Below are 52,966 nucleotides of genomic sequence, written 5' to 3' on the forward strand. Positions count from 1 at the left end.
ACATTATGGCTGATATATTGCCGGTGTCACCTGTTGAGGGAGCACGTGACATGCTGTGGCAATGTGTCCACGTAATGTGTTGTGGACATTGGGTTCACATGGTGAGTTGTGCAGATGAGTTCATAGGGTGAGTTGTGAAGATCCGTTCAGATGTAAAGATGGGTTGACATGGTGAGTTGTCCAGATGGGTTGACATGGTGAGCTGTGGAGATGGGTTGACATGGTGAGTTGTGGAGATGGGTTCACTCGGTGAGTTGTGGAGATGGGTTCACATGGTGAGTTGTGCAGATAAGTTCATGTAATGTGTTGTGGAGATTGGGTTCATAGGGTGAGTCTTGGAGATAGGTTCATAGGGTGAGTTGTGGAGAGGAGTTCATAGGGTGAGTTGTGAAGATCCGTTCAGATGTAAAGATGGGTTGACATGGTGAGTTGTCTAGATGGGTTGACATGGTGAGTTGTGGAGATGGGTTCACTCGGTGAGTTGTGGAGATGGGTTCACATGGTGAGTTGTGGAGAGGAGTTCATAGGGTGAGTTGTGGAAATGAGTTCACATAGTGAGTTATAGAGATGGGTTCACATAGTGAGTTGTGGAGATGAGTTCACATGGTGAGTTGTGGAGATGGGTTCATAGGGTGAGTTGTGAAGATCCGTTCAGATGTAAAGATGGGTTCACATGGTGAGCTGTGAAGATGGGTTCACATGGTGAGTTGTGGAGATGATTTCACAGGGTGAGTTGTGGAGATGAGCTGACATGGTGAGTTGTGGAGATGAGCTGACATGGTGAGTTGTGGAGATGAGCTGACATGGTGAGTTGTGGAGATGACTTCACATGGTGAGTTGTGGAGATGATTTCACATGGTGAGTTGTGGAGATGATTTCACATGGTGAGTTGTGGAGATGATTTCACATGGTGAGTTGTGGAGATGATTTCACATGGTGAGTTGTGGAGATGAGTTTACATGGTGAGTTGTTGAGATGATTTCACATGGTGAGTTGTGGAGATGAGTTCACATGATGATTTGTGGGTGAGTTGACATAGTGAGTTGTGGAGATGAGCTGACATGGTGAGTTGTGGAGATGAGTTTACATGGTGATGAGCTGACATGGTGAGTTGTGGAGATGACTTCACATGGTGAGTTGTGGAGATGATTTCACATGGTGAGTTGTGGAGATGAGTTCACATGGTGAGTTGTGGAGATGATTTCACATGGTGAGTTGTGGAGATGAGCTGACATGGTGAGTTGTGGAGATGAGCTGACAGGGTGAGTTGTGGAAATGAGTTCACATGGCATATTTCTTCGTCCACTCTCTGACGGTCTGCTCGTATTTCGCACGGTCAGTTTTGTACAGACGGGCAATGTCTGGTTCCAAAGGATCATCCGCATTAATGCCATCCACCAGCAGGCATCTCACACACAGTAAAACTGGAACGAAGAAATATGTATTTATGAAACTCCTGCCAACTCTTGTTACAAAATCTGTGGACTATCCTACCAAACACTTGTGTCAATGTAAATCGCCATACGTTGACATCACGCAGTTATTTCAGGTGTGTTCTATAGTTTACTCGTCTCAAGCCCAGAAAAGAATCATTCCTAGATCATCAACCTTGTCTGCAGAAGATTCTATGTTGTAAAACAGGAAACAGACAGTTTTAATCGTGACAAAAACTGTGGACTGTCCTATCAAACTGGCACCAGATGTTGATATCACGCAGTTATTTCAGTGTGTTTTATAGTTTACTAGTCTCAAGCCAAGGGGAACAACAATCATTTTAACTTGTTTCCAGACGATTCTATATTGTAAGAGAGGAAACCGACAGTTTTAATCGTGGACACGGTCTTGGGTAAGGCGGCGGTATCATTCTCACCTTTGGCTATAGTGAGCGCTGGACACCACTGCTCTCTAAGAACGTGAAGGTTGAGAAAGCCTTTCCTGCTGATGTTTGGGTGATAGACAGGTGTCGTGAACTGCACCTGTGTTAAGACAGATAAACAGCAAACCCTCCTTAATCAGGACCTCGTCAATCGAAACACTCCACTGTCCACACACACATTTTCTGGGTGGGCACTATAAATATATTAGCTCTATACATCAATAGATAAATTGTTCACACAAACATCGATAACAGACTATTGCAAAACGAGACGTTGAATCTTCCGTCACCAAAGCTTAAAAGGGACCTAACCTTTGGCGGTTGAAAGGAGTTTCTTTCGGTAGGGGACTTTCAAGTCGTATCTAACGCGAAGGGGCTAAAAAGGGTATCTTACCTTGGAGGGGTGAAAAAGTATTCTTTCGCTGTGGTAACCCACATTAAGTACTTCTTAAAGGGGACATAAATAGGTTTGTTGTTTTATGGAATTAATAGACACACTTTATCTTTGTTAGTATAAAGGTTTAGTTAAGGGTTTCAAGGGCGCATTTTGTTACGTTGTAAAGGGGGAGGGGTTACATTGGTATCTTACCTGTGGGTTATCAATCAATCAATCAATCAATCTCTATTCCGGTACACAAAAGGCCTCAGGCCTATAGATCACTATATACATTTGCTTTATACACGTTAAAGGAACAATACGCTTTTTAAGTTCAAATGCGTAGAAAATATACATGAACACAGGGGTGGAAATAACCCATTGCCCGACGCCCGAGTCCAGTGGTTTTTTTCTGTCGGGCAAGCAAATTTGTATATCACACTGTACCGGTGTCCAGTTGACTTTCCAATATGAATTATGTTGTTTATTTAAAAAATCAACAAGAAAACGGCCGGTATAGTGGAAAAATTATCAGGGTAAGTGATTTTACATGTGCCACTGTACCGGAGTACACTAGCAATTTTAAAGTTATTTCCACCCCTGGAACAGGTTTTCAATTTCTTTAGTATTTGAACTGTTTAGCAGTAGCGAAAACTTAAGCCTAATTGGATGGACGTAATATCCTTCTCTCATATATTTGCTTCGAAGATTACTGTAGTTATGGCATAGAAGAAGAAAATGATACTCGTCTTCAATTACATTTGAATTACATAATTGACAAGTTCTCTATTCATATTTACATATCTACCTTTCTCAATTAAAAGTTCATGAGATGAACATCGGAATCGTATTAAGCTTACTCTGTAATTTTGTACATTTAAACATGATAGATAGAATTCAGCATGGATATTGTTTTTAAACTTAAGGTAAGTGTCACAATTTCTTGAAATAGATATTTTTTCCTGCCAGTTTTGAAAATACATATCTTTTAGTCTTTGAGTAAATGATTTGATGAATTCCGGATATATTCCAGAAGAAAATAATAATTGTTTTATACCAGTCCCCAAGTTAATGTCCCTTTCTATCATATAAAAGCATCATATTATAACATTTCTTGGGTAAGAGATAGGTTGGCATGTGTTATAACTTTATCCAATACCGAATTACTTTACAATAAGAGTATATGTATAAATGAAACCTGCCACATTCTCCTTAGATCGTGATAGTTGGAGTGTTTTGTTTAACACTCAAAACCCTTTTGCAAACAAACAATGTACCATTTCTAATTTTCCAAGTGTATTTAATCCCCAAATTTCTGCGCCATATAAAAGAAAAGGATATATTTTTACATCAAATATTTTGAAAAACGAATTCATACTGAGATCACCAAGAATATGTATTTGTCTTAGGAATCCTAGAAGTACTTTCTGTGCCTGCACTGCTGCACAGTTAGCATGTTATAACCTGGATAACTGATTAGTGAACTATACACCAAGATGTTTGAAAGAATTTGTAGTTTCAAGTTTACAATCTTTAAAATATCATTTTTCATTTCTTGCTAGTTTTCTACCATTTTTAAATACCACTACTTTGGGGTTACTGTGGATTAAATAGATACACATATACAAGTCATGTATTAATGAGGAGATTTAAATCGGTTTCTCACCTTGGGGGGTTTAAATGGGTATAGCATGGGGAACACCACGTCCAACATGAATATCCCACCTTCATAGGGTGTACCAGCCTGGCAAAGGAAATCAGAGTCAATGTCACTATGCAGCTCGTGGATAGAATGTTTGTCTCAGGAGCAGAATATTGGTGGTTCGATCCCTGGCCGTTTCATGCGTAAACTGACTGACTGACTGAGTTTAATTTTCCGCCGCTTTTAGCAATATTCCAGCAATATCACGGCGGGGGACACCAGAAATGGGCTTCACACATTGTACCCATGTGGGGAATCGAACCTTGGTCTTCGGCGTGACGAGCCAACGCTTTAACCACTAGGCTACCCCACCTGCCGCGTAAAGGTGATTACAGGTGGTGCTTGTTGTTACCCAGCCTTGCGCTCGGCATTAAGGGAATAAAACAAGGACTGGTCGGAGTCAGTATAATCTGTCTGGTTGGTGGTTGATTGGTTGGATTGTTGTTTAACACCGCACTCTGCAATACACCAGATTTATGGTTACAGTCTGTAAATAATCGAATCTGGACCAGACAATCCAGTGATCAACCGCATGAGCTTCAATCTACACAACTGGAGTACGATGACATGTGTCAACCAAGTCAGCGAGCCTGACAACCCGATCCCGTTAGTCGCCTTTTAAGACAAGCTTGGGTTGCTGAAAACCAGTTTTAACCCAGATATTCACAGGTAGTATAATTTGTCTCATGGGATTCAAGTTAAACTGTGGCAAACGTGCACACATTTAGAAACACTCATGTACGTCCGTATATATGACCAATAATTCTGAGCGCCACGTTCAGCCACATAACTCTCAAACGACTGATATAGTTTGTTGGGGCACTTTGAGCACCGAAAAATATATATCTACTGAACAAATCTAACTGAGTGAGTGAGTGAATTTTGATTTTATATTGCATCGGCAATATTGCAGCCATATCTTGTTGAAAACAAGTTGACTAACATAATTTTATGTCTCTTCTAATATAACGTACAGGTTATCAAAATATGAATTATAATTTTTTAAAGACCTGGGGTCTCTTAGGTTACAGTCCAATGACAAATGTGAAGATAAATACTTGGACATTTATACATACCGGACCCTCTATGATCGCGTCCCAGTTAAAAACTGCAACAGATCAATTTCTAAATGGTAACAAAAACAAAACCGTGGATTCTAATAAATGAAACGAAAATATTATAGTTCCAGGGGTTATTTTTGGAAATGTTGTTTGTAATACTCGTCAAAAGAAAGCAAGCACCCACTTTTGATGGTGACTAAAAGGACACAATAGACAAATACGATGATTAAAGCGACGAAGGAAACCACAGTCTTTACTGACCTTTTTTATAGTAGTATTAATCTGTTTTGCGTTTAAAAGTAATTTTAAATCGAGGGTAGTGTAAAACTTGCTGATTTACTTTCCCTTAACGTCGATTATCATCTCTTTTGTTTCAGATATATGTAAAACCAAACACAATTACTGTTACCACAAAGTTAAATTGGTAATTGTTCAATGGAGCCATTTCTAAATCTTTAATAAGAGAGTTCCGTCATCAGCTAACGTGACTGGTAAGCCGTCGTCAGAGGTATGGTTGACCCATTATGGTGTGGATCAAACAAGCAGTAACAGAAGGAGGTATATAGTGTTTCATTTACCTCGAAGAAAAACATGTGGAACTAATGAGAGTAAAAAAACCTTGAAAGCAAATCTGCCATACATCTGTTCACAAAACGTTCTTCAGGAAATAATGAAGTAGCAAATACAGAATTAAATTTCGTTTGTCACCTACCGTTTTCTGCGAAGGGCCCGAAGGATATCCCTTCCATAGGATGTTCCAAACACTGCTGCCATTCCTGAATGTATAGTATAGGTTATAATACATGATTCGATTACATCAACATTGTTATGGTAAGGAAGATATGGTTTCGTCTTGAAAAAGGCGGGCGGGCGTTCCTTAGTCCCCTGACAAAATGTTGACAATACTACTACTAATAATATACTTACTTCAGTACACATCTGCTGTGGTCTATATTTATGTACAATATCCAATAGCTGGTCAATACAGTGAATGAACCTCCGATTTCATAACACAAAACCACAAGCTGACAATGCGGAAGTGAATATGATCGTTCCCTGCTTCGATGAATTAGAGATCAAGAAATTGGCCTAGATAATTTAAAAGTAATCATAATATCGACATTAGGTAACAGTGTTACCATCGTGGATACTTGTACCTTGTATATTCGCCTCAAAGCCATGGTTCCCAGGTGGAATTGTGAAATCAGCTTAGATTCGTCATGGTCTAATTTTGTGTCGCGGAATGTTTACCAAGTTACCTCCCCTACATTACAGCGCATGAACGGAGATGTGTGAAGCGTACGTAACCTATAGTTCACTTGATGCTTGCAAATAGTTTTCTGATGCTGTTTGACGACAAATGCATAAACACAAAGCGTCAGGGTTGCATATTTTTTTTCTCAGACAGGTTAAGAGTGAACAACCGTACAGGAAGTGCAGTGCATTTCTAGTGTATTCAGTATAAATATTATACATTAGTATATATAATATTATTCCCTGTTCCAATCTCTATAGACTGCCCATGGCCGTCATTTTAGAAAACGGGTTTTCAGTGAATACTGCAAATTATTCAGCGCCGTTCACAGATGAACACAGAGCGTGTCCTTCCCAGCTGAATACACTGGAGTTGGAACTGTCAATTAAGTGAGCAGATGTTCCTAACACTATCAATATAGGGGCTCGAAACTGTCGGGTTTAGGAAGAACATATATATATATGAGGTTTTGGAACATACAGTTGATCTCATGGAACATGCTAATTTTGAAAGTGAACGTGTCATTTATGTAATATAATATGATGAATAACACATGGTGATCGTGTTTCCCCTGATTTGAGATCAATTGTGAGTGGGTGGCTTTATTAGTTGTATAACAATATAAAATCCGTGGTTAATATTATGAGCACATGCGTGAATATATCCACTTTTTTCACTGCACCAGGTTCACAAGCATACAATCTTCTGTTCAAGGAAATCGGAAGGCTAATGTCGACCAAGTGATTGTACTCACACCAAGGAATTTCTGTACACCAAATGCTACTGGTCGCAATTTTATACTTTGTATAAGATACCTTTAAATTATCGTTATCTTGATATTACAAAGTACATAGAACACAAATTATGTTGCATGAATTCAAACTGTTCATAGAGATAGTCCATCCACTGTAAGCTATTCAAATGACACAAATCTGCGTCAGGTTACATAACGCCAGCCATGTTTTCCTACTCAATATTTATCTGTCGATCGTTTATCTTTCCAGATATATTTCAGTTTAATATCCGTTTTATTACGTACTAATAGCTATAAGAGCTGATAAGCATAGCCACAAGTTTCAAAACCACATATCTTACTAATCCGTAATATTCTTATCTATTTCATAAATTATTATACATCGAAGGAACATATCCTAACTCGCCTAGAAGTTTCAGGATCCATCGATAGCTACATATATTATATTAATAGTAGAGTGCCGATAACATGAAGTTTATGCGACATGCAGTTTTCACTCAATAAACCTTACAAAAGTATCATAAATATAATAGTCCTTATGAATATTTATGAAGGAAAATGAATTGCAGGGTTCGGAATAATGAGATTGTGATTCATTTCAGGGGCGGATACAGCTTTTTTGAGAAAGGGGGGGTGCACACTATTGAGAAAAGGGAGGGTGCACACTTCATTTTCACCAGAGTTTCAATGGTCATTTAATAAACTTTCAGGACAAGGGGGTGGGGGGTGCGCACCCCTGCACCCCCACCCCCCTCTGGATCTGCCTATGCATTTGTCACAGAAATACAATCCCATCATTCCAAACTCCAAATTCTCATTTTATTTTTGTTACTATCAAAGGTAACTCCTTTTACTAAAATCAAGTTATAAATACTGACAAAATTGGTTTATGGGAAGCAAATGGAGAAAATGTCACATCTTTAGACAGCCAAACTATATACTAATGCAGTTGAAACTGAATGTGTGGAACCAACAAACAACACAGAGATGGGATGTAATTATTAATTGTATTGTATCGTACGTTTACAAGTTAACACAAATCACTACCAAGGTATCACGGAGGCAGTATAAAATAGAGCAATAAATACTTGTGGATTCCTAAGTTGAAATCGAACGTTAACCGTGAATAAATCCCTAAAATATCTCGGTGTGAAACAGACAAACAACAAAGAGACGGTATGTAATTTAACAATTGTATTCAACAATTGACTAAGTTTAAAGGTAATGCAAATCACTGTAAAGGTATCACAGAGGTAGCATGAAATAGAGAAATAAATACAATGATGGAAATATTCATCTCACGGCAACAATGATCAACGTTCCTAAACAGGCTAGGTATTCAGGGTGATAATGTTCGCCACACAACCGCTGGTGTTGTAACTTGAAATGGAATGTGAGATGAGATGCAAGAGTTAACTCCCCTTATACACCAAAGAAAAAGACTTCAAAAGATTCTAAAACTCCCTGAGTCAAAATATAGTGAAAAAGATCAAAGGGTTGTAATACTATAGTCCGTTTGGCTCAAAAGCGGACCGATGAATTGCAATCTAACTCGAAAACTAATAACCATATAATACTCAATGAAACACTGATCATAACGAAAACGTCAGACCTACTCTGTGAGGTTTTTGCAGAATTTATGTCCTAAATTAAAAAAGTTGTTTAACAAACTATCATTAAAATATTGACACAGTTCACTATTTGTTACGAGGGAGGAGTGCAGGGAAAGGGACAGCTAGGTGTTAAAGAAGCACGTGCACAGGTGCCGACAAAGTTATTGATTCATTAACCTGTGCTGTGCCGTCTCCATGCTTTCTCGCCAACCTGGCTGTCCCTTTCTCTGCACTCATGGATATTGGGTTCAATAGTGACTTGTGAAGATAAGTTCACATGGTGAGTTGTGATGATGAGTTCCTGTAATCTGTTCTGGAAATGAATTCACATGGTGAGTTGTGATGATGAATTCCTGTAATGTGTTGTGGAGATGAATTAACATGGTGAGTTGTGATGATGAATTCCTGTAATGTGTTGTGGAGATGAATTCACATGGTGAGTTGTGATGATGAATTCCTGTAATGTGTTGTGGAGATGAATTCACATGGTGAGTTGTGATGATGAATTCCTGTAATGTGTTGTGGAGATGAATTCACATGGTGAGTTGTGATGATGAGTTCCTGTAATGTGTTGTGGAGATGAATTCACATGGTGAGTTGTGATGATGAATTCCTGTAATGTGTTGTGGAGATGAAATCACATGGTGAGTTGTGATGATGAATTCCTGTAATGTGTTGTGGAGATGAATTCACATGGTGAGTTGTGATGATGAATTCCTGTAATGTGCTGCGGAGATGAATTCACATGGTGAGTTGTGATGATGAATTCCTGTAATGTGTTGTGGAGATGAATTCACATGGTGAGTTGTGATGATGAATTCCTGTAATGTGTTGTGGAGATGAATTCACATGGTGAGTTGTGATGATGAATTCCTGTAATGTGTTGTGGAGATAATCTGTTGTGGAATGTACATGGTGAGTTGTGATGATGAATTCCTGTAATGTGTTGTGGAGATGAATTACATGGTGAGTTGTGATGACATGGTGAGTTGTGTGATGATGAATTCCTGTAATGTGTTGTGGAGATGAATTCACATGGTGAGTTGTGATGATGAATTCCTGTAATGTGTTGTGGAGATGAATTCACATGTTGAGTTGTGATGATGAGTTCCTGTAATGTATTGTGGAGATGAATTCACATGGTGAGTTGTGATGATGAATTCCTGTAATGTGTTGTGGAGATGAATTCACATGGTGAGTTGTGATGATGAATTCCTGTAATGTGTTATTGAGATGAATTCACATGGTGAGTTGTGATGATGAGTTCCTGTAATGTGTAATTGAGATGAATTCACATGGTGAGTTGTGATGATGAATTCCTGTAATGTGTTGTCGAGATGAATTCACATGGTGAGTTGTGATGATGAGTTCCTGTAATGTGCTGCGGAGATGGGTTCAAAGGATGAATTCTGGAGATGGGTTGACATGGTGAGTTTTGGAGATGAATTCACATGGTGAGTTGTGGAGGTTTACACGATGCGTTCGGTGAGGTGATCACATCTTCTGCTGTTACAATGAGTTCACATAGTGAGTTGTGGAGATGAGTTCACATGGTGAGTTGTTGAGATGATTTCACATGGTGAGTTGTGAAGATGAGTTCACATAGTGAGTTGTGGAGATGACTTCATATAGTGAGTTGTGGAGATGAGCTGACATGGGGAGTTGTGGAGATGAGTTCACAGGGTGAGTTGTTGAGATGAATTCACATGGTGAGTTGTGGAGATGAGTTCACATGGTGAGTTGAGGAGATGATTTCACATGGTGAGTTGTGAAGATGAGTTCACATAGTGAGTAGTGGAGATGACTTCACATGGTGAGTTGTGGAGATGAGCTGACATGGTGAGTTGTGGAGATGAGTTCACAGGGTGAGTTGTTGAGATGAGTTGACATGGTGAGTTGTGGAGCTGAGCTCACATGGCATATTTCTTCGTCCACTCTCTGACGGTCTGCTCGTATTTCGCCCGGTCAGTTTTGTACAGGCAGGCAATGTCTGGTTCCAAAGGATCATCCGCATTAATGTCATCCACCAACAAGCATCTCACACACAGTAAAACTGGAACGAAGAAATATGTATTTATGAAACCCCCGCCAACTCCTGTTACAAAAACTGTGGACTATCCTACCAAAGTTTTGTTTCAATGTAAATCGCACCAGACGTTGACATCACGCAGTTATTTCAGTGTTTCTTTTGTACTTTACCAATCTGAAGCCACGGGAAACAACAATCATTTATAGATCATTTCGACTTGTCTCCCGAAGATTAAATGTTGTAAGACAGGGAACCAAAGTTTTAATCGTGACCACTGTCTCGGGTAAGACGGCGGTATCATTCGCACCTTTGGGTAGAGTGAGCCCCGCGTACCAACTATCTTTCAGAATGTCCAAGTTCAGCAAGCCTTTCTTGCTGATGTTTGGGTGATAGACAGGTGTCTTGAACTTCACCTGTGTCAAGACAGATAAACAGCATGGGTACAACAAGGACTGGTCGGCTCGGAGTCAGTATAATGTGTCTGAGTGGGGTATTCATGCTGCACTGCGGCATGGTATCTCAGTGGGCTAGCACTATAAAACCAGCTTCAGTCTGGGCTAGTACAAGCAGCCACACATACACATACACACGCATGCACGTCGTCACATGAGCGAAATATTCTCAAGCACGACGTTAAACCCAATTTCACCTCACCTCTCACACACACACACACACACACACACACACGTTTCTGGGGTGGGCACCATAAGTATAACAGCTGTTTGCACCAATAGAAAACTTGTTCACATGAACGTCGATAAAAGACTATTGAATATGTGACGTTGAATCTTCCGAAGCTTAAAATGGAGTGAAAAACTATTCTTTCGGTAAAGAAACCCACGTGTAAGTGGTTCTTAGAGGGGACTTAGATAGGTTCGTTGCTTTATGGAATTAAAAGGCATACCTTATCTAAGTGGGTATAAAGGTTTAGCTAAGGGTTTCAACTGAGTATTTTCTTACGCTGGAAACGGGTGGGGGTTACATTAGTATCCTACCTGTGGTTTACCTTCGGATTTATATCGGTTTCTCACCTTGGGGGGTCTAACTGGGTATTCCATGGGGAACACCACGTCCAAAATAAAAGTCCCACCTTCATAGGGTGTACCAACCTGGCAAAGGAAATCAGAGTCAATGTCACTATGCAGCTCGTGCTGAACCCTCATAAGCACTCTAGGGGGGTAAAGGTCTTTAACCTTTAGCCTCCTGAATTAATTAATTTTGGGATGTCATTATTCTGCTGTCCTGTCAAATGGGTTCGACAGTAGAATCGAGAGGATTAAACCTCTTGTCTAGAGTGAGTGAGTGAGGTGAGCTTTACGCAGCTATTAGCAAATTGAATATTTGAGCATTATAACGGCGGGGGACACCAATGGGCTTCACCCATTGTACCTACTAGGCTATCCCACCACTCCGCTTGTTGAGAACAATGGGTAACGCGATATTGACTGATAGTTTATTATATCCAAATGTGTACAGACCACGTATATCGTTTTTAGGTGGATAGGTGAGGTGAGGTGACATTGGGTTTAACGTCGTGCTGGAGAATATTTCGCTCATATGACGACGTCCATTTCGCGTGTGTATGTGTATGTGCGGCTGCTTGTACTAGCCCATACTGAAGCTGGTTTTATAGTGCTAGCCCACTGAGATACCATGCCGCAATGAAGCATGAATACCCCACTCAGACACATTATACTGACTCCGAGCCGACCAGTCCTTGTTGTACCCATTAATGCCGAGCGCCAGGCAGGGACCAACAAGTACCATAGTTTAACGTCTTTTTGGTATGACGCGGTAGGTGGATAGAATGCTTGCCCTGAGAGCAGAATATTGGTGGTTTGATTGGTGATTAAATATGGTGCTTGTTGTTACCCTGCCTTGGAGTCGGCATTGAGGGGATAAAACAAGGACTGGTCAGAGTCAGTATAATCTGTCTGGTTGATTGGTTGGATTGGTGTTTAACACCGCACTCTGCAACATACCAGCTATATGGCGGTGGTCTGTAAATAATCGAGTCTGAACTAGACAATCGAGTGATCAACAGCATAACCATCAATCTACACAATTGGGAATCTACACAAATGTCTCAACCAAGGCTTCGAGCCTGACAACCCGATCCCGTTAGTTGACTTTTACAAGGCAAGCATGTATTCTTGAATATCAATTCAAACCCGGATATTCACGGGTAGTATAATTTGTCTGATGGAATTCAATTTAAACTGTGGCAAACGTGCACACATTTACATACACTCATGTACGTCCGTATATAAGAACAATACTTCTAAGCGCCACGTTCAGCCACATAACACTCAAACCACTGCCAGTGTTTGTTGGCGCACTTTGAGCACCGAAAAATTAATATTTACTGAACAAATCTAACTGAGTGAGTGAGTGAATTATAATTTTAGATTGCATCGCCAATATTACTGCAATATATTTTTGAGAACAAGTTGACCATAATTTAATGTCTATACAAAGAAAGTAGAACAGTATGTTCAGTATCACAGTTTAGGTGTAAAAACCAAAACCAAGAACAAATCTCATAAATACTTTACAGTTCTTATATAACTTAGAGGTAATCAAAATGTGAATTATGATTTGTTTTAAAGACCTGGGGTCTCTTATGTTAGCTTCCACAGACAAATGTGAAGATAAATACATGTACTTGGATATTTATACATACCGGACCCTCTATGATCGCGTCCCAGTAAAAAACTGCAACAGATCAATTTCTAAATGGTAACAAAAACAAAACCCTTGATTCTAATAAATAAAATGAAAATATATTGTTCCCGTATTTTGTTGGAAGTGTTTATAGTACTCGTCAAAAGAAAGCACGCACCCACTTTTGATGATGACTAAAAATGACACAGTCGACAAATACGATGATTAAAGCGACGAAGGAAACCACAGTCTTTACTGGCCTTTCTTACAGCCACAGACCCAGGGAACCAGGCTGGTCATACAACCGTTTATAAAATGTGCTTCAGTAAATAATGCAATATTAAAGAAATAAAAATACTTTTGTCACCTACAGTCGTCTAGGGGGGGGGGGGGTCCGTAGGATATCCCTTCCATAGGATCTTCCACAAAGTGCTGCCATTCCTGTATGTATAGAACAGGATAATACAGGATTCGATTACATCAACAATAGTGTCGATGGATGACAAACGGTAATAATAATAATAATAACAATATTACAGTACTTATTTCAGTACATATTTGCTGTGGTCTATATTTATCTACAATACCCATTAGCTGCTCTATACAGTGAATAAACCTCCGATTTCATAACACAAAACCACAAGCTTACAATGCGGAAGTGAATATGATCGTTCCCTGCTTCGATGAAATAGCGATCAAGAAAATTGCCTAGATAGTTTAAAAGCAATCATAATATCGACATTAGGTAACAGTGCTACCCTCGTGGATATGTGTACCCTGTATATTCGCCTTATTGCCATGGTTCCCAGGTGGAATTGTGGAATCAGCTCAGATTCGTCATGGTCTAAGTTTGTGCTACGGAATGTTTACCAAGTTACCTCCCCTACATCGCAGCGCATGAAAGGAGATGTGTGAAGCGTACGTAACCTATAGTTCACCTGACCATGCGCCTGACGTTTGCAAATAGTTTTCTGATGCATTTTAACAACAAATGCATAAACACAAAGCGTCAGGGTTACATAATCTTTTTCTCAGACAGGTTAAGAGTGAACAACCGTACAGGTTCCAGTGCAGTGCATTTCCACCGTATTCAGTATAAATATTACACATTAGTATATATAATATTATTCCCTGTTCCAATCACTATTGACTGTCCATTGCCGCAATTTTAGAAAACGGGTTTCAGTGAATATTGCAATTTATTCAGCGCCGCCCACAGATGAACACAGAGCCTGTCCTTCCCAGCTGAATACACTGGAGTTGAGTACTGCCCCATATATGAGCAGATGCTCCCAACACTAACAACCCGGATGTAGGGGCTCGAAACTGTCGGGTTTAGAATGAATATACTGAGGTGTTAGAAGTACATGTATGTTATATAAAGTTGATCCCATTAAACATGCCAATTTTGAAAGTGAACGCGTCATTTATGTAACATAATATGATGAATATGACATGCAATTATAAGCCATATCCTGGGACCTGAACATGTCTTACTGAACAGTGACGTGTCCCTTGACGGGGGTTGAAGTCCTGTAAAATTATTGACCCTTTAAGAGGGTATGTAAGCCCACTTCAATCACAGAATATTCTTATTTCCCATCGTTTTTTATCGTAGAATATTTGTAGTTTTTAGATAAATGGCTAACATTACTTACAATCGCTAGCAGCTTGATGGGATGGTGTAAATTCAGCTAGGGTCCATCTAGGAAGCAAATGTACTGTATGTCGCCATAGTCCCTACTATGGTGATCTACCTTCAGTTGTTGGCGATTTAATGCCCGTGTTTTATATTGTATTGTCTTCTTTAATAAAAATGTTTTAGTTTTACATGCTAGTTTTATATTCATATATGTGATACTGTAGTATGTATACTGTCCTTCATTGACAGGTTTATATACTTTACCTATAATTATTATAAATATATAACTTGATATAGTCACGATATGGTTGAAATACTGCCGATGTGACTTAACATTTTAACTCACTCACTCACTCACAGAACAAACGGAAATGATGATCGAGTTACCTCTGTGACTGGATATCTCTGTTCAAGGAAATCGGAAGGCTGGTGACGACCAAGCGATTGACTTGGTTCAAAGGTATTCACAAGGAATGTACACCACATGCTGCTGATCCCAATCTCGAGGAAACACATACTTGGTATACATTATCGCTTTCGTGATATTACAAAGTACATAGAACACAAATTATGTTGTGCGCGAATTGAAGTTGTTCACAGAGAAAGTCCATGCACGGAAAGGTAGTTTTATCTTCTTCTGAAGAGATTATAGCCGTAATATACTTAGTTTCATAAATTATTATACATATCCTTACTCGACTAGGTGTTTTCCAGATCCATTGGTAGATACATTATTATGTTAATAGCAGATTGCCGATAACTTGTATTTGATGCTTTCACTCAATAAACCCTACAAACGTATCATAAATATAATAGTCCTTATGAATGTTCGTGAAGAAAATGAATTTCAGGGTTCGGAATAATAAGATTGTGATTCATTTGTCACAGAAAACGCAAAAAAGTTCTAAAAGTTCTCATATGTTTTAACTATCGAAGGTAGCTCCTTTTATCAAAGTCAAGTTATACATGCTGACACAGCAAATGGGAAGCAAATGCAGAAAATCTAACAGCTAGCCAAACTAGATACTAATGTAACGTGTTGATTCTCACGTTGAAACTGAATGTGTAAATCAACAAACAACACAGAGATGTAATTATTAATTGTATTGTACTGTAAACTTACAAATTAACACAAATCACTACAGAGGTATCACAGAGGCAGTATAAAATAGAGCAATAAATACAATTATGGAAATATTCACCTCACTGTAGCAATGGTCACGTTTCCAAAATAGGCTAGGTATTCAGGTTAATAATGATCGCCACACAACTGCTTTTGTTATTGTAACTTGAGATGGAATGTGATATGAGACGCAAGAGTTAACTCTCCTCTTACACCCAAGAAAAAGAAAAAGAATATTTGACAGCTCTCTGGGTCACAATGTACTGACAAAGATCGTAAGTGTAATAAATAAATGTACATCAAGATTTATCATTAAACACGTCACAATTTAATTCTAGAAACTCAAAAGTCCAGAAACTCCCCGCACTGTGGCCAGTTTCTGACATTGTTTTCAGGTTTTGGAGGTTGTATATGAATAAAAGTATATTTGTATCTATCATCACACAAAATTAAAATCCTTTGACTTAATTCAACCAATTTAGAGCGTCATTAAATAATCTCGCCAATGGGAAACAAAATTGTTTCATGAGCGAGAATCATTACTTTTGCTCAAAATACATGTTCTTTTAATGTTTTGGAGGTTGTAAATGAATGAAAGTATGTTTATATATATCATCACACAAAATTAGAATTATTTTGATTTAATTCGACTAATTAAGATCGTTCTTAAAAAGAATGTTGACTTTTGTTTAAAATACATGTTTTGTCATGTTTTGGAGGTTGTAAATGAATGAAAGTATGTTCATATGTATCTTGACACAAAATTAAAATCATTTTGATTTAATTCGGTTAAGTTAGAGCGTAGAGTAAAAGACTCAGAAATAAATGTCAGTCCACAATGAGCGTAACAGTTTGACCCACTGGTGAGCTGAACTTCATTTCCAAATCCACATATCAATGTCTGTAACTATTCTTGACAAAAACAATTTCTTCATTTTATGAAAACACAATGCGAATTTCTTCATTTTATCCTTCTTATCAAAAAGTTCATTGAAAAAAATGAAAACAAATCACTGTATATGTAACCGATTTGAGTGTGAGTGAGTGAGGTAACATTTATCGTGGCATCGGTAATATACAACCATTATCTTGACGAGAATCAATTTAACATTGATAAGAAATATATGTATATTATAAAACCTGTCGTCAAGGGACAGTAAAACAACTGGAGTATCACAGTCACATTTAAAACGAACATTTAATGTTAAAATAATAGCATTATTCGAACGATACACAAATCCTTTAAAACAACTGCAGCCTGAGGGATGGGTGAATCCTGCATGGGTACGAGGCAGGTAGGAGGGGCAAGTAAATCCACATTGCTCATGGAATGGTGGCCTGACTTGGTTTGTTAAAACTGACATATCGCTGATATATTGCCAGTGTGACCTGTTGAAGGTGCACATGACATGCTGTGGCAATGAGTTCACATAATGTTGTGGACATTGGATTCATGTGGTGAGTTCTGAAAATAAGTTCACATGGTGAGTTGTGATGAGTTCCTGTAATGTGTTGAGATCACAAGGTGAGTTCTGGAGAAAGGTTCACATGGTTCGTTATGATTATGAGTTCATGTAATGTGTTGTGGAGATTCACAGGGTGAGTTGTGAAAATTGGTTCAAATGGTGAGTTGTGGAGATGAGTTCACATGGTGAGTTATGGAGGTAACTTTACATGGTGAGTTGTGGAGATGACTTCACATGGTGAGTTGTGGAGATGAGTTCACATGGTGAGTTGTGGAGATGAGCTGACATGGTGAGTGGAGATGTGCACATAAGTTGAGCACATGGTGAGTTGTGGAGATGAGTTCATGTAATGTGTTGTGGAGATGAGTTCACATGTTGAGTTATTGAAATGGGTTCACATAATGCGTTGTGGCGATGAGATCACATCTTCTGCTGTGACAATTAGTTCAGCGTGGTGAGTTGTGGAGATGAGTTCACATGGTGAGTTGTGGAGATGACTTCACATGGTGAGTTGTGGAGATGAGTTGACATGGTGAGTTGTGGAGATGAGTTGACATGGTGAGTTGTGGAGATGAGTTCACATGGTGAGTTGTGGAGATGAGTTGACATGGTGAGTTGTGGAGATGAGTTGACATGGTGAGTTGTGGAGATGAGCTGACATGGTGAGTTGTGGAGATGAGCTGACATGGTGAGTTGTGGAGATGAGTTGACATGGTGAGTTGTGGAGATGAGCTGACATGGTGAGTTATGGAGATGAGCTGACATGGTGAGTTGTGGAGATGAGTTCTGACATGGTGAGTTGTTGAGATGAGTTCACATGGTGAGTTGTGGAGATGAGTTCACATGGTGAGTTGTGGAGATGAGTTCACATGGTGAGTTGTGGAGATGAGTTCACATGGTGAGTTGTGGAGATGAGCTGACATGGTGAGTTGTGGAGATGACTTCACATGGCATATTTCTTCGTCCACTCTCTGACGGTCTGCTCATATTTCGCCCGGTCAGTTTTGTACAGACGGGCAATGTCTGGTTCCAAGGGATCATCTGGATTAATGTCATCCACCAGCAAGCATCTCACATACAGTAAAACTGGAACGAAGAAATATATATTTATGAAACTCCTGCCAACTCCTGTTACAAAAACTGTGGACTATCCTACCAAACTTTTGTTACAATGTAAATCACACCAGACGTTGACATCACGCAGTTATTTCAGGTGTGTTCTATAGTTCACTAGTCTCAAGGCAAGGGAAACAAAAATCATGCCTAGATCATTTCAATTTGTTTCCTAAAGACTTTGTGTTGTAAGACAGAAACTAACAAATCGTGGACACTGTCTCTGATAAGATGGTGGTATCATTCGCACCTTTGGCTACAGTGATTGGTGAGCTCCACTGATCTCTGAGAACGTCCAGCTTGAACACGCCTTTCCTGCTGATGTTTGGGTGATAGACACGTGTCTTGAACTGCACCTGTGTCAAGACAGCACAGGCAGATACAGAGCAAACCCTCCTTAATCAGGACCTCGTCAATCGAGATGCTCAACTATATCTACACATGCACTAGTTTCTGGGGTCGGCACTATTAATATATTAGCTGTCCACTACAATAGATAAATTGGTCACACAAAAATCGATGATAGACTATTGAAGAACGGGACGTTGATTAAAAGGGATCTAACAGGCGGTTGAAAGGAGTTTCTTTTGGTACGGAACGTCAATCTGACGCGAAGAGGCTGAAAGAGCCATCTTGCCTTATAGGGCAACATTATTCTTTCGGTAAGGTAACCCACATTCAGAGGTCCTTCAAGGGGACTTCAAGAGGTTCTCTCGTGAGTTATATAGAGACAGGTATGTTACCTTCGGAGATTTAAATCGGTTTCTCACCTTGGGGGGTGCAAATGGGTATTCCACGGGGATCACCACGTCCAACATAAAAGACCCACCTTCATAGGGTGTACCAGCCTGACAAAGGAAATCAGAGTCAATGTCACTATGCTATCAGTCAATGGTTTGTATGCTCCAGATGTAGCAGGAATATTGATGACTGCGGTGCAAAACAACATGCATGTCACTACGTCCTCAGTCTATCCTTAACGACGATAAGAAATCAATGTCACATCAGAACCCTCATAAGCACCAGGGGATAAAGGTCTTTAAACCGCTTGTCTAGAGTGAGTGAGTGAGGTGAGCTTTACGCCTTCAGCAATATTCCAGCAATATCACTGCGGGGGCAACCAGAAATGGGCTTCACACATTGTACCCATGTGGGGAATCGATAGAATGACTGTCTTGAGCGAAGAATATTGGTGGTTTGATCCCCAGCCTTTTCATGCATTAAAGTGGTTAACGATGATGTTTGCTGTTACTGTGCCTTGCGCTCAGAAGATAAAACAAGGACTGGTCGGAGTCAGTATAATCTGTATGGTTGGTTGGTTGGTTGGATTGGTGAACTCTGCAATAGTCCAGCGTTATGGCGGTGGTCTTTTAATAATCGAGTCTGAACCAGACAATCCAGTGATCAACAGCATAACCATCAATCTACACAACTGGGATACGATGACATGTGCCAACCAAGTCGGCGAGCCTGACAACCCGATCCCGTTAGTTGACTTTTACGACAAGGCAAGCATGTGTTGCTGAAGATCAATTCTAACCCGGATATTCACGGGTAGTATAATCTGTATGATGGGATTCAACACTCATGTACGTCCTTATATAAGAACAATACTTCTAAGCGCCACGTTTGACCCGTGAAGGTCCGGGTTAAAATGAAACTTCAGTAACCCTTGCTTGTCGTAAGAGGCGACTAACGGGATCGGGTGGTCAGGCTCGCTGGCTTGGTTGACACATGCCATCGGTTTCCACTTGCGCAGATTGATGCTCATGCTGTTGATCACTGGATTGTCTGGTCCAGACTCGATTATTTACAGACCGCCGCCATATAGCTGGAATATTGCTGAGTGCGGCGTAAAACTAAACTCACTCACTCACTTTAAGCGCCACGTTCAACCACATAATCCTCAAACCACTGCCAGTGTTTGTTATCGCACTTTGAGCACCGAAAAACCTATATTTACTGAACAAATCTAACTGAGTGAGTGAGTGAATTATAATTTTACATTGCATCGCCAATATTGCAGCCATATCGCGATGAGAACTAGTTGACTAATACCATTAAATGTCTGTCTACAAAGGATAGTAAAACAGTATGTTCAGTATCACAGGGGGCGGTGGGGCAGCCCAGTGGTTAAAGCGTTCGCTCGTCACGCCGAAGACCCGGGTTCGAGTCCCCACATGGGTACAATGTGTGAAGCCCATTTCTGGTGTCCCCCGCCGTAATATTGCTGGAATATTGCTAAAAGCGGCGTAAAACTGAACTCACTCACTCAGTATCACAGTTACGATGAAAAACAAACCAAGAACAAATCTAAATAATACTTTACAGTTCTTATATAACTTAGAGGTCATCAAAATGTGAATTATTATTTGTTTTAAAGACCTGGGGTCTCTTAGGTTACAGTCCACTGAGAAATGTGAAGATAATACTTGGACATTTATACATACCGGACCTTCTATGATCGCGTCCCAGTGGTTCCCTGCAACAGAACAACATCTAAATTGTAATTGTTTTAGATAGCTTTAAAACCAAAAACAATTACTGGTACAACGAAGTAAAATTGGTACTTTTCAATGAAGCCATTTCTTAATCTTTAATATGGGCGCACGGAGTCATCAGCAAACGTGACTGGTAACCAGACGTCAGAGGTATGGTTGACACTACACGACAAAAGAAACGTTACCCTCCTACCTTTCTGAATTACTTAAAAAATATCAAAGATATGTTAGAAGGTATTAGTTTACATGAAAGCTTAACAACACAGCTTTATGAAAATCACGAATTAAAATTCTCAAATGCATTCATATTTAGGTGAAATGCATCTTTTTCAGAAGAGTTATATTGGCCTATTTTCGTCCATGCCGAAATATACCAATAACAGTGATTAGATGTCAAAAAGCAAGGTTGAAATAAAATTCTACTTGGGGACAAAGATAAACCATTTAAAGTCACCATATTTCAACTATTAAAATAAGACAAGTAAAAAGTGTCTTTGATATTGTGAAAAAATGTTTAGGAATTTCTACAATGATCTTTGTTAACATTGTTGCTTGCAAAGTAACATTTTTCCATTTTATGTTAACACATAGCATTATCAATCGCCCAAACGCAGCAATATTCAAGCAGTATTTGCATCCATTTCACATGCAGACTGATTCTATAGGGTATGAAGAGAGCCGAGAAAATATGATATGATACACAAGTACGTGAAATATGCCACGATTAACAGCTGAAGAGAGAGAAAGAGCCATCGGGATGGTGCAGATGGGGTCCACATACAATGCTGTTGCCAACGCCCTCGGATGCCACCGGACCGCCTCCGTGGTGTAGTGGTTAGAGCGTCTGCTCGGGAGAGCGGAAGGTCGCGGGTTCGATCCCCCACCGCGTCATACCAAAAGACGTTAAAATATGGTACTTGTTGGTCCCTGCTCGGCTCGGGAGTCAGTATAATGTGTCTGAGTGGGGTATTCATGCTTAACTGCGGCATGGTATCTCAGTGGGCTAGCACTATAAAACCAGCTTCAGTTTGGGCTAGTACAAGCAGCCGCACATACACATACACACGCATACACGTCGTCATATGAGCGAAATATTCTCCAGCGCGACGTTAAACCCAATTTCACCTCACCTCACCTCGGATGCCACCGTATCACGGTTATAAGACTTATTCGGGGCTTCAGGCAGACTGTGGTCACCGTAGACAGACCAAGAAGCGGACGTCCACGCATCACAACGCCAGCTGAAGATAGGTACCTCCGTCATAAGGAAGGACGGTAACGTTTCTTTTGGCGTTTAGTGTATTTCAAACAATCAGTAACAGAATGAGGCAACTGAGAAAAGCATGTGGAACTAGTGAGAGTTTATAAAATGTGCTTCAGTACATAACACAATATTAATAATGAAAAATACTTTTGTCACCTACAGTGGTCTAGGGGGGGTCCGTAGGATATCCCCTTAATAGGATCTTCCACAAAGTTCTGCCATTCCTGTATGTATAAAACAGGTTAACACATGAGACGATTACATCAACAATAATGTTAATGGATGACAAACGCTAATAATAATAATAATAATGACAAACTTACTTCAGTACATATTTGCTGTGGTCTATATTTACGTACAATATCCAATAGCTGGTCAATACAGTGAATAAACCTCCGATTTCATAACACAAAACCACAAGCTTACAATGCGGAAGTGAATATGATCGTTCCCTGCTTCGATGAAATAGCGACCAAGAAAATGGCCTAGATAGTTTAAAAGCAATCATAATATCGACATTAGGTAACAGTGCTACCCTCGTGGATATGTGTACCTTGTATATTCGCTTCATAGCCATGGTTCCCGGGTGAAATTGTGAAATGCTTAGATTCGTCATGGTCTAATTTTGTGTAGAGGAATGTTTACCAAGTTACCTCCCCTACATTACTGCGCATGAAAGGAGATGTGTGAAGCGTACGTACCCTATAGTTCACCTGACGTTTGCAAATAGTTTTCTGATGCAGTTTTACAACAAATGCGCAAACACAAAGCGTCAGATTGACATTTTTTTCTAAAAGAAAATAAGAGAGAACAACGGTATAGGAAGAGCAGTGTCTTTCCTGTCGTATTCAATATGAATATTTCAAAACATTATATATTAAATTAAATTAAATTAAATTATTCCTATTTTCAATCTCTAAAGACTGCCCATGGCCGTCATTTTATAAAACGAGGTTTCAGTGAATATTGCAATTGATTCAGATCCAAGGATGAAAACAGAGCCTGTCCTTCCCAGATGAATACAACGGATCTGCCCAATATTTGAGCAGATGTTCCTGACACTAAAAGGGCGGTGGTGCAGCCTAGTGGCTAAAGCGTTCGCTCGTCACGCGAGTTCGTTTCCCAACATGGGCACAATATGTGACGCCGCCGTGATATTGGTGGAATATTGCTAAAAGAGCCGTAAAACTAAAACTCACTCACTCCAAACACGAACAACCCGGATGCAGGGGCTTGAAACTAGGATCTGGAATGGATATACTGAGGTGTTTTCAAATTGGATGTCTGTTATACAAAGTTGATCCCATTGAGCATGCCAGTTGTGAAGGTGAACGCGTCATTTAAGTTATAAAATATGATAGATAAGATATGGTATATCTAATGCTGCAGGCTGCCAGGGTTCATTCTGATCAGATATTTCCTGGAATTATAAGTCTAGTTTCTGTTGCTTGTCTTACAGAACAACGGAAATGGCGATCGTGGCCGAATATCGATTGTGAGTGGACGGCTTTATTAGTTGTATAACATTATAATAGCAGTGTTTGATAGTATAAGCACATGCGGGGATATATCCAAGGTTTAACTGCACAGGTTCACAAGCATACAATGCATGCGTGAATATCTCTCTTCAAGGAAATCGGAAGGCTGGTGACGACCAAGCGATTGACTTGGTTCAAAGGTATTCACAACAAGGAATTTCGATTCCTTTTTCTCCTCTTGTGAAAAACCTTGGCGTTCTTTTGGACTCAAACCTCAGCATGGACAAGCAAATAAATCATCTAGTAAAGACCTGCCACTACCATCTGAAGAACATCGGCAGCATCCGCAAAGTCCTAACAAAAGAAGCCACTGCCACCCTTGTGCGGACACTGATTTTATCCCGCCTGGATTACTGCAACAGTTTACTGTTTGGCATCTCTTCCTCTCAACTCCATCGTCTTCAGAAAATCCAGAACAAAGCTGCACGCATCATCACTCTCACCAGTCCTCGCTGTCACATCTCTCCCATCCTAAACTCTCTACACTGGCTCCGTATTCGTGAAAGGATTGATTTCAAGATTCTCTGCCTCACCTACCAGTCTTTCTACAACTCAGGACCTTCCTACCTTCAAGACCTTCTGACACATTACTCTCCAGAAAGAACCCTGCGCTCATCACAACAACTGTTACTTGCTGTCCCGAGCTACAGTCTCAAATCATTTGGCTCAAGGACCTTTTCATATGCAGCAGCTTCTCTGTGGAACTCTCTCCCTATCGAGTTAAAATCATCTCCTTCCCTAAGTACATTCAAAACACGACTAAAGACTCATCTATTTCTTCGCTACAAGTGACTTCCAATCATCCGTACCTGCCAACTGTATATAGTTTTAACTTGAGCTCAGGAAGCGCTTTGAGCATATCCCTGTGACGTGGAAAGGCGCTATATAAATGGCCTATTATTATTTATTATTATAATTTCAGTACACCAGATGCTACTGGTCAAAATCTCGAGGATACGGGTACTTTGTATAATATGCGTTCGTTTTGAATATCGTTAACTTGATATTACAAAATACATAGAAAACAGAATTATTTTGCGTCAAAGTTCTGGAAACTTGGACTTTAATGCCTCAAAGGTCATCCGAAGTTTACCCACAAAACAGTCTGTGATAGGACTTCCTTAAGGACAGGGGTCGTGGGTAGCCTCATTATAAAAGCGTCCGCTCGTCACAACTGAAGACCCTAGTTCGATCTCCCACATGGGTACAATGTGTGAAGTCAATTTCTGGTGTCCCATGCTGACAAGGCAGCACTCAATAAATCTGTGACACCACTTCTTATTCCCTACTCTGATTACAAAGCTAGCATTAGAACTTACATCCGTGATCTGATGCAAAAGAAGTGGGACACCCAAGTAGGTATTAACAAATTGCATGAAATAGAACCCTATATTTGTTACACCTACTTGGGTTGTCAGTCCAGATTTGAGGAGGTCATCAGGATGCCGCATTGGCCATACACGTTATACTCACAAATACTTGTTAAAAGGTGAAGATCCTCCGTTCTGTATCCCTTGTGCATATCCTGCTTGACTGTATTGAATTCTCCATCATATGGGATAAATGTTTCAATGTGAAAACAGTTAAGGATCTTTTTAACACTGTTAATTTTCATTTAATTATTGTTTTAAAGAAATTAATTTAATAGATGAATTTTGAATAATATGTTCTGTAGATAGCTGTATTTTAATGATTGGTAGTTTAGATTATCAACTTAGATTGTTAGTGGCTGTACCCTCAAAGGGAGTTAAAGTACTGTAAAATTATTGTCCTCCTGAGAGGGTACGTAAGTCCCAAAACATTTATAGTCAATCTCAACTTACCAGATTCTTTAAATGTAGTATTTTTGTGCTTTTAACTTATGGCTAAATTCGACTACAATCGCCAGGAGCTGAAAGGATGGTGTAAATCCAGCTAGGGTCCATGCAGGTAGCAAAAGTAATGTAAGTCCCCATAGTCCCTAATATGGTGATCAACCTTCAGTTGTTGGCGATCTATAGCCTGTTTTTTATCTTGTATTGTCCTAATAGTGCTATCAGTTTTAACTTTCCACACTAGTTTTAATTCTAATTGTGATATTCTAGTTGTTTTACTGTCCTTCGTCGACAGGTTTTATAATAATACAGATATTCATTTCAATGTCAAATATGTTCTCGTCACAATATGGCTGCAATATTGCCGATATGACGTTAAATAATAACTCACTCACTCTGGTGTCCCAATTTCTGGTGATATTGCTGGAACATTGCTAAACGCGGAGTAGAACCTAGATTCACTCACTCACCCCTTTCCGTAAACTGTCTGTCCTTTCCACCTACTGATAAAATTGATGTTGCATGAATTAAAGTTATTAGTTGAGATAGTCCATGCTATTCAAATGAGTGAATGAGGGAGTTTGGTTTTACGCCGCTATTCAAATGACACACCTTGGATAGTTTACATGACTGCAGCTATGGTTTCCTACTGAATATTTTTCTGTCGATCGTTTGTCTTCCCAAATATATAGAAAAACAAAGCGACTGTAAGCAGCCAAGCTCACACTCGGCGCTATATAAATATATTTATTTTCACCAAATAAACCTTCAAAGACCATAATGAATAGCAGGGTTTGGAATTATGAGATTTTGATTCCTTTGTCATATGAAACACAATTCCATTATTTCAAACTCTCAACACTTTCATTTTATGTTTTTATACGCTTCAAAAAAGAAACGCATAATCCATTTTAGAAGAATTTATAACCTTAGTTTAAGAGCAATTATTTCATATAATTTCAATGGTAAAAAGGTGAAAATTCACACGTCTATAAACAAAGTGTTCGTCAACACAAGAGCAACCTTTATCGTTGTGTTTCTGTTTACTTGAGCCAACGAGTCAGTACTTGTATGGCCACCATTATGCCCCAGTTGTGCAAGTATCTGAGGCATATTTTCAGGTTGACGAACACGTCGATTGAGTTCATCCCATAGGTGTTCTATCAGGTTTAGACCAGGTCATCGGGAAGGCCATGGTAAGACATTGACGTTAGAACAGGAAAGGTAGCTGACCGTGACCCGTGCTGTATGTGAAGTAGCGTTGTCATGCTGGAACAATCCCCTCTGTGGGTCCATAATTGGAAGCATGTGACGTGCAAGGACTCCGTTGATGTACCGATTTGCTGTCAAATTCCCTTGAACCTCTATTAAATCAGATATTTGTGTGCTGGATATTGCAACCCACACCATGACCTTTCCTCCACCGAATCTGTCACACCGTCGAATGCAATTAGGGGCAAAACGTTCATTTCTCCGACGGTAAACACACTGTCTTCCATTTCGCCGATGAAGAAAAAATCGTTATTTATCACTGAACCAGACTCGCCTCCAGTTGGTAGGGTTCCAGTTCCGGACTCTACACCACCGCAAGCGATTGCGCCGAAACGTTGAAATGTCGGGCAACTGCAGACTGCGACTCCCCAGCTTCAAGGCGGCCTATGGCGATGTTTTGATAGACGGAACTCAGTCATGGCATTATGATTTCCTCTTTTCCAGGCAAAAACGAATGACAAAATTAAACACAGCTTTTGCCTTACTTGCACGTGCATTTTGCTTGGTGACGTTCAAAGGTTTCTCAAACATGGGGGAAAGTTATAATTGCCGCGTTTTCGCGCTGAAACTCTTAGCAATTACACAATGATGACTTTTTGGAAAGAAATAGTATATTTCTATTGTTTTTGCTACATTTGCATGAGTCCAATATTTTCAAACTCACCTATGTGTTTCTTTTTTTAAGGTACTATTAAAGGTAATTCTTTAAGAAAGAGCTAAAAAAAAGTTATTAATGCTGACAGAATTGGTTTATGGACAACAAATGCAGTGAATCTAACATCTTTAGCCAGCCAAATTGGATACAAATGTTAGTGTATATTCCCAAGTTGAAACGTTAAAGGTGAATAAATCCCTTAAATAACACGGTGTGAAACAGACAAACAACAAAGAGACGGTATGTAATTTAACAATTGTATTCAAAAATTCACTAAGTTTAAAAGGTAATGCAAATCACTGTAAAGGTATCACAGAGGTAGCATGAAATAGAGCAATAAATACAATGATGGAAATATTCATCGAACAGCAACAATGATCAACTTTCCAAAACAGGCTAGGGATCCAGGGTAATAATGGTCGCGACACAACTGCTGGTGTTGTAACTTGTTATGGAATGTGAGATGAGATGCAAGAGTTAACTCCCCTTATATAACACAATAGTGTGTGTGTGTGTGTGTGTGTGTGTTTTTTTGTTTGTTAATGAGTTGGACCCGTGTACCCGTCTCAACACCCGGACCCGTTATGATCATGTGACTAATAGATTAAACAATGTAATATGTTATCCTTTCTTGATTAAAAGGTTGTATTGTCTTTGAAGATTTAGGCATAATTTACAGTCACTTTTTAAAATATAATACATAGTTCAGATTTTGAAAAACTCGAAAGTTTAGCCTCCGAGCTGAAGAATGTTTTGCCATTTCTTGCAAATTTGATGTCTGGATTTAACATAACCGGTATCCGGGTAGGGTAGGGTAATAGGGGGTAGTGTACCGGGTAGACAATTTGGACACGTCCCAGCCATAATAACTTTGAAACAGAGGCATCCCAAGATACTAATTATCATTATCATTTAGAACAATGGTATCCAGAGGGATGGGGTGAATCCTGCATGGGTACCCGACAGGCAGGGGAGGCAAGTAAATCCCGATACTCCAGAGGAATGTAAATTTGTTTAAAACAATTTATAGCAGATATATTGCCGGTGTCACCTGTTGAGGCAATGGCAATGAGTTCAAGTAATATGTTTTGATGAGTTCGTGTAATGTTTTGTGAAGATTGGGTTCATAGGGTGAGTTGTGGAGATGAGTTCAAATGGTGAGTTCAGCGATTAGATCACATCTTCTGTTGTGACAATGAGTTCACATGGTGAGTTGTGGAGATGAGCTCATGTAATGTGTTGTTGAGATTGGGTTCATAGGGTGAGTTGTGGAGATTGGGTTCATAGGGTGAGTCTTGGAGATTGGGTTCATAGGGTGAGTTGTGGAGATGAGTTCAAATGGTGAGTTCAGCGATTAGATCACATCTTCTGTTGTGACAATGAGTTCACATGGTGAGTTGTGGAGATGAGCTCATGTAATGTGTTGTTGAGATTGGGTTCATAGGGTGAGTTGTGGAGATTGGGTTCATAGGGTGAGTCTTGGAGATTGGGTTCATAGGGTGAGTTGTCTTGATGGGTTCACGTGCTTTCGGCGATGAAATCACATCTTCTGCTGTTACAATGAGTTCACATGGTGAGTTGTGGAGATGAGCTGACATGGTGAGTTGTAAGATGATTTCACATGGTGAGTTGTGGAGATGAGTTCACATGGTGAGTTGTGGAGATGAGTTCACATGGTGAGTTGTGAAGATGAGTTCACATGGTGAGTTGTTGAGATGATTTCACATGGTGAGTTGTGAAGATGAGTTCACATGGTGAGTTGTGGAAATGAGTTCACATGGCATATTTCTTCGTCCACTCTCTGACGGTCTGCTTATATTTCGCACGGTCAGTTTTGTACAGGCGGGCAATGTCTGGTTCCAAAGGATCATCCGCATTAATGTCATCCACCAGCAAGCATCTCACACACAGTAAAACTGGAACGAAGAAATATGTATTTATGAAACCCCCGCAAAATCCCGTTACAAGACTTGTGGAATGTCCCACCAAACACTTGTGACAATGTAAATCGCACCAGACGTTGACATCACGCAGTTATTTCAGCGTGTTTTATAGTTCACTAGTCTCGAGCCAAGGGGAACAACAATCATTCATTGATCATTTTACCTTGTTTCCTAAAGATTTTAGGTTGTAATACGGGAAAGTAACAGTTTTAATTGTGACCACTGTCTCGGGTAAGACGGCGGTATCATTCGCACCTTTGGCTATAGTGAGCGCTGGACTCCACGTCTCTTTGAGAATTTCCAGGTTGAGAAAGCCTTTCCTGTGGATGTTTGGGTGATAGACAGGTGTCTTGAACTTCACCTGTGTCAAGACAGCACAGGCAGATAAACAGCAAACCCTCCTTAATCTACACACATACTATCTACACACACACACACACACACACACACACACACACACACACACACACACAGTTCTGGGGTGGGCACCATAAGTATATAAGCTGTTTGCACCAATAGAAAACTTGTTCACGCGAACGTCGATAAAAGACTATTGAAAACGTGACGCTGAATCTTCCGAAGCTTAAAATGGGATGAAAAACTATTCTTTCGGTAAGGAAACCCACCTGCACCTGTGTTAAAACAAATAAACAGCAAACCCTCCTTAAAAGCACAATATCCCACATTTTCGACAATATTTTGGCCTATATTATATATTCATATTGGGGATATGATATGCACTCACTTTTGCTTCCTGTTGATGCAATAAAAGACTTATCCCTTACGACTTGCCTGAAATTGATAATTGAAACTTCGAGGCGAACAGCTTCCAAACAGAGAAAACCTGCCTATACGGAATGTAAACAATTGTCCCGTACATCGAAAACAGTCGCACGCGGTGTTGTCGGTGTTTGCCGAACTGGTTTCAAACTTTCAATCACATATGTTATGCGTAGGATATTCGTAAAGAGCGCTCCAAGGGACATAACTCTATGGAGTTCGCTTGAAATATTGTTCGGTCGGTAGAGGGCGCGAGAGTATATTTAATACAACGTTTCATTAATTCATTTGATCTTTTTTATTTAATATTGTAATCTAAGTACGTATTTTATTTTTTTAGAATGAATTAAAAGGTAGCTTCCCTGAGAGCTGATAGTATTATTGAGAGAATTGCACCATTTATTTTTAGAAGAAGTGTGGCGTAATATAGTACCTTTAATCAGGACCTCGTCAATCGAGAAACTCCACTATCTGCACATACACTAGCTGCTGGGGTCGACACTATAATTATACAAGCTGTATACATCAATAGATAAATTGTTCAAACGAAAACCGATGATAGACTATTGAAAAACGAAATGTTGTATCTTCCGTTACCGAAGCTTTAAAGGGGCCTAATCTTAGGCACTTGGAATGGGTTTCTTTCTGTAGGGGCTTAGGGAGTTTCAAGCCGTATCTTACGCGAAGGGGCTAAAAGGGGTATCTTACGTTAGGGAGGGGGAAAAATATTCTTTCGGTAAGGTAACCCACTTTTAGGAGTTCTTAAAGGGGACGTTAATAGGTTTGTTGCTTTATGAAATTAATAGGCACATTTTATTTTAGTTTAAAGAAACGCCCAAAAATAAAAATGATTGTAAATTTTCAAAATAATTGTCAATCAGATCGAAAATAGCTAAAAACACATCCCTCGAACACAACATGTCTATTCCCAGTGAACACTTGCACGTGCATTTCGTATTTAGTGGAAACAAACGAATTTACACGCGTAAAATGGAAATTGTGCGCGAAGTTACCCGTATCAAATAAGGGTATAAAACTGACCAGGTTTATTCCCTTTCATCATGTTAATTGATTGACAACCAGGTACACGCCTCGTTTAACCGCAGCGCAGAGGGAGAGAGCAATCGGTATGCTACAGATGGGAGCAACACAAGGGCATGTGGCTAGGACCATGGGATGCTGCAAATTCACCATCGCCAGACTTGTCCCACGTCTACTACAGACTGGCAGTACTGCAGACAGACCCAGGAGTGGTAGACCGAAGGTCACTACCCAACAAGAAGACTGACATTTATGGGTGCTTCACCTGAGAAACCGATACGTCACTGTGACGTCATCAAGCGCCAACGGCTTTGGACATCCAGTCAGCAGACAGACTGTGGCCAGACGACTCAACCATCATTGTCACCGTGCCTATCGACCTTTCAAGGGCATGACGTTGACGTGCCAACACCGACGTGCCAGACTGAGATGGACAAGGACAGTGCCACACTGACAGCAGCGAAACTGGCGAAGAGTGCTCTTTAGTGACGAAAGCAGGTTCCACCTCTTCAAGTCTGACGGACGAGGTCGCCCGATCTGTTCCAAATTGAGCACCTTTGACCAACTGGGACGTCGTATTCGGAAACGCCAAAATCAGCCACTGCTAGGGGTGGCCACACCCGGTAATGAACAATATGTGCTGCCCAGAAAGTTGTAAAAGCTGTCAGTCGATTCTGCATTGGTGATCGAATACTGGACAGTGCACGCCAATGTCATTAGATCACGAGCTGCGTCGATTTTCGTCTTGTTATCCATTAAATACTGTTGCTGAATGATTGCTTTTTTACAATAAAACATTTAATGTTACCATAATTTGCTTTTGTTTTGTTTTAGACCAGAAAAATATTTGGTGGCGTTTCTTTGGGGCGCTAGTTTATTACCTTCGAAGATTTAAATCAGTTTCTCACCTTGGGGGGTTTAAACGGATAGTCCACGGGGAACACCACGTCCAACATAAAAGTCCCACCTTCATAGGGTGTACCAACCTGGCAAAGGAAATCAGAGTCAATGTCACTATGCAGCTCGTGCTATCAGTCAGTGGTTTGTATGCTCCAGATGTAGCAGGAATATTGATGACTGCGTGCAGAACAACACTATGTCCTCAATATATCCTTTACGACGATGTGAAATTATTGTTACATCAGAACCCTCATAAGCACCAGGGAGTAAAGGTCTTTAAACCATTTGTCTAGAGTGAGTGAGTAAGGTGAGTTTTTAGCAATATTCCAGCAATATCACTGCGGGGGGACACCAAATATTGGCTTCACATAGTGTACCCATGTGGTGAACTGAAGCCGGGTGTTGGCGTGATGACCGAATGCTTTAACCGCTAGGCTACCCCACCGCCCCGCTACTTGTCTATAACAATGGGTGACTCGATATTTACTGATAGACTATTATATCCTAGTGTGTACAGACCATTTATATCGTTTAAAGATGGATGGAATGTTTGTCTTGATCCCAGAAGATTGGTGGTTCGATCCCTGGCCGTTTAAATGTGATAAAGGAAGGTGCTTGTTATTACCCAGCCTTGCGCTCGGCATTAGGGGAATAAAACAAGGACTGGTCGGAGTCAGTATAATCTGTCTGGTTGGCTGCTGCTTAACGCCGCACTCAGCAATATTCCAGCTATATGCCGGCGGTCTGTAAATGATAGAGTCTATATACCAGACAATCCAGTGATCAACAACATGAGCATCAATCTACGCAATTGAGATACGATGACATGTGCCAACCAAATCAGCGAGCCTGACCACACGATCCCGTTAATTGCCTTTTACGACAAGCACGGGTTGCTGAAGACCAATTATAACCCTAATTACAATCTTCACGGATAGCATAATTTGTCTAATGGAATTCAGTTTAAACTGTGGCAAACGCGTGCACATTAACATACACCCGTGTACATCCGTATATAAGAACAATAATTCTGAGCGCCATGTTCAGCCACATAACCCTACAACCACTGATACCGTTTCTTGGCTATTTGGGCACCGCAAAAATTATATTTACTGAACAAATCTAATAGAGTGAGTGAGTGAATTATATTTTACATTGCATTGGCAATATCGCAGCAAATTGACTATAATTTAATGCCTGTCTACAAAGGATCGTGAAACAGTATGTTCAGTATCACAGTTTAGGTGTAAAACAAACCAACAACAAATCTAAATAAAACAGTTCTTATATAACGTAGAGGTAATCAAAGTATGAATTATGATTTCTTTTAAAGACTGCACTGGTATCTTATGTTAGATAAATACTTGGACATTTATACATACCGGACCCTCTATGATCGCGTCCCAGTAAAACGCTGCAACAGATCAATTTCTGAATGGTAACAAAAACGAAACCGTTGATTCTAATATATGAAATCAAAATATTATAGTTCCAGGTTCTTGTTGGAAATTTTGTTTATAATACCCGTCAGAAGAAAGCAAGCACCCACTTTTGATGATGATTAAAAAGGACACAATCGACAAATACGCTGATTAACGCGACGAAGGAAACCACAGTCTTTACTTACCTTTCTTAGGGCATTGATCTGTATTTCGTTTAAAAGTAATCATGAATATGAGTGAGTGAGTATGGTTTTACGCCGCTTTTAGCAATATTCCAGCAATATCACGGCGGGGGACACCAGAAATGGGCTTCACATATTGTACCCATATGGGGAATCGAACCCGGGTCTTTGGCGTGACGAGCCAACGCTTTAACCACTAGGCTATTCAATCATGAATCGAGGGTAGTGTACAAGTTATTGAAAATCATCAACGACTTGGTTATTTACTTTCCCTTAACATCAGTTATCACCTCTATTGTATTAGATAGATTTAAAACCAAAAGAATTACTGGTACCACGAAGTAAAATTGGTAATTGTTCAATGGAGCCATTTCTAATTTTTTAATAAGGTAGAGTTGTGTCATCAGCGAACGTGGCTGGTAAGCAGTCGTCAGACTGACTGAGTTTAGTTTTACGCCGCTTTTAGCAATATTCCAGCAACATCACGGCGGGGGACACCAGAAATGGGTTTCACACATTATGCCCATGTGGGGAATCGAACCCAGGTCTTTTGCGTGACGAGCCAAGGCCTTAACCACTAGGCTACCCCAAGCCCCCAGTCGTCAGAGGTATGGTTGTCCCATGGTGGTGTAGTTCAAACAAGCAGTAACAGAAGGAGATATATAGTCTTTCATTTACCGCTGAGAAAAACATGTGGAACTAATGACGGTAAAATACCTTCAAGGCAAATATTCTGTCATACATCCGTTTATAAAATGTTCTTCAGTACATAATAAAACGGTAAAAATATCTTTTGTCACCTACAGTTGTCTGCGTAGGGTATTTTGAAGGATATCCCTTCCATGGGGTGTTCCACACAGTCCTGCCACTCCTGTATGTATAGTAAGCTTAATACATGATTCAATTACATCAACCAGAATGTTAATGGATGACAAACCGTAATAATAATAATAATAATTATATATACATATATATATATATATAGTTCATAGATCTTATATATGTACTACTGTACGCTCGGTATTCTCATCACTTGGTCATATCTGCTGTGGTATATATTTATTTACAATATCCTTTAGCTGGTCTACGCAGTGAATAAACCTCCGATTTCATAACACAAAAAACACAAGCTATCAATGCGGAAGTGATCTATGATATAGCGATCAAGAAATTGGCCTAGATAATTTAAAAGTAATCATAATATCGACATTAGGGAACAGTGCTACCATCGTGGATACTTGTACCTTGTATATTCGCCTCAAAGCCATGGTTCCCAGGTGGAATTGTGAAATCAGCTCAGATTCGTCATGGTCTAATGTTGTGTAGAGGAATGTTTACCAAGTTACCTCCCCTACATTACTGCGCATGAAAGGAGATGTGTGAAGCGGGCGTAACCTATAGTTTACCTGACGTTTGCAAATAGCTTTCTGATGCAGTTTGACAAAGCGCAGGTTGTTTCACACACAAAGCGTCAGGTTGATATTTTTTTCTTTAAAAAATTAAGAGTGAACAACCGTACAGGAAGCGCAGTGCATTTCCTGGCGTATTCAATGTGAATATTTCAGAAAATTATCGATAAAACTATACAGGCTGCCGAACAGTTATCGCCATATTTTAGCGGTATTTCCAAAATTACACCGCCGTTCGTTAAATTAATGAATCAGAATTAATTATGAAACGTAATTAGCTATTCACCGATGTGTCCAGCCCGTTCACTGCCGCCGATCGTGTTTTTATATAACGCGGCGGAAGGGAATCAAGGCTGTATAAATAGCTGTTTTCTCACAACTAATTATATATAACTGTAACAGTTATCGCAATTTCAGCATTTCTCATGTCATTCGTGAAATAATATATCTTTATGTCATAGAGTAACCTTGTACAATTGATTGTGTGACAAATGAGTTTTGTTTTTAATAGTAGATTGATGAAACAATTAATGACTTTTGTGAACTTGAACTTGCTATTAAACAGATCGTGTGACATCCCCCCCCGACTAAGTTAAAAACATTATAGGGTACATAACTTTATCTTTATTTTTTCTCTTTTGTTATTTACGGTAATAGCAATACCAATACCAAGAACACAATGTCAGTTCACATTATGCCCCTATACTTTCACTTAGTCTCACAGGCTGTTGTACTTAGCTGACAAAATAAAAACAAGGAGCTCGCACATCCTTTATCTCAAAAGGACGATCCAAAAGATGTCCTGATCGAGGATGTGTGCTGGTGCTTCGTATTAATCATACGCGAATCAATAATGACTGAGTGACTTGGGTTTTACGCCGCTTTTAGCAATATCACGGCGGGGGACACCAGAAATGGGCTTTAATGTGCACATGTGCGGAATCGAACCCGGGTCTTCAGCATGACGAGCGAACGCCTTAGCCACTAAGCTACCCAACTTAGTTCATATACACGATTTATAGAATTCAAATAAATCGAACTGTCAGAGCGTCGACGCTAAATATGTCAAAGTGTTTATTTTTATTGATTCAAGCATATTTTTATTCAATAAACGAATAGGGATCGATGAACTAGCTGTTATAGCTTATATCAACACCGCTCCCATATAACATATCACACAAATTTAAGTCAGAATATGATATACATTATCGTACAAGTTAACAACTGCGTGTTATACAGAAAAACAGAAGTATGGTGAAAACAAATACGTGTGATTTGTATTTATAATTTTATCCGAATATATCAGATAAACACATGTATTAGTAATTGGTACAATTTGGTGTAAAGAGTTAAAGGAATAAGGAACATATGGAGAGTAATTTTTGATACGTTTATCCTTATTCTGTTCTATCAAACGAAACGAGAAGAAGAGTACAATTCTGATTCTATTTATCAATTAAAGGTTTCAGATTTTACTACGAGGTGTGCTTCGTTTTTATTTCGATTCCTCTTTCAACATTACTGCCAAAACTGTGTTGGAGTGACCTCCCTTTGTTGATAAGTCGCGTGGATTATTTGTAGAGAAAATCGGGAGAGATGACGTATCAGTTAACTCGGCTCGCAATTTTGGCGATTTCACTTGTGACGATTACTTGTGCCAATAAATATACAAAGAACCTGAATAAAGAATGGCACGAAGATGAAAACAATCCGTTCAGAAGTATGAAAGTTAATCAACTTTGGGAGAAGGCCAAAAAGGTAAGAATTGGAACTGGAACCTAGTCGGATCGTCCAGGTCATTGCCTAGATATGGATTGTTCTACATGCTGGTTTCTTATCTTTTATAGAATATACAACAGAACTTAACTGGCATTTTATATTTCGTGTTTCTGGAATATGTATGTGTATCCGAAGAACATTAAATAGACAACTGACATAAACACAGCTACTATAATTTGTTTAATGTTTAAGAGTTCATAGAAATACCACAGATATTTATGACTCGTTAAGACATATTATTACTCACGGTGCAGAAGAAGGACGACTGGTTACAGCTTCATTCAAGTCGGCCTTCTAGACGTTATTAACATTCACTTGGGGGAGGGGCTTCTTGTGTAAATACAGCGTTGTGGAAAGGGGGGCTTGGGGTATACTGAACAGTTTACAGCAAATTCTTGGGTGCACATAAATATAAAAAAACATAAGTTGGTAATAATTTATGTTTGATGGCCAATTAGTTTTTCAATTGATATTTTTGTTGAAAACAAATGATACCAAATAATTTAGAATGTTCTTGAATGTCCTCTTTATGTGTATGGAGGTAGAATGTTTATCTTTACGCAAAATGTCCATTAACCCCAACTCATACAGGGATTGAAATAGTTGTTAATTTCCAAGCCATGGCAGATTGAAATGGCTCAGAGGAAATATTTGCGATGTGCCCTTCATTGCCCTGATGGCACAATTAAAACTTTTAAAATAATGCTCACCAGTTAAATGAAAATGTGATCAATCTGACCAAGTCAGTTGATTCAAATCATTCTTTTCATGTGTGGCACTTTCAGTCAAACAGCTTAACATGGACATTTGGAATGCCATTGCGGATAACAGGAAATCCTGTTTTGGATGATACTTAACATAGTTTCTGGGTCCAGGACACATGAAGCTGAACTATTCTTGCAGTCATGATAGTGTTCATGAAACATTCAATCCAGCTCTCAAGGTTACCTGTTTACATGATGTTGTCTGATTTATTAAACAATAAATTGAAATGACAGAATTGTTGTGCTGTTTAAGTTTAATTGTATTACCAAAGGTACACTTATTTTCATTAAGGCACTCCTACATTATCAGTCTGGTGCCAAAAACACCCGTTGAAAATATTGCATATCTGTCACTGTCATTTTTACATCAATTGTTAAAATAATAAGTCGACAATAATAGCTATACAGATTCAGCCAATCAGAAAACTAGTGGGGCATGGCCTAATTTAATACTTTAGAGAACCATAAATGCTAAAATGAATCTAAGATATTGTGTGCAGAATAACAGACTCCTGGTCATGTCTATCTACTTGCTAGGTACCGCCTCCGTGGTGTAGTGGTTAGAGCTTCCCGCCTGGAGAGCGGAAGGTCGCTGGTTCGATCCCCGACCGCATCATACCAAAAGACGTTAAAATATCGTACTTGTTGGTCCCTGCCTGGCGCTCGGTATTACTGGGTACAACAAGGACTGGTCGGCTCGGAGTCAGTATAATGTGTCTGAGTGGGGTATTCATGCTTCACTGTGGCATGGTATCTCAGTGGGCTTGCACTATAAACCAGCTTAAGTCTGGGCTAGTACAAGCAGCCGCACACACACATACACACGCATGCACGTCGTCATATGAGCGAAATATTCTCAAGCACGACGTTAAACCCAATTTCACCTCACCTCACTTGCTAGGATTGCAACCTGGAGTCTATGTTTAGGATCTGTTGTTGAAATGTAAATACTTTAAAAAAGGATTTCCCAAAGTATAGCATGAATACAATCTTGTGAAGTAAGATGCACATTTATATCTTGTTTACGATGTTATTTGATGTGTACATATAGAATATCCTACATTCATGAGTATCAGGAATGGACACGTCATGTGCCATTTGACATCTATTGAATCATGAATAATTCAGCTGTATATGTAATATGTACATGTTGACGTTTATCAGATAAGAAAAACAGAACTGATATCAACTGATCTAGTAATAAGAATTACTCTTGATTTTTCCCATGTCAGGTGTCTTTCACTTAATCATGTTAATTTCCAGAGGTACAGATAAGCTGAGTATCTGCGTAAATTCCGCAAATGTTTATGTGAAAACTCAATTCTTATTAAGTCTATTGTGTACAAGTAGGTTTGACTTTATGTAAATACTCAATACATTTGATCTTACATGCGTACACACAAAAATGTCGAATCATAGCTTGCTTACCGGTGCATCGATCAGAGCTAGAGATAACTTTTTGGGTCATTGAGTTATGTACTCGCTTGTGTTCATCTCAATTGGGTATCCTAATTTTCCTTTGAGTAACCAAATACATTGTACTCATCTCACTCAAACTCAATTGGGTATTTTGCCATTTTCCAATAATTTAAAAATATAATAGAGTTTAAATTTGAGTGTTTTTTATTGATATTTTATCTGTAATATGAGAAGCGATAAGAAAACTGCAAGTTGTCAAGTTCATATCCTGAAAAAGAACCTCTCAGTATACCTCAGTTATAGTATCTATCAACCGGTACGCATATTAAGATTTGACATTTTTGTGTGTACGCGTGTAAGATCACATTTATTGAGTATTTACAAAAATTCAAGCGTACTTGTACGCAATAGAATTAATAGGAATTGAGTTTTCACATAAATATTTGCGTAATTTACGCAGATACTCAGCTTATCTGTACCTCTGATCGATAAAATAACTGAGGTATATTCAGAGGTTCTATTCCAACACATGAACTTGGCAACTTGCAGTCTTTCTTAACATTTCTCATATTATAGATCCAATATTAAATTTAGATAACATTTAAACGTTATTATATTTTTACAAGTAATAGAAAATGGAAAAATACCTAATTGAGTTTGAGTGAGGTGGGTACAATTTATTTGTTTAGTCAAAGGAAAATTAGGATACCCAATTGAGATGAACACAAGCGAGTACATAACTTAAGGACCCAAAAAGTTATCTGTAGCTCTGTTAATCCCTTTGTTTAAAACACAGAAGTTCCCAACCGTCAACTGTGTATTTAAACCCCTATGACTTTAAGTTGACTGAGAGTATCAGCAATGCTTTGTCAAGACTTAAATCAGGGCTCGATTTAGGAGATGTTAACCCACTTGCACCAGGTGCAACCTAAGATAAAAACCTAGTTGCACCAGTCAAATTCCAGTTGCACTGTTTTTAATGCAATATGTAATATCAGAAATATGCTATTGAATTATGTAGATGTTTTATTCAGAAGTTTACCCACTCAAAAATTTACTTGCACCTGGTGCAAGTTAGACAAATAACTAGGTTGCACTTTGTAATATTGGGTTGCACCAGTGCATAACAAAGCACTAAATCTAGCCCTGTAAATTCTTTTATATTATTGGTCAGTAAATCAGTCCTTCAAGCATGTCAGTGATGACAATAGGATGTCCAGAAATAATTAATGAGAGTCCCCAGGAATTACAGATACTCATTTCTCATACTATCCATTAGCCCTTGTCAATCCCTAGTTATCAGTCACCAGCCTTTGTTACTGCCCTTTGTTAGTTGTTACGTCATGTTCAAGATCTGCTGTCACGGTTGTTGGTTATTGTTTAACATGTTTAACACAGCACCCAGCAATATTCCAGTTATCTGTAAATTATCAATTCTGGACCAGAAAATCCAGTGATCAACAGCATAATCATTGATCTACACAATTAGGATATGATGACATGCCAACCAGCGAGTCTGACCGCCCGCACCATTTAGTCACCGGTTACGACAAGCTTGGGTTACTAAAGATCAATTCTATCCCGGATCTTCACGGGTTCTTGCTGTGATGGATGAGTGGAGATTGAGAGAGGTGGTTCAATCCTCATATTGACAAACAATGTAACAGATGTCTTGGAATAGTGGCGATAAAATGAGGACTGGTTGGCTTTCCTCGGTATCTTGCCTGATATAGGTGTCCTAGTTTAACTGGGCAGTGATGTCATTGGGCTAGCACTAGTTTAACAAACACATGTACACCCTAAAGCAAATATATCCAAGAAAGGTGACATTACTTTCTATTTAATCTCAGGTGCACTGGTCAATTAGCACTAGAATTAAACAGCTCCTTTCAGATTACATAGGTATATTTTTACTATAATCTGTTTTCAGTAAAGTGATGGAAGAAATTTCACTGTCGAGTGATCAAGAAAGCTGATTATTTATGGCTGAGTGGTTAAAGCTTTCGATTGTCATGCCAAAGACCCTGGTTCGATTCTCCACATGGGTACAATGTGTGAAGCCCATTTCTGGTGTACCCCGTCGTGGAATTGCTAGAATATTGCTAAAAGTGGTGTAAAACCAAACTCACTCACTCACTCTAGCTTAAGCATTATGTCTTTGACTGACTTGTCAATGTTGTTTGCAGAGGCTGTCTGGCCCCCGTCTGGCCGACTTGTATGCAGATCTGCGTGTCCATGATAAGTATGAGATGGAGCTGAAGAAGTTCCTGCTGGACGATCTGGACAAGGATGGGATGAAGGAAGCGGAGACCAGGCTCCGGTTCAGGAGTGAGTACACAGGAAACTAGCCCGTGACAGACAGTTCACCAAGTTCATCGGATCTAAACCTTTCATTGGAAACATTCCAGATTGCGTGTGTGTGTGCATGTGTGTTTTGTGGGGTTGCGGAATGTGTCTGTTCTTTTTGTGTTTTTGTCATGTTCAACAGTCAGGAGTACAGTGTTGTTTTTCAAGCAGTATCACAGACAAGACATGTCGTTTTTTAAAATGCCCACTGAATATGAAATGATTGTTCACTTCCCGTGAGTACAGTATCACAGTTCACTGATTGATTGTTTCCTTTACCACAATTACTGGACATGTTCCATCACGTTTGCTTTACCATAATTACTGGACGTGTTCCGTCATGTTTGCTTTACCATAATTACTGTACGTGTTCCGTTTCGTTTGCTTTACCATAATTACTGGACATGTTCCGTCACATTTGCTTTACCATAATTACTCGACGTGTTCCGTCATGTTTGCTTTACCATAATTACTGGACGTGTTCTGTCATGTTTGCTTTACCATAATTACTGGACATGTTCGTCATGTTTGCTTTACTCATAATTACGTGGACCTTTGCCTCGACATTCGCTTGTCTTTTTACCATAATGCACTGGACGTATCCTCAAAATCCAAGTTTGCTTTACCATAATTCTGGACATATTTCCGTCATGTTTGTTTACCATAAGTATCAGGACGTTCCGTCCGCGCTTGCTTTACCATAATTACTGGACATGTTCCGGCCATGTTTGCTTTTACCATAATTACTGGACGGTTCAATCATGTTTGCTACCATAATTACTGGACATGTTCGGGCTTCATGTTTGACTTTTTACCATAACTACTGGGGCGTCTGGCCACGCTTTGCTTTACCATAATTACTAGACATATTCGCGGATCCGCTGGTTTACCATAATTACGAGACATGTTCGTCAGTTTGATTTTACCATAATTACTGGACGTATTCCGTCACGTTGCTTTACCATAGTCATTGGACATATTCATTCATCGATTTGCTTTACGCATATCTGACGCGTGTTCCATCACTTTGCTTTACCATAATTACTGGACATGTTCCGTCACGCTTTTGCTTTACCATAATTACGGGACGATGTTCCATCACGCTTGTTTTTACCATAATTACTGGACGTGTTCCGTCACATTTGCTTTACCATAATTACTCGACGTAGTTCATCACGTTTGCTTTTTACCATAATTACTGGACGTGTTCTTGTCACGCTTGTTTTACCATAATTACTGGACATGTTCCGTCACGCTTTGCTTACCATAATTACCGCAGACGTGTTCCATCACGATTTGCTCATTTACATAATTACTGGACTACTCAGGGTATGGAAATAACTCCATTGCCGACATCCGAAGTTCAGTGTGTTTTCTGTGCAGTCAAAGCAAATTTGAATATATTGTAATGGTGTCCAGTTGACTTCTCCAATGCTAATTATGTTTATTTGATTGCTAACCATTAAACCCTGGCGGTTTATTGTATCTGCTAGATAGTATCCATTTGCTCTTGTTTTTCCGACAGATATTGTGAAGGATTATGGAATGCTGGAGCAGTTTAAGCATGTGGATCCTGAGATGTCCAATGACATTCCAACTGAGAGTGACTTTGACAAGACAATGGAGTTAGGTGACAAGAAGCTGCAGAAGATCTGGAAGAAAGCCTTGTTGTCTGATCAGATGTGGTAGTGGATGATTGTAGGCAGTAGGAAGTTCAGTAGGACTGCGCTGATTGTAGGCAGCAGGCTTAGACTAGTCGGTGGATGTAGGTGAAACAGTAGCCTTAGACTGTAGGTGTGGTGGTAATGTGATCCAAAAGGATAGAATGTGATCAACAGGGATAGAATGTGATCAACAAGGATAGAATGTGATCAACATAGACAACTGTAGTTGGTAGACAGAGATTAGTGACTAGGATAGGCAGGGATAGAATGTGTGCTAGGAATAGATGTAAGTGAGTAGGGTAGAATGTGCAAGGGATAGAATGAAACCAGCAGGCTTAGACTGTAGTTGGTAGGAATAGATGCCAAGTGAGTAGGGATTGATGTGATCAACAGGGATAGAATGTGATCAACAGGGATAGAAAGTGATCACCATAGATAACTGTAGTCGGTAGGCTTAACTGTAGTGAGTAGGGGTTGAAATGTGATCATGCAGGAAGACAATTGTAGTAGGTAGGGATTGCCTGTGGTCAACAGGGATATAATGTGGTCAACATAGACAATTGTAATCGCTGTGGTAGGAATAGAGTGTAGTGACTATAGGTTGATTGTGATTAGAAAAAGGCAATTGTAGTAGGTAGGAATCGACTGTGACTATAGGTTGAAGTCAACAATTGGACTGTGGAGGTGGCACTGTCATATCATATAGTTACAGAGCTGAATTTTCAAAATTTGTAGGAATGGTGTAAATCAAATTTTTTATTTTTAAATGTGACAATTGTAGTTGGTAGGAAAAACCAAAGAAATTATCAAAGATTTTAAAAAGCTAAGTGAACAATAAATGCTGTAAGTATTTAAGATAATGAAATAGAAAGAATAACTGAATAAAAATATTTGGGTAAACTGTCTTAGATTCAAAACTCTCCTGGAACTGAGAAGATATAGAGAAAGGACAAAACACTGGAAGAAAATATATATTTAGAACATAAAACAGGGTTCAGAATAAAAGTAAAAACTCTCAAAAAAATCATAAACACTGCATCATTTGTTCCGAGAGTACTAGATATGAGCAGCAAATTTAGATGTATTAACGGAAACAAACTCAATGAATAACTTGTCTTCCAACTGTCCAAATTCTAGTCAATATCAGTGTTTGTGTACTAAATTGATGTAGTTATATCCTGATTATTTTAAACAATAGTTTTAGTATTATCACAGGGTTTAATATGACGCGTGATTCCTGCTGCATTTGACGCTTTAACAATTTTGTAAATCCACTCTCAAAGTATTATAATAGGTGTCAGAAAGCTTGACGAAGTTTTATGGGTGGCCCTCACAATTCAGTTCAATAAAATCAATTTGATAGCAGCAAAAGATATTGTTCGATGATTGTCTGACCTTTACAGAGCTGGTCAGATTGTTCCAAAGAACTCAGAGGAGACAGTAATCCTGGCTGTTTGAATTGAACAATGCTGTAGTTTCATTTGGTGGTGTGACATACACAGTTACATACTGAGAATGATTAACATATAGAAATATATAAAAAGTTCATGAAAATTTGAAAAATGACTCCCAAAATAAATATGTGAGTCAAAATGACTCCCAAAAAGTCTGTGTAAAATATGAATATCACTTGCAATGTTATATGTAGCTGCCTTATGACAGAAAAACTGAGAACTGCATATGATGCAAAACATATTCCCTTTGGGATAATAAAGAAATTATCTTATCTTGTCTTACATGACATCTTTCAGTATGTTGAATAGAAACTACAGAAACACATAAGTTTGTGTTTTCAGCGGTGGGGTTTCTTTATGAGAGCATATTCAATCCCCAATGTTATGTTAACACTTGGGTAACATGGAAGTGTATAGTAGAACAACTCATGGTAGAATGTGCATACCATGCTTTGCTCATAGTTGTGACCTGTGTATTGTATTGGGCAGTTAGTCCACTATATATCTGATGTATGATTCTTGTGCAGATGAAGAGCTGGACAAGTTAAGGATGGAGTTTTGGCACCAACAGATGAAGATAGATGAATACAATTCAGTGAGAGATGACCTGAGTGGTAGGTGATTCTCTCCCTTGATTATATGATTATATTATGTGCAGGAGTTATTCCCCTTCCCTCTGTTAAGCAGTTGCTGGCAAACATTTTGGTGATCCACATGTCTCTCTCTGTTTGAAGGAGAGAACCTGAACATCAGAGTGAAAAGATCAAGTTCAGGGTCACAATGTGCAACAAATAGAACAAATTTCTGTAATTACTTTGTTTTACATGTTTTCTCATTGCTTTGTAACTCAGATTTGTAAGTCAAAACCACAGGGTAATAACTCTACTACGTTTCAGATATTAAATAAGTGCCCTGAAAATCTGTAAATTTATCATGTTCATAACTTAGATCAGATGTTTGGTTTCAGTAACATATTAATTTGACATCATACCCTGATGGTATTAACACATTGCTTAAAATATTAACTACTGGTCTGTGTGAAATGACTGGGTTGTGTACAAGCTGCTCTGATGCAGCTTGTGTAAGTCTGAGTGTCACAAGCATTCTATCTCTGGAACTTATTGAAAGAATGAGGGTTTTTCCAAGAAAAATATAAAAATGTTATGTTTGGTAGGCAGTTCTGTAAAGCAAGTTAAACAAAAGTATAACTTGAAAGTGTCCCAAACACACTTCACTCCCTTTGCATTATAGTTGCATACAGACACATGATTAACTCTGTCCCTCCTAGGCCTGTGCAATATTACCGATAAACTGGTATATACCGGTGTAGCAGCCTAGAATAGTCCCCCCACCAGATTATACCCGGGGTAAAGAGCTTATAGGCTAGCCCAGTTTATATGAAAACAAATGTTCCCCGATTATGGGTATATTCTCAAGACCAGGCCAAAGTATACCAAGAGCCAGATTATACCCTCCAGCCCAGACTATACCCCTAGCCCAAACTAAACCCCCCTAAAATTATGTTGACAATTCACTCAATATGAATGTGTGACTCAGGGCAATGGTCTTGGTGTCATTTAAAGGAATTTGTAGGTGCATTCCATTTACATTACTGCATAATACAAAAATTTATGAAGTATTTGTTGAGTGCCTCTCTGCGATGTGATATATTCGAACTTCATGCAAACCCAGCCATGCTGATATATCATCAGGAGTGATGGGGGTAGCTTTAGTGGTTAAAGCGTTGGCTCGCTCATGTCGGGCAAGACCCGGTTCGATTCCCACATGGGCACAATGTGTTAAGCCCATTTCTGGTGTCTCCCGTCGTGATATTGCTGGAATATTGCTAAAAGCTTTAAAACTAAACTCAGTCAGTCAGTGATATATCATCAAGATTAGTAGTTAGTTATTTGTTTATTTTGTGTTGCACGCACAACTAAGGTATTTCACGATGGGGTAGTACATTTATTAAGAAATGAGGGGAACAAAAAATAGAAATTTTGAAATTAAGTCTATTCTGTGCTGTAGTACTTCACTCTTGCTTGACAACGGTATAAGAATCCATACCGAACCAAGATCATATATAATAAAGAAGTTGTTATCCATAAACAATCTTACTTTCTTATTTGAAAGAGTGGTGAACCAAAATGTCAATGAGTACATCACTAATTCAGGAATTTCACGAGATGGAGTGTGGGCAACAGATGCAGAAGTTATGTAAACAGCAAGTCTGTTAAGATGTGACATTTACATTTACAGTGCAGTTGGTCAGTCAATGCAATGGCTGACATACCCTGCCAGCTTCAGCTTGAAAACTCACACTGATCGATGCTTTGTACCTGGAAAATGTATCCGGACCATTTCAATGTTGTAACCAGTGTTTAATTGTGTGGAGAAGTACAATAAAATTATAGTAGTATCCTTAATCACTTGTTTTTCTGAAGGGGTATAATCTGGGCTGGGGGTGGGGAGGGTGGGTGGTGGTGGTATGCTATGGCCTAGTCCAGAATATACCCCAGGGTATAAACTAGGCTAGCCCAGATTATACCTGGGGTATAGTCTAGGGCTAGCCCAGTTTAACCCTGGGTATAGTCTGGGACAGGGGTATACTTTGGCCTGTTACACGTACTGTATCTGGCGATACGATTATCGCGATATGGTTCAGATTCTGCAATATATTGGGTCATCCACTGTTAGCTTCCCTTGAATTATCTGCCCTTGATTTCCATGGCAAAAACAATGTGCTCTAAAAGTGCCAAATACACCTTTATTTCTGTTGGTTTAATGTATAATTTAACAAGTGGAAGTGTCATTACAAGTGGCCCCAGAAATACCAAATATTCTACCAAATGCTTTATGTTTTGTGATTTTGAATGGTTTCATTTGGAGGAATTGAGGACCATTTGCCTCAAATGGACCAGTTTTTTTTATTTGACTTACAGTAGAGTCTCTGGCTCTGAGTGACCATTTCACAACTCACAATATTTTTTGTTATTTCCGTTTGTTTGATAATGGTACATATGATATAAATTTATGTGTCCCTCCCCTGCATACAGACACATGGTCAACATTATAACCCTACCTGAATAGAAATATGATTAACTGGTGTCCTATAACCCTACTCCTTTGCATACAGACACTTGGTCAACATTATAACCCCTACCTTGCATACAGACAATTGGTCAACATTATAACCCTACCTTGCATACAGACACTTGGTCAACATTATAACCCTACCTTGCATACAGACACTTGGTCAACATTATAACCCTACCTTGCATACAGACACTTGGTCAACATTATAACCCTACCTTGCATACAGACACTTGGTCAACATTATAACCCTACCTTGCATACAGACACTTGGTCAACATTATAACCCTACCTTGCATACAGACACTTGGTCAACATTATAACCCTACCTTGCATACAGACACATAACTAACTGTGTCCTTCCTTGTAGAGATAGATGGCAACACTCTGGGGCGTACAAAGACAGATGGCTTGGACTCCATGTCCCTGAAGGAGAAGAACAAAGACCTGAAGATGAGACACAAACAGATCAAGGATGGCTACTTAAAGCTGGAGAGTTTTTCCGTCAATAAGAATCTGGAGTTTGAGGATCCTCGGGTCTACCAGCTCTGGGCAGTGGCCAAGAAAGCCAATATGTCCGAGGATGAACTCACATCTTTCAAGGTAAGGTATGATAAGAATGGTCAACAAGTTGGTGATGCTTTAGTCCAGCTCTTTTAATCATCAGGGCTTGTGTTCATTTTATAGAAATATAACTTAACATGCTGAAATATTGGACAGTAAATTGGTTCAGTAACAGTATGGTTTGAGGTCGCACCACAAATGTACAGAAAAATATATAGTGCCTCAAGTAAAATGCACAATAACATCAAGTACAGACCTTTGAGATTAATTATTTAAATTCCTTTTGACCCCAGGTTTTGTCGGTCAAGGAAAAACCCTGTCAAGTTTTGAGAAATTATTGCCTTATCACCTTCCTAACACACAAGATGACCACATTCAGATTGTGCATTTGAAGTACAATGAAAATATTTTGCTGCTTCTGCAATGTCTATACATAAATAGAGAGATAGGTGAAAGATGAGTAAAATTATCCTGAGTTGTGTATGAAAACTGTGAAACATTAATCTGGATAAGAGCATCAATTACTTTTACTGACAAATCTTATTGGCATCTTCCACTCTAGATTCTGGACAGAATCTGTGTGATAAGGACTAAGTAAGGGTGTAATTGACTAACTCTAGTCACATTTATCATATTCAGCATGTACTGAAATATGCATTGTCCTGTGAGTATCAAGTACAACTAACCAGCTGCAGTTGCAGAGAGGGCGGTGGGGTAGCCTAGTGGTTAAAGCGTTCACTCGTCATGCCGAAGACCTGGGTTCGATTCCCCACATGGGCAAATGTGTGAAGCCCATTTCTGGTGTCCCTCGCCATGAAGTTGCTGGAATATTGCTAAAAGCGGCATAAAACCAAACTCACTCAGTAGCAGAGAGATTTGTGATGTTATTTGATTCGTAAGTCCACAATCTTAACTTATGGTATATCCCAGGAAATACAGTCTTGAAGGAATCAGTGGTGTACATTTGGAGTGGTATCTGACACAAGTCCATGTTAACGGAACTCTGACAGATGCCAGTGTATTTTAATAGTTTAGTTTTCAATCTGGCCTCAACTGATGAGCTTTGTCTTTCAACTGCGAGCATGTCTGTTGTTTTTATGTTTCAGAATGAATTGAAACATTTTGAACATCGAATCAGCAAACATGAATATATGAAAGACCAAGTACTGATGTCCAAACATGAACTGCGAGGGGAGGTCAAAGATGGGCAATATCCAGATAAACATAGAAAATTAGAAGAGAAGGCTGATGAATATGGCAGAAAGGTAAGTCCCTGGTGGAAAGAGCTTCACGTCTCTAGTCATCATAGTCTCACATCATAGGCATAGCTGCAGAATCATGCTAGTACGTACTGGACATTGTTAAGCGGCCTTCACGCATGTTGTGAAAGTTGTCAAACCTCACGTTTTCACACGTCAAACAAATGTCAAACTTTCGTGTTATTTGAGCGCCATGTCTCTATCAGTGTAGTCACGTGACAATTTCGTTGACTGCGATTGGCTGTTTCTGAACAACACGAGTTTGACAACATCAAAAGTTTGATGGAAAAGTTGGCGAGAATAGAGACCAATCCTATTTCTCAACAACAGTTTGACAACTCAACAACTCAACAACAGTTTATGAAATTGGTGGCGAGTTGTTGGAATGTTCACTCTCAAACTCGAGTTTGACAACATGTCAAACTTTAGTTTGCCATGTGAAAGCCACTTTAGGTTGTTTTATTTGTTTGTTTGAGAATGTTTAATCAAGAAGTTTTTTTAGAAAAACATTGAAAATTTATTGCATGTGATTGGTTGTAAATGCTAAAATGTAATGATATGTTGATGGATAGATGGTTTTGTCGTTAACTTTGACAGGTTTTATGATGTAACAAACCCTCACAGAGTTTTAGTAGGTCCTCAGTGACCTGTTCCACAAAGATTTAATAAGCACTAGTTGCCTGGATATGTGCGCTATATAAATATCCTATAATAATAATAATAATATTGCTACAATTGTTGTAAGGTTATGTGAGGGCTGAGTGTAAACTGGGCGTCACAGTCAAGACTGAAGTGACACCTGGATGTTTGGTGGGGTTTTATAGTGCAAGGCAGTGAGTTAGCGTATCACAGTTTAACACAGGTCCTCACAACATGCTTACACAGAGCCAGCAAATCTGCTATAAATATAGAATCTCACCCGAGTGTATTTTGATATCATATATCACCACGAGTTGATAAAGTAACAAATATCCGAGGCTTGTCGAGGATATTTTTACTTTTTTATCAACGAGTGTTGATATATTTGATATCAGAAGACAAAAGGGTGAGATTCTATTTATCATCAAAAATCACTCTTCATTAGTTTTCAATGAAAAATGTACATCTCTAAACACAGTACTGCCATTAGATTTGCAGTGCAGCGATGTCATAGCATTGTGACGTCATCAAGTTCATGACGTCAAAGCATTGTCAGGGCATTGTACAAAATCTACTGTCAAAAGCGATATCTCCTAGGAGATATCATCTGATCTCACACAAGCAATATCTCCTGTGGAACCCAGTTTTGGATGATAATTATATATATCCCCTTAATGCTGAACATCAGGTAGGGGATCAGCATCTTTGATATGACATGTCTGGGGATCGAACGAACCGTCCAACCTAGGCATAGGCTTTTCCACTAGACTATGCAGGTTAGTGGTGTGATATGGCATTGTATCGCAATACAAGGCGTACAATATGAGACATGGATTTACAACTCCTGTGTTGTGATACATAGGATTAATTTCATTACAAGTTATGATAATTAACAGATACTGTTGAAGAACCAGTTTATGAAAATTGTGTAGTAATTCGTGGTTGGCTATAAATAGCAGAATCTGCACAGTGCCATCAAGCTTGTATCTTTCTCCCTCCTTTGTTATCTGAAATTTGAAAACAAATTATCCATGCTTGTAATTGACCTAGGGGAGCGGTAGGGTAGCCCAGTGGTTAAAGCGTTAGCTCGTGATGCTGAAGGCCTGTGTTCGATTTCCAACATGGGTACAATGTGTGAAGCCCATTTCTGGTTTCCGCCGTGATATTGCTTGAATATTGCTAAAAGCGGTGTAATACTACTCACTCACTGTAATTCACCTGTGAAAAGGGAGGTAATATGAACTAATGAAATAAATGTACTGTATTGAGATACAAATCATATAGCTTCCATATTGTAGGGATATGTGTAATATTACAAAAACCACTGTATTGTTACACCGCTAATGGGGGAAGTCCTTGTGCATGTCATCTCAGTACTAACTGGACCCAGTACATGATGCTTGTGATGGTCAACTAGAGGTGTGACATAACCGTGAATTTCTAGTGAAAATGAACAATTTTAAGGTCAATGATGTAGCCCGGGGATCAGATATTTACACCGACCTGGCCAATAGTGTGTCATTGTGACCTGATTGTAGTGTTTGTTGTTCATGACATCAACCATTTGTTTGCCAACCCTGATAGTACAGTCTTCAGCTGGACAGGCATATTGTCAGTGAACAGTTTGTTCAGAAATTTGAACAATAAAAATGAACAGTTTGTTTTGTGGGATATCAAAACTTTTGTGTTTTATGTGATGATGAATAGAATGTTTGATGGTGTTGCCACTTGTGATTATCATTGTGCTGTATAATAATGTTTTCATCAATTTCCATTTCAGGTGAAGAAAATCCATTCAGATTTGAAAAAACAAGTTGATAAAGCTTTCAACAGACATACAGAGTTGTAGTGAATGAAGGATTGCGTTGGTCTGAATATGAAATCTCTGTCTTCAAGTCTTTTTGTTGATAACAAGCATTTATTTCAAGGAGGGTAGAAACTGGTTTAATGAAAGAATCTTCTCAGTTTTATTAGCTGTCAAATGTATTGGGTCATTAATGTATAATTACTTTTGTAATTGGTAGATCTGATTGGCCATTTACAGGTATCTTTACACAAACAATGATTTTTGCACAAATTAAACACATATGGATAAATTAAATTAAATTTAGGTAAATGAAGTAGGATAAGGACCTTTTTTACCCACTGGAAATGTGAATTTTAAAAGTTTTTTAACACTTGAAATATTGGTAGAGAAGTATCAAACATGTTCAAACGGCTCCCATCTTGTCTTTTGTCACCTACTCTTGCAAATTTTGGACTTCTGACATGAAACTTACATTAGTATGGCTTAAACAAGTGTCAAGGAGAAATATCTTACTTCAACTGAAAATCTTTCTAAGTATGAAAAAGTGTGTAACCCTAAATTACTCTTGTACAATGTTTTTGTATTGTCTTTAAACAGCTTGAAGTCAAAACCTTGCTCATTTTCAAATATAAAGGAATTCTTCCTGAAGAGCTTGTTTTATAATTGCCTATTTTGTTTTGTCATAAGTCCTAAACATGGAATAGATGAGATGTAAAAGTATACTTTCCATCTGTGTGTACATATCAAATGACTATCATACCAA

The 52,966-nt window shown here is 39.1% G+C and overlaps 4 protein-coding genes across 7 annotated transcripts; 1 reads left to right on the forward strand and 3 right to left on the reverse strand.

Moving 5' to 3' along the window:
• Nucleotides 1-1,140: 1,140 nt before the first annotated feature.
• LOC124278453 (ubiquitin-conjugating enzyme E2 D2B-like) lies at nucleotides 1,141-6,818 on the reverse strand. 2 transcript variants are annotated; one of them, XM_046714157.1, is made up of 6 exons: nucleotides 6,173-6,818; nucleotides 5,728-5,791; nucleotides 5,031-5,062; nucleotides 3,919-3,996; nucleotides 1,871-1,976; nucleotides 1,141-1,424 (listed from the first exon to the last, which is right to left on the reverse strand). In XM_046714157.1, the coding sequence occupies exons 1-6, from the start codon at nucleotides 6,194-6,196 to the stop codon at nucleotides 1,282-1,284; spliced, it is 447 nt and encodes a 148-aa protein (XP_046570113.1). In that variant the 5' UTR covers nucleotides 6,197-6,818; the 3' UTR covers nucleotides 1,141-1,281. The 2 variants fall into 2 exon arrangements, with proteins under 2 accessions (XP_046570113.1, XP_046570114.1); XM_046714158.1 differs by lacking the exon at nucleotides 6,173-6,818 and adding an exon at nucleotides 5,943-6,157.
• A 3,099-nt stretch (nucleotides 6,819-9,917) lies between these two features.
• On the reverse strand, nucleotides 9,918-14,370 carry LOC124278451 (ubiquitin-conjugating enzyme E2 11-like). Its single transcript, XM_046714156.1, has 6 exons — nucleotides 14,107-14,370; nucleotides 13,702-13,771; nucleotides 13,350-13,381; nucleotides 11,698-11,775; nucleotides 10,974-11,079; nucleotides 9,918-10,690 (listed from the first exon to the last, which is right to left on the reverse strand). Exons 1-6 carry the CDS (start codon nucleotides 14,128-14,130, stop codon nucleotides 10,548-10,550), a joined length of 453 nt encoding a protein of 150 aa, XP_046570112.1. The 5' UTR covers nucleotides 14,131-14,370; the 3' UTR covers nucleotides 9,918-10,547.
• A 3,770-nt stretch (nucleotides 14,371-18,140) lies between these two features.
• On the reverse strand, nucleotides 18,141-35,328 carry LOC124278450 (ubiquitin-conjugating enzyme E2 D2B-like). Of its 3 annotated transcripts, none has more exons than XM_046714154.1 (6): nucleotides 35,251-35,327; nucleotides 22,600-22,663; nucleotides 21,125-21,156; nucleotides 19,445-19,522; nucleotides 18,925-19,030; nucleotides 18,141-18,647 (listed from the first exon to the last, which is right to left on the reverse strand). In XM_046714154.1, the coding sequence occupies exons 1-6, from the start codon at nucleotides 35,272-35,274 to the stop codon at nucleotides 18,505-18,507; spliced, it is 447 nt and encodes a 148-aa protein (XP_046570110.1). In that variant the 5' UTR covers nucleotides 35,275-35,327; the 3' UTR covers nucleotides 18,141-18,504. The 3 variants fall into 3 exon arrangements, with proteins under 3 accessions (XP_046570110.1, XP_046570109.1, XP_046570111.1); XM_046714153.1 differs by lacking the exon at nucleotides 35,251-35,327 and adding an exon at nucleotides 22,993-23,092 and having other exon boundaries at nucleotides 18,142-18,647; XM_046714155.1 differs by lacking the exons at nucleotides 18,141-18,647; nucleotides 18,925-19,030; nucleotides 19,445-19,522; nucleotides 21,125-21,156; nucleotides 22,600-22,663 and adding exons at nucleotides 29,297-29,634; nucleotides 29,917-30,022; nucleotides 33,765-33,796; nucleotides 34,811-34,877 and having other exon boundaries at nucleotides 35,251-35,328.
• A 1,629-nt stretch (nucleotides 35,329-36,957) lies between these two features.
• On the forward strand, nucleotides 36,958-52,291 carry LOC124278429 (alpha-2-macroglobulin receptor-associated protein-like). Its single transcript, XM_046714136.1, has 8 exons — nucleotides 36,958-37,173; nucleotides 41,564-41,705; nucleotides 43,249-43,408; nucleotides 43,881-43,897; nucleotides 45,369-45,455; nucleotides 48,305-48,537; nucleotides 49,605-49,763; nucleotides 52,177-52,291. The coding sequence occupies exons 1-8, from the start codon at nucleotides 37,012-37,014 to the stop codon at nucleotides 52,243-52,245; spliced, it is 1,029 nt and encodes a 342-aa protein (XP_046570092.1). The 5' UTR covers nucleotides 36,958-37,011; the 3' UTR covers nucleotides 52,246-52,291.
• The last annotated feature ends 675 nt before the right edge of the window (nucleotides 52,292-52,966 follow it).

This window comes from Haliotis rubra, unplaced genomic scaffold (assembly GCF_003918875.1).
Source record: "Haliotis rubra isolate DU_JTF1 unplaced genomic scaffold, ASM391887v1 Scf237, whole genome shotgun sequence".
NCBI classification, from domain to species: Eukaryota; Metazoa; Mollusca; class Gastropoda; order Lepetellida; family Haliotidae; genus Haliotis; species Haliotis rubra.

Coding starts and splice junctions, on each gene's coding strand:
- LOC124278453 (XM_046714157.1), bottom strand. CDS start 6,196: ATGGCTTTGAGGCGAATATACAAG. Junction 5,792..6,172: donor CTTTGAGGCGAATATACAAG/GTACAAGTATCC, acceptor CTATACATTCAG/GAATGGCAGCAGTGTTTGGA. Junction 1,425..1,870: donor AGCGCTCACTATAGCCAAAG/GTGAGAATGATA, acceptor TCTTCGTTCCAG/TTTTACTGTGTGTGAGATGC.
- LOC124278451 (XM_046714156.1), bottom strand. CDS start 14,130: ATGGCAATAAGGCGAATATACAGG. Junction 11,080..11,697: donor ACCCAGTTAGACCCCCCAAG/GTGAGAAACCGA, acceptor GTCTTGACACAG/GTGAAGTTCAAGACACCTGT. Junction 10,691..10,973: donor GGGGCTCACTCTACCCAAAG/GTGCGAATGATA, acceptor TCTTCGTTCCAG/TTTTACTGTGTGTGAGATGC.
- LOC124278450 (XM_046714153.1), bottom strand. CDS start 23,055: ATGACGAATCTAAGCATTTCACAATTTCACCCGGGAACCATGGCTATG. Junction 22,664..22,992: donor CTATGAAGCGAATATACAAG/GTACACATATCC, acceptor TTATACATACAG/GAATGGCAGAACTTTGTGGA. Junction 19,523..21,124: donor ACGCGATCATAGAAGGTCCG/GTATGTATAAAT, acceptor TTCCTTTGTCAG/GCTGGTACACCCTATGAAGG.
- LOC124278429 (XM_046714136.1), top strand. CDS start 37,012: ATGACGTATCAGTTAACTCGGCTCGCAATTTTGGCGATTTCACTTGTG. Junction 37,174..41,563: donor TTTGGGAGAAGGCCAAAAAG/GTAAGAATTGGA, acceptor TGTTGTTTGCAG/AGGCTGTCTGGCCCCCGTCT. Junction 48,538..49,604: donor ATGAACTCACATCTTTCAAG/GTAAGGTATGAT, acceptor TTTATGTTTCAG/AATGAATTGAAACATTTTGA.